A 70716-nucleotide genomic window follows, 5' to 3' on the forward strand; every position below is an offset into this window, starting at 1 on the left:
TTTTTTTTCCTTTTCTTCCGAAAAAATCATGCAGCCACAAAATTTGGAGTCAAATATCAGATAATGTGCTCAAAGGAAATTCATATGATTGCTTTCCCATGAACATGGTGATTTAATGTTTTGGTCGGGCAAAGAAGATAAAGTACTAATTGCCACACTAGGTTGACAAGCAAGTTCAGTTCTAGTTGAAATTGAACTCATTGGAATTGAGATATGTGTTGATACGAGACACGGGTCTTAATTTTAATATGTTCAATTCCAATTGAAACGGGACCTAAATTGAATCTGACCAACTTGATTGCTAAAAAGGGTGACCATTGACATTCTTCTACACTGCTACCATCACATTACTCTTGCTTGTGTCAAATGTTGGAAGGTAGGTAAACTTGGAAAATATTTTAAGCTAGCTGTTGAGGAGCATCTACAAATTAATTATAATGCAATCCCAGCCTCGGATGCTCCTAAATTGGGCACTAGCCACACCACTTACATAAGAAGACAAGGCTATTATGATTAAGTCAGAATTGTGAGTTGTTTTAACCAATGGTTAAATAAGATAATATTTAATTAACTTTGAGAGGCATCATTGCATCATTGCTCAATCCATGTACTTGTAGCTAATGGGGTCCAACCATACTAATAAGAGAGAATTAAAATTAGAGTAATTATCAGGAAAAAAATTTAACGAAATAAAATGAAGTTTTCCAAGTATATGATTATGGGTCATGTTAGATCATTTTTATAGGGTTGATAATTATTTACACGACTTACAAACTCAATACGAACGTAATATAAAATTAGTGGGTTAAGGTTGATGGGTCTGATCCGTTTAATTAAATAGATTATGTTAAGATTAACTTATATAGTGTTACATATTCATATCTCGACACGATTCGAACCTCACTTACGACGTTAAAGCTAACAAATTTTAACATTAAAAAACTAACCGATTATGATCGATGATTTCGACTCATTTAATTAAATAATATGAATTAAAATTAATCTATATTATACAGATAAAGACTCTTAATTTTCATCGTTCTTAAGATCTGATTCAACATCATCACACATTTGACACCTGAGGATAGTATCCAATCTTTCAACTTTCATGATAGGATACTATCTTTTCACGACCTGTTTTGATGGAACCAATCTGGGTTCATATTTGGCTTGGGTTCAATTTTAATTGTAACTTGACCCGTTAGAATTGAGATATATATATTTTATAATAAGATGTAAAGAACACGTATTTCAATTTCAACAAATTCAACCCGAATTTTGGGTCATATAAACTTTTGTTGTGGGGTTCGGAGCCCCGAAATCCAAAGGAGAGAGAGGGAGAGAGAGAGAGAGAGAGGCGCACGTGGGGATGCATGCCTTAAACCTCGGCGTTCTCTTCCCCAGTTGCTCACAAACTGAAACGAAAATCAAAAGACAAAAGGCTCCTTCTCATCATCTTCCAATCGCTTCCATCTCCTTCTCTAGAAGATCTTTGGTTACATAGAGACGCTTCCCTCTTGGTATCTTTTGAACTCTTCTTCTCTCTGTCCATGAACGTGTAGCTTCAACTTTAGCATACTTTGACTTGCGTTCAAACTACACAGTTCTTCAACCCCTCCAATGAACATTCAGACATTCTTTAAGAATCTTAATGCATGGATACATTCTCCCCATTGATCAGCTGAAGGACAAATGCTTTCAAAAACGACCTCTATGAGTTGGGTTTTGCATTCAAATGGTCATTTCTTTGACTTCATCAGCAGTTTTGCTACATGGGTATTTTGATCCTTGCTATCATTTGTTATTTGGTGGAGGTTTTGATTAGTGGGTATATATCATTTTTTTTCCTTATTGGTTCAAGGCTGTAGGTTTTGAAATTGGCTTTTAGTATTTTCCAATGGTGGAGCTTCAACCCTGTGCTAGCTTGGTCAATGCTTCTTCATTGTGTGCTATAGAGCAAGAAGTGAAAGGGGAGGGTGTCAATGTTATTGCTGAAATTACTGCTGAGTTAGAAAGGGAAAGACGGAAGAATGCTGAGCTCTTGGAGAGAATATCAATTCTTGAAGCTCAAATACAGGAAAGGAATAAGGAATCTCTTCCTACAAATGGACAAGTACGACTGCCCAGTTTATATTTGTGTTTTTGCTTAGTTTCTTGGTTTGAATTTTATCAGTATGCGCTTCATTTTCTTCTAATTCAAATTACATAATAGAAATTAGATAACCGTTGGATGTGCTGTTTTCTTTTATTTTATTTAACTTTTAATGTTCATTGGAGGCATTGTTTTATCATTAATAGATCATATTCGGTTCATTAATAGATTATTTCACCTGATTATTTTGTGATATTCCTGAAATATCTGCAAAGCATGTGCTCATTTTAGATTATCCAACAGCCTTTTACATTCAAAATAGGGTGAGGTTTCATTTTAATCTAGAAGCTACTGTTAAAGCAAAGAAGAGAAAACAGCATAATTCTGTCTATAACTATCAACTTAATCAAAAACAGGAAGAGAAAACAGCATATAAGATAACTTATTAAAGGAACACTCTGATAGTCTGATGCAAACGCCGGGTCTCAAATTTGTGTGTTGTCAGGGTCTTTCATGATCAGATCTTTCTTTTTATTCATTTTCTTTTCTATCTTCTGGGTGTTGCTGGAAGGGGGGGTAGGGGTGGTGGATTTCACTAATGAAACTTATGGATGATCAGAGTGAACTGGGTTTGCAAGCAGCCAATATTTCTTGGCACCTACAATTCTACAATAATAAGCTGCTCTAATAATGGAAAATGTTACTTGCACACCTCTTTTGTACATTTCTTATCCAAATCTTTCATCCATACCTTTTTTGATTTTGAATTAAAGTTAACAGAGAGGTACACACCTCTAGTAATTCTTTCTACTATTAAATTTATTTTAATCATATTATTAACGGCCTCCCTTACCTTCAATTTCAGGGAAATTGTCCCAATGCAATTGAAAGAAGCTTCAAGAAGTCAAAAAGACAGAAAATAGAAATAGCTAGTGCTGGAATTGAGAATGGAAATATTAGTAAAACTGAAATGGCATCACAGAAGACGCATGACCCCCAGTGTTTGCCCCCCAAAGATCCAAGTCCAGGAGACAGTTTGGTCAATTGGATGAGCATGGATGAGACCCAGTTTTTGCATTTTGAAAAATTTAAAGATGGTGATTCAGCTGCAGATTTTGATGATACAGATGACAGTGACGACGAAGATGATGATTATCATGAAGAGGATGATATTAACAGCGACCATAAAGTTGGGGACATTGATGAGAATTCAAGAATTGCTAATGAGGTAAAGGAGTATCTTCATGATGGTGTTGATGAGAGATCACATATACCATGCTTGGAGAACTCCTCTGGTGGTCAGAGTGAGCCTACGTATACAATTGCGAACCATGAAACAAATAAGTATCAAAAGGAAAATCACATGGTACCTGATAAACAGCCAGTTTATGATGACAGGGAACTCAAAAGAGCTGACAGGATCGAAACCAAAAAGACTGGAGGACATAAAGCACCATCTGAGATCCTTACTTCTGATAAAGAGGTTTGTCATGCAGGACCTGGAAGCCTATCATTGCACAAAAAACCTCCAAAGGTGGCTTTCTGTCCAAAAGAATTGAAGAGAATAATTGAGTCGGATATCCTGTTACAGAAAAATGCCCAGTCTCACACCATAAGAAAAATTATAGTTTTTTCATCTCTTGGTATAAGGCATGGCTGTGAAGATATGTATGAGTTAGACTTCAATCATTTTAGCATTTTAAGGAAGGGAGAACCATATGTATCTCCAAAGAATCCTGGGGTAAGTAGTCTGCTTTTGAAAACTATGTTTCTTTTGTCTCAATAATTGGTTTTAGTATAGTCGCTTAAATGATATGAGTAGTTATAGTGATAAGAGTATTTGTTGGTGTTCTCCATCCCCGTTGCTGTTCTTACCGGTGGTATTTTATTTATTTGATGTGAAGTATCCATTACCTTTTCCTCCTGTTGTTATGTATCTCAGATTAAACATCTCCAGATGTGTATATGTTTTTGAATGAATTCTAGTCCTGATATCTCTGAATGTCACCTTCAAAAGCATCCACAATAACAAGTACTAACGTTGTGTATGTATACAGTCTTGAGGCTCTTGGGCCACATCATGCTGCCATGTTGTCTTCTCATCAGTAGCACAGTGCTTCCCAGAACATTTACTTTACTTCTTTTCCCTTGTTCTGTCTATCAAGTGAATTAGACAGCTTTACTAGTTTAAGCTGTTGATAGCAAGAGGATGGTGTCTTCACCAGGTAGTATCCCATTCGAACTTTATTAAGTAATTTATTGGGTGTTTGTCACATGGTAGATCAAATGTTGCTTGAAACTTAGGATATATCTTGTGTTTCACACCTCAGTTTCTGCTTGACTGGCTGGCCTCCTGACATAAAGGGGTATATGCTGAACTACGTCTGTGCTGGGTCCAGGCATATCATCATAGGATCTAAAGACTTGACCCTCAAAGAATCATAGGATTTGAAGTGGTGCGACTGTGAATTTGGTTGCTTTCAAGAAATTAACTATAGTTCTTTTGGTAAATATAAAAGGAAAAAATAAAGCAGCTTGGGTTGCAATCAGAATCTCAATTGCCAGTTTAATAGGACATTGTGGTGATTTCCCCATATTGCAGTACCAGCTTGTCTGCTAAAAAGCTGTCTCAATACATATTTCAATTGTGAGAGGATGCGCATGGACCCTTTTATAAGCTGTATAATATGAATGGCTTCTATCTTCTTGTTTGATGGTTTGTAGGTTGCTCAAGTTAGTTTCTTTCCTTGTTCAATCCTTTGTTAATCAACAAAGTCATTAAATTATTTTATTATCAGGAGCATGTTTTATATGAGAATCCTGGTGTCCGGATGAAGGTCTTTTATCCCAATCGACAGAATCCAACATTATGTCCAGTTCAGATACTTGAGGAAGAGAAGGCTATGCGACCATCTGATGCTAGTTGCCCATCATGCTTATTTCTGTGTATCAAGTATGGAGGAAGAACGAGAAATCTTCCACAAAACGAGTAAGTAATGTTCCAAACTTCCAACAATTGATTTTTGGTGAACAGTTCCAATAATTGATTTGTAAAATCATTAATTTGTCTATATTCATCTCTTTTCTCTGTCATTTTTCCATTTTCATATTTCTTGACAATATATGCATTGCAAAATGGTTTTCTTGTTTTCCCCTTTACTACCTTAATTTCAAATGTTTGCTTAAACAATATAGAGAACTTTACAATTAAAGATGGTTGTATTCTCAGCCACATACTCAACCTTACTAGTGTTAGCAATGAATGCCATGAATTTTCACCTTTTTCTGCTTTGAAAATATTCGAAAGTATCCTTCTGCAGTCTAATCTAAAAGCAGCCCTATTCTGAACCGTTCCAGATATGTTAGGCAGCGCATGGGAAGAAACAAGCTTAAGTCTTTTGGGCCATTGATGTGTAGAAAAGCAATGCTTGTTCATATTCGAAGTGGGAGCTTCTTCTTCAAGGCCTTAGGCATCACACTTCTGTTCATGGCTGGTTTTCCTGATGACCTGGTTCAAAGGGAAACAAAATACCGGAACTTGGACTTGCTTCAAAAATATTACAGGTATACATTACTGCATACTTGTGGAAATGATATTTATGAAATGGAATAACAGAATAGACAATAACAGTGAAGTAGGATAGCTGTGATTACGCCTTTACGATATTGGTTTTCAAATCATAGTCAATGGAATAGCATGCTTGAATATATTCTCATCACATATGTGCAAATTGGATGACAAGAAGCAATAAGGCCATTTCTTTTTACATAATGAAGAACTATGTGGACTGTTCAGTTATATCTGGCCAAAAGGTGTAAATTTTAACCTACCTCTAGCTGTTTGTCATGGTCTTCAATAACTGCCGAATCATCTAAAGCCATTCTACTTGATGCACATCTTATTGCAGGACAGATGAAGATGCTGAAGGGGAGGAGTTATTTGTTCCACATCCGGCACCTTGCAATACTGTAAGATCACAGGCCCAATTTCATACAACTGATAACTTTTTGTGAGTTGTCCAGTGAGTTGTTTTCTTTTTTTAAAAAAAAAATTAGTACTTGTGTGCAAAAAGCTTAAAAATCAATGTGAATCTGCATAACTGCAAATTGGCTACATAGAGGTTGTCGATATATACATAGTAAGGGAAGTTGGTGCCGGACACGTTCCAAACCAATATTAAATGTATCTCTCATGTTAATAACTTGAAGTTCTAAGAGATTGCAGAGGAGAGATTATTGTCATTCTGTCTACAATTTTCAGCTCAGATTTTTGGAAGGAAAATGCTTTCAGAAAAACTAGTCTACGAGTGCTTGTAAATGGTTCACTATCATTCTCATGGCAAAGATCCTAATATGACTCTAAAACCTATGCATTACTGCATTATCATATACTCAAAGTGAACAGATCAGATTGAGATTTCTGTTTAGAATTAGTTTCTCAGTTTGGTACTTTCTTTTTCGTTCAGCAGGCTAGCCGTGGTTCTCAGCAGTCAAGTGGGAAAACATCTTCTGCTAAAGCAAGGGGGAGGAAAAAAACCAGTTCAAATCTTAAGCCTAATAATTTGCAAAGACCCTCAGTCCAACAGTCTACACCTTCAAGCTCTGTACATCCCATGCCATGTCAGACCTCAGCAGATAACCTTGAAATTTCAAATCCAGTGATGCCCAGCAATGTCTCCTATCATAATCAGACCCCATACCATGTGTTCCCACAACAGCAAGCAAATGGTTTCCTACCTATAATGTATTGGCCTCCTCCAAACCCATTTCCTCCTGGACGTTACCCATCTACATATGGCTTCCCATCTTTTCCATCTACTGCAAATTACATCTCCATTCATCAACAGCCTTATTACAGCCACCCCTCCAGCAGTCCTTTCACACCCAACAAGGTAGCAGGCACACAGAAGAACAATGCGGCCTTGGTGGAAGCTGATAGTGACTCTGACAGCAGTTCAAGCAGTATAGATCCAAAAGAACATTAGCAAGCTGCAAGTAGTGAACCATCTATCATACATGAATTCCATGTAAATTTTCATCATTGGGAATAGTTTTAGTGGAAGAGTGAAACTTCTAAGATGGCTTAAGAAAAGAGCTTCATGGTTTACAATGCAATAACTATTGAATCATTGTCGACGCTGAATTCTTGCTTTGGTTATTGGGGTGATGGATAGCATTACTATTGTACATATAAAGCCAATCCCCCAAACGGGTCAAAGATTTTAAACCGGATAAAATTTATAAAAGCACATTCGAAAATTTGAAATCTAAAAGAGATCATCCCAAAATATAATTCTGAAATTATTTACAAAGAAATCCTCCTATTTTTACTCATTAGCAATTAAATTATTAAAAAAAAAAAAATGTCATTAACATTTAGCCGTAGATAGTTGTACTTCCTGCTCACTTGCTTATTGACCCAGAGACATTATAGGATTACTCCTATCTTTCTCCAATCACAAGTCCTTGGCAGTGAACCCAATTCCCATTTCTTTGTTTCTCTTTTAATGGTCCGTTTGGATTTGAAATTTTAGCTCCTAGAGATCTGGGATCTAAGAGACTGCAATATTATGTTGGCAAGGGTTCATATTTCAAGTCACCCAATGAGAACCTTGAATCTTTTAAGGAGCAGAAAGCTGGTTGAAGTAAACATTGACACTCCAAATTAACTTCCAGATCCATGTTGGCGACATTGCTTAAAGACCATCAAGATTGAAGATTTTAGAGTATCTCTAGATGAGAAAGCTCTAGAGAAATATTTTTTCGAGAATGCAGAAATATTAGATCGCTTCCAATATTCTAGAGGATCTGTATTTGCTTAAGCATGGATAACTTCTGCAGAAGTTCTTGGTATTAAATCCCCTGTTTTTCATTTTAGCAGCTGAAAGTTATATCTAAGAAAAAGCTTTTACTCATTGTATTTTAATCTCTAGCTAAAGATATATAGTAGCTATAAATATAATTTGATAGTGTACTTTTTTTTGAGAATGAAGCAGTTTAATGCAATGAACAAGCTCAAGAAGCTTGCACTCAAGGTAAAAGATCCTATTTTCAACTAACAAAAATTGTGGTAGTTTTGATTGTTGATTATTCTTAGAAAATTATATTGTGGTAAATAAAATTGATGAAATTGCCTCAGTTGAAAAGTCACTACTCTTCAAGCAGTATAGATCCGAAAGAACATTAGCAAGGAGCAAGTAGTGAACCATCTATATCATACATGATTTCCATGTAAATTTTCATCACTGGGAATAGTTTTAGTGGAAGAATGATGCAATCTAATTCATTTTTGGGCCTCTTCTTATTCAGTTAAATATTTTATGGGTAATATCTCACTTATTAAGTAAAATTTTGAGTTCAAAAAGTGTTTAAATATTAATTAAATTCATCATTTTTTTATTTTCTTAAAATTTAAAGATAAGTAATAATTTAACATAATATTTTCAACCATAATTCATTCTAAGCCTTGGGCAACGTTTGGCAATGAACAGACCGAACAAAGTAGTGCGTGTCTTTTTCTCCACCTTTTCACATTTTCAAAATACAATCAACATCAAAACATTTTAACTTTTTATATTACATCATTAATTTTTTATTACTATTCAAATAAAAAAATTCACTACAATACAATTTTTTTTCTTCACTTTTTTATACAAATTCTTTTTACTTTATGTCATATTTATCAATTTTTACTAATTCCAAAATCAACTCCCCACTATTCTGTTATGCATAGTACCTCAAAGGGGTATACAACCGGTTGCGGTAACGGTTATTAGCTCATAACCGCAACCGCAGCTGGGGTATCCGATTATTCCTATTTCAATAACCACAACCACAACCAATCTACTCGGTTGTGATTTTTACCAATTGCCGGTTATCCAGTTATTTTAACCCGGTTATTAACCGGATAACCGGTTTTCATATATGTTGAATTTTTCAAAAAAAAAAATTTTAAAAAAAAAATCCAATATTTACATTTAATTACATCATTTTCTATCCTAAAAATTACTAATCATGAATCATCTTATGGAAAATTGGCAAAACAAGAAAAAAGTAAAATTAATCACTGCATGGGAGCAAGTTATTGACTACCAGTTGGCAGTCTATGGAGTATGCTTTGGCCTTGGCCTTGGGTACACTAATTAGAAAGGGTCTTGATACACATACAATCCCTACCCAACTATTGCACAACCCCAAGGCACATTGGAGTGGGGTCCATTGTGTGGGTCTCACCCCAATGTGCTTTCGAGTTGTGCAATAGTTGGGTGGAAGTTATAATTTTAACATTTTCCAATTAGAAACTACCGTCGGCAATGCCGTATTCGAAGAGACTGTTAATTCTATAAAAGATATAGCCTTGTATCAGTTGTACGGATAGATAAGGTACAATTAATGAATAGTTAGATAAAGTTTTATTTTCATTTGAATTGGAAGAATTTTATTGATTTGAGTTGTGGTGTATCACATAATAAACCTCTCTTAGAGGCAGGCCTATGCCAATAATTAAACCGACTCATGTTCAGCACAACTTGAGGTTAGCCCCCATTAACAATGAGACATATAAGTCGGCCGAGTATATTCCACTCTAGATCAACTCAAGTTACTTAACTTAGGCCGGCCGGATCTATCTCAGTTAGACTGGCCAAATCCCATTAATTAATTTAGAGAAACGATGGCACAAGGCCTAAAGAGGCAGGGATTGTGCCTATTATATCTTAGCCCTTACTACCTAAACTACTCTTACTTCTTCAATCTTCTTCAATTTAGTTTCATTCTTAAAGAAAACAATCACTTAAGCATCAGAGTAACCCTTGTTATACACTTGTACCATCGGCAGGACACTTTAAGCTTACTTTCCTCTTGTCTTGCAAGTGCTCTTGATTAAGGTTTTGGCGTACAATTAATCAAGTGGTTGTTCAGCTTGAAAGAAATTTTGTAACTCATTTTAAATGAAAACTTGTCCAAATTAATTTGAAGGGGTTAAAATACATTGAATTTTTTTTAGAGACCTATCATTAAAAAAAAAAAAAAAAATCTTTTTAAGAAAATTTGTGCAGTTTGCCAGGTTAATGCCCTTGGGACCCCAGCTCAGTGCTCCCACTCATGCAGTAACAATTGTTGGGTAGGCTTTAATAGGGGTGTAAATCTGAAGGTGGTTCTTGGTTATCGGCCAAAACCGAAAGCCAGCTTCGGTAACTGGGTGGCTAATTAACCAGCTACCCAGGTGGACCCGGTTATCTGGACCGGGTTCTAAATTTTTTTTAAAAAAAACATGTAAAAACTAACAAAGTTGAAGAGATCAGAGTGTGCTATTGGGGTTATTAGTCACAGTGTAATCAAAAAACAGACCAAAATTTCTGTCATCATATCTCAGTTCTGGATCCACTATTCCGAACAAAAACTAACACAACAAAAAACATTGAAAAGAAGAAAAAAAAATGGGAGTCGGGACGAAAGTAAATCATTAGAGACTTATACCCCGTTTGTTTCGACGTAAAATAGTTTCCGTTGTAAAATATTTTCGACGAAATTATTTTCAGAAAAAATGTCTTTTTCGAAAATATTTTTTCAGCGTTTGGTATGCACGAAAAAATTACGAAAGGCGAAAATGCAATTGTCACTGGAATCCGGCAACGTCCGGTCGCCGTTGCCGGATTCCGGCCGGACTCCTCCGGATCCTGGCCATTTGGCCAGGATCCGACCATTTGGCCAAATCCGACTGGATTTCGGCCATTTTGGCTAGATCCGACCAGCTTCTGACCATGGCGAGATTCCGGCCAGTTTCAGCCAGAATCTGGTGCGCCGGCATCCAGCGACGTTGGCCGGATGTCACCATATTCTGGCTCCGTCAGTATTCCGGTGGCCGGATGTTGCCGGATTCCGGTGCCGCCTAGATTCCGACGACCGGCCATTGCTGGATTCCGGCAATCGGATATCAAACATGCATGCAAGGACCAAGAGTTTAATTTTGAAAAACGATTTACGGTTTTTAAAACCGTAAATCATTTTCAAAAAATTAAAGAAGCTTTTACGGTCAAACCAAAAATGATTTTTATTGATCATTATTTTCGTCCCTACCAAAAACCATAAAATGCCAAAATCATTTTATGCTGAAACAAACGGCGCATTAAATACAAATAATCATGAAATTAATCCATCATTTTGTAGCAGTTTTTCTCTCATCACCTGATCACTTCACCCCCACGTCACAATAGGAAAATTAATAATAATAAAAATCGAAAACGAAAAAGAAAAAGAAGCAAGAACTTGTCTACAAAAATCACAGATCAGCTATCTAAGCACAAAATATGGCAAAAACTTCACAAAATCCGTGTATCGTGTAGGGCCGAACTGCCGAAGAAGAAGAAGAACAGGAACTGAAGAACCCTAGGGGAACCACTGAACCAAACAAGAAGAACAAGAATTGAAGGCGCCGCGTGAGAGTGAGAAGTTAGAAAAAGAAAGAAAAGGCGGAAGAGAAAAGAGGGGGTGTATCGTGTATTAGGGTAAAGGGCAGGAGGGTAATTTTTTAATTTTTAATTTTATATATATATATATATATATATATACACACCCGGAGCTAGTTACACGGTTATAATCTGGTGTCTAAGAACTGAATAACCGACTCCGGCCCCGAGTGCTCGGTTACCCGGTTACGGTTTCCCGGCCGGTTATAACCAGCTCGGAATTACACTCTTACTTTTTACAAGTTTGTTCACAAACTTTAAACGAATGAGTCGAGTTTTAAACAGGTATGTATCATTTAATAATCGAGTATAGTTTCGTGTCCACAAAATTCTTTTAATAAGCGAACCGCGCACGAGTTGAACCTTATCGAGCCAAGCCCGAGTGAGCTCAGAGAAAGCTTTGTTCGTTTACACCCCTAGGCTCCTCACCATTCGGATTTGCAGAAGAATGGATGATATCAAATGCAAGATTAATACCAATGGTGGGTTTTTTTGTGTTGACCAGCGTGTTGGCTATAGTTGAAGCTTTTTAATTCTTGTTTCCATTTTTATTCTTACTATGAAACTTTGGTTTAGATCCTGCACTCGACTTTCATGCTTTCTTGGGCACTAAATTTGTGTTTAAAATGTGCACTTTTTGGTTTTTTAGTATATTCTATTATGAGTTGTATATTATTATTATTATTATTATTATTATTATTATTATTATTATTGATTGATTTAGTTCTATTATTATTCTAGGAGCATCTTTGGTCAGAATCTAAATTTGAAATTGAACTCTCTTTAGTTTTGGGTTCATGTTTATTAAAGAAAATTTCACTAAACCTCCTTGAACTTTCATCACATTCGCAATTATTCTTTAAATTTAAAAAACTCTCAATTTAGTATATCTATTTTTTAAATATTTTATTTTTATTTTTTAAATCGCAACACACTTAAACGATACATATTTTTTTTATGATTTATTTAAAATTGTACTTTTGATATGCGAAATTACAGTGCTAAACATCATGCATTTTGAAATTAAATAATTCACCTAGCCAAAAAAATTATCTCATACACCCCATGGTTGCCGCACGATCAGACCAGTCTCAACCTTCCTTTGTTGCTCCCTCTGTCCATGTTGGGTTCTCTTTAAGATTATGTGTTACTATTATATTTTTTGTTTTTCTCTGCGCTGTTTGTGGGTTACAGTCTCCCTGTTTAATATGTGATTTTATCTTATTGTAGAGACCTTTGAATTTAGAGTTGGTTACTCATTGACGATAGATTATGTTTTGATTTCTGCAATGCATCCCTCTCTTCAATCTCCTCTTGGTGGTGGATGTAGTTTTTACCTAGCAGGGATTTGGGTAGGATTGAAAGGTCTTTCAAGAGTCATGTCCATGTCTGCGTCCTCTTTTTCAGGGGAAGTTCAAGTAGGATTGAAGGTCTTGTGAAGACTATGCCTCTACTCATTTGAGTAGAGTTAAAGGACCTTTCGAGGGTCGAGCCCTTGCCCGCATCTCCTTCATTGGGTTTTGTGTAGAATTGAAAAATCTCACGAGGGTCATGCCTATATCCTCCTATGTTTTGGTGCATGTACCTAGGGGTGGGCGGGCCGGATTTACATGTTTTTTACAACCCATCCCGCAATGAATCGGTTTGAAAATCAAGATCCGCAACCCGCATAGTGAATGGTCAACCCGCTGGGCCTCGGGTAGCACGGATCGGGACGGGTTCATGCGGGTTTGGGTATTCCTTTATTTTTTTTTTTCTTCTTTTTCTTTTTCTTTCTGGGCCTCCATCCACTTAAGTTACACTTGACATCTAAAAATTGCAATAGCTGACCAGCTTGCAAATCTTGCTATGGCCATATTTTAAATCTGTTAAACAATCAGATTTATCATTTATGTAATTATGTGACATATTCTGGGCTTCTCAACACATAAATCAATGAATCTCAACACATTCTCAAGAATGTGTGGAGGGATTCAGGAGGAGTACAAACATACATTTACAGCCCAAGAAATGGAAAAAAAAAAATAAAAATAAAAATCAATAACTACAGTAAACAAAACAAAACCAACATTAGAAACATTAGAATCAACAGTAATTCACATTCAAACCTCAAACTTCAACCCTTTCTCAAGAATCTCCACAGATTTCTATAAAAAAATCAATGAATCATCACTGCCCATTCACCAGGAATCAGAACAAAATTTAAATCAGTAGCTAAGCAGAACAATAAACACAAAAAAAAATTAAAAGTTCCAACAAAAAAGAACAAAAACTTAGTCCAACAAATTTAAAGTTCCAACAAAAATTTAAAGTCCCAACAAAAAGAACAGAATCCGTAATTCAACAAAATCAATGAACACAAAAAAATCAATAGTCCCATCAACAACTGAATGCTCTAAACCAGCAACAAAAAACAAGAAACCTCACATAGCAGCATCTTCAACTAATCATCTTCAGGGAAAATGCTGACGTTCTTCAAGGAGAATGAAAAATGAAATTGATTTACAATCAGCAGATGCCATTCAGCATACATATACAAATAAATATAGCAGATGCCACAAAGATTCACATTCAGCATATGCAGATGAATGGCATCTGCTAATCTGGATTCATAACAAATACATATACAATTCACCCAACAGAATACATATACAAATAAATATTTTTTGATAGGTAACAGAATATATATGCAAATAAATATAGAAGCCATCATTCTGTCACTAATACCTAAAAGCACCCCCAGCCAAGCAGCTAGTCAGTCAATTAAGTAAATAAGAAATGTCATTTTCCTTTAATCTCCCATTCTATAATCCACCAGAACACCCTTTTTATCAAATTCAAGGACTAACTAACTGAACACTCAAAGTAACCAATCTAATTCCTTTATCAATCCTGACAATAGGACTTCAAAAACCTTAACAAAATCATCTTCAACAAAGAAACAATTCAATATCTACTCCAACCCATCAACTTCAACTGTTAAAATTTAGGCACAAATGCACAGTGAAGCTCGGGATATTAACTTGTAGCCAAAATTCTTATTTTTCATCAATTCATTGTTCTATTTCCATCTACACAAGCCTGAAATGCATCCAATACAGAGATTCCTAGAATCACAGTTAGGGAACTTGTTACTTGGTTCCCTACCCTTTTCAACTCCTCAAAGCTGATCAAACCCCAATCCTATACCTTCCTTCCAACACTATCTATTCAACAGAACAAAGCGATTTGCACATAATTTGTGCACATTGATGATTCTATCTGTATCTTATCTATAATTTCTTAGATAAATTTGACACTCTTAAAATGGATGCAACAAGGATTCTCGGAGTCGTTAATCTTGCTGACCATAAGGATTGGATTAGATTAATTTCCTCCAACATTTTATTTTATTTTTTAAAAAAATTATCTGAACGCTTAGACATTTTGAGATGACAATCTTTTTGGCATATTATCATGACAATGTTCATGCTATCAATCATGTAATAACAGAGCATGTAAAGTTTGCTGCTCATATAAATTTGGCGGATTGTGTTGATATTTATGACCTCATAAGACATGGTGACAAAGCACGACATTTTCATTCCTCTTTTTTTCTTTATTCCTTGGAGACCCTATAACTGTATTAATATTTGTAGTTAATAAAGTGTGGTGCTCATAATATATATTCTGAAAATAGATAAGTGTTATTTAATATTTAGTATTCTTTTCATCCTTCTCCGATCTTTCATTTTTGAAAATTAATTATTGGATTCGTAGGTTTTACACCTTCACTTATGTTGATCTTACAAATTCAATAGTTAATTTTCAAAACATGAGAATGGAGAAGGATGTTAGAATACTAAATATCATTTATCAAGAAAATAATTAAAAAAAAATTCAAAAAATAAGAGAAAATTGCACCATTAGTCCATGTAATTTGCTTGAATTACAAATTGCTCCCTCTGACGTCAAAATTAATTAAGAAATCATTGTGGTTAGCTTAATTAACAAATTGCTCCCTGAAGTCAAATTTCGTTTAAATTTTTGAAAGATTTCATTAGGCGCCACGTCAGTGCCAATAAGATAGCGACACGCGTCGATTATAATAATAAAAAAAAATGCGTTGCTGCCCACCTCTATAATTTATTTATATTTTTAATATATTTGTATTTTTTTATTATAATCGACGCGTGTCGCTATCTTATTGGCACTGACGTGGTGCTTAACAGAATCTGTCAAAATTTTTAATGAAATTTGACTATAAAAATCTTTGAATTAATTTTGAACCATTTTTTATATTAAAAGAAATGATTTATAATTTATATTAACTACAAGGACCAATGAGGACCAATGATGCAATTAAAAAATAATGACAAAACCTACCAAAACTACTCCCAAGTTCCCAACTCCCACAAACACCCAAATGTTTAACAACAGCAATGACCCTTGGTGGGCCCCAGACAAGCTCTACCACCTCCTCTTCTGTTTCTCTCTCACCCTCATCTTCTCCTCCCTCGCGACCCGTACCCGCTACCCGTTCCTCCGCCGCCACGCCATCCGGGTCGGATCCATCCTCTCACTACTTGCCGGCGCCGTCAAAGAGGCTGCCGACCACCTCGGGTTCTTCCAATCCTCCGGAGCCTCTGCCAAGGACGCTGTCGCCGATTTCATCGGCGTTTTCATAGCTTATCTCATGCAATCGGTGTTCGGTTTATCGGTCCGACACGAACACGATCCCGTCCAGGCCCGTGGGATTTCGATGGTATGAGCGGCAGCGGCTACTGGGTCCCAATCGTTCGTGGCCATTGGGAACTGTCTCCAAGTGCATTGAATTGTCCACTCATGCGGGCACACGTTCCAAGTAGCTCCCCTCCATCTCAGAAACTCCCTCCTCCGACATGCCTTCCATTCCAGCTATCTCCCAATATCTCTTAATGCTTTCCACGCGTCACCCATCAATTTTCTAACTTTTTGAGCTTTGAATCTCAACCTTCGAATGGCAAAAACTTCCTCGTCTGCCCCAGTTCCCCAGATACCCTTGGGCCTTGACACAAAAACACGTTCCCTCCCCCAAATCTATTCCCTTTGTTGTTCTCTTTCGCTGCCCTCTAACCGAAACGCCAATCCACCCACGAGAAACGCTGTTGTTTAGTTCCCGCTAGTGGCCTGAGAGGTAATCATCCGACGTTCGCCTTTGTGATTCTTGAAGCGTTGTTCCTTAAGAAAATGTAAAGGATTTTGTGCACGCATTAGATCATGTAGATTGATTACCACGAGAAGTAATTTTGAATGCTCAAAATTTTCACAAGAACTCAAGTTAATGGTCGTTTATCCATGTTATGAAGTGCATGCTTTAGTAATTCTGTTCCTTTCTTGATTGTGGTATGTGGTAACATTTGAAATGTAAATAAGAAAGACCCAGAAAAATGAATAAGTGAATAATGGATCTCTCAATCTGGTCAACATTCTGAAGTAGCGAAAATTTTGCATTACCCCATGTTTGTAGCTGAAAATAAATCCCTTTGTAATGCTTATCTGCTTAACTGAATGTTTGTAACTTGGTATCTGAGTTTTAATGTGTTTCTACAAGTTTCAGTTATAGGCTTAGAGAGCCTGCTAAGAGAACGCATTTGATGAATTTTGTGGAAAAGGTGCTTTGTCTTCGTGATTCCTCTGATATAAAACGATTCACTCTCCGTTGTGATGATGTGCTATGTGATGCATCTCGTGTTTATACATGGATCTCTACCGCAGTAAAGCATAATGTACAAGAGCTGAATATTGAGCTCGACAACTTTGAAGGAGAATTTTCACTGCCTTATTGTTTGTTTACTTGTAAGACACTGACAAGCTTGTCCCTTAATATGTGGTATATCCTCAAGCTTCCCACTACAATTTGTTTCTCAAATCTAAAGATTTTGACTATGGAGTATGTTACATTTCCAAATGAGTACTTGACCCAGCAGTTTTTTTCTGGTCTGCCAGTCCTTGAGGAGTTGGAATTGAAAAATTGCAGCTGGGGGGGTCTCAAGCTTGTGAGTATTTCTGCTCCCAAGCTACATTCACTAAGCATATTTGAAACGAAGATGCCAGATGCTAATTTTTGGAATTATAGTGATGTTTGTCAGGTTATGATTGTTGGAGATAGTCTCAAAGAATTTTATTACAAGGGTATTCTATTCAGTGACTATTGCTTATGTAAGTCATTCTTGCTGGAAAAGGCAGAGATTGATACTCACTCTGAATTCTTAGCAGAACAATTTGGCCGTCGTAGCTATAAGCTTCTTATAGGGCTCTCCAACGTAAAACTCCTAAGACTTTCCTCAGATGTGGTTGAGGTATTCCTGCTTTGCTCCTTATAAATTCAAAATTTACTGTACCATATCATCATAATGGTGGAAAAGTTAAACCTTCCTTTGCATTCCTTGCATAAATGTGGAGTGATTTAGTGGTAAAATTGGAAAGGCTTGCAAACTTATGGGTAAAGCTAATGTCATATAAAGGAAAGTTACCATTCTATGTTTTCATGCTATTTTTAAGTTGTGAAAGATGTTTTGCACGAGCATTCTTGTGGATATGGGGACATGTCCTGACACAGAAAGAGTCTTGACTCCTGAAGAATAAATTATAATGACATTAAACTCAAGTCTGAAATCATTTCATCAACAATTGACAAACAATTTAAATCCTATTTATTACTTTTTAAAACTTTTGCTTGCAAACCAATGTGTAATGTGGGTCTAGTCATTTGGTCCTCGGTGTAATTCTTGGCACTTGCTAAATGGTTTGGAAAAGGCTTCCACCCTAGGGGGAGCATAGTCACTCTTGTAGAGGTTCACACGTGAGAGAAGATTAACTAGAGTATCCATGTGTGATGGAATCCTACATTGAGTGATACCAATAAAATTAAGTAATTGATATAACACTATTAGATCTTAATCAATGAGTTTAAACTTTTAGGTTAAGGTGGTCTCCCAACATGTGTATCATGCTCTCACATGAGATTTTTCAATTAATTTAAACTTTTAGGTTGTGTTGGTCTCCACTTGAGATATTTTCCAAGGTGTTTCACTTCCTGGTGACAAGTGCTACTACTATAAAAGATCATGCAATTCTTTGCCAATGTCAAAGAACTATTATGTTATAGACTTTGGTATCTCTTCAATTTCAAAGAAGGTTTTAGTTTGGTAATTTAACCATTTGTTTGTCAAGCTAATTACTTTAGTGATGAGAATTCTTGTTTTAATAGTTTTTATGATGCTTACAAAATCAAGTGGTTAAAGCAAAAATATAATCATGCGATACTTGACATAATAAATATATCAAAGGAGAGTGTATGCAATTCATAAATTAATTGATTAATTTTTGCTTATTATTTCTTTTAGAAAGTAATACAACAAAATGGGGTTAGTATCTGTATGGCATTTGGAAAACCATTGGATAAGTGCTACTCTGATGGTTTCTTTTTGAATGATGTAAGCTTCCATATGTCGTTAATTTTCCTACTCTTAGGCTATGTGTTAATGACATTAAACCCAAAATCCTTCTACCTAGAGAAAACAAAAAAAGATTGATAATTCTTCTTCTTTTGCTATGTAAGACTTGAACCTAAGTCTTATACCAATCCCATCCAGTCTCTTACTACTAAATCCAGATGACTTTCTACCTACATTAGTGAGTGATTGGAAATTATGATTAGGTTTTTGTTTAATTCTAAGTTATTCTTCTTGTTGCTCATCTAATAATTATTAAACACTCTCCACCATGATCTCAGCATGCTTTTATAACGTGTTTTATCATTTTTATTTGCTTCGTTCTTGGAAATATTTTAATTATGATGCATTGACTTACCCTGTGCTTAGTTTCTGATGGATGCAGCAGAACACCTACCTCATATGCCCATGTTCAATAACCTGATGGATTTGATATTCGTAGTATATTCGGTTGATCTTGACTGTACAACACTATCGAAGATATTGCAAAAATTTCCTTGTCTTAAGACTTTGAATTTTTTTGAGGTAACCTCACTTGAACTATAATGTCTACTATCTTGTGTCTGTTTCATTTTATTGTTAATTTACCATGATGGATAAAATATTTTTTTTTGCATGGTCATTTAGGGGATCAGTCTGTCCAATGATTGGAAAGAAGATGATAGCATTGATAGGATATTTGATCCAGTGCCTCCATGTTTCTTGTCTCATCTCAAGTGCATTAAAGTTGGTAGGTATTGTGGAGATAAGAAGGAACTTTCTGCAGTAAAGACTTTGCTAAAATATGCAGTTGTGTTGGACGAAATAATTATAACTTGCTCAAAGCATTTTGCAAGGAACTTAGAGAAGCAAGTGAAGGTTTCTAAACAGTTGTTGGAGCTACCTAGATGTTCACAAAATTGTAAAATCATTTTGGAATGAGCTTTTCTTGAAATCTTACTCTAGAGAATAGCCATACAATTCCTTTTTTTTTTTTTGGAAGATGTAAAATTATGGCTTGTTGGCCTTCTACCTTACCCAGGTAGCTTGATGTTATGGAATCTTTGTTTGTGCTGTTTGGTGATAATAGTTTTGAATCCTCCAAGCTATAAGCATGTCAATGTGTGTGTGTGTGTGTGTTTTTCCCCCTGTGGATGCATGCCTACAAGTTCCTTAACCAATGCAATGTTCTACAAAGGCCTACTTGTCTTAGGAGTTGTTTTTTACTCTATTTTGCTGAATTTTTTTTTTTAGGATTTTTTTTTTAAATTGAGAAAAGAAAAAATAGGGAATAAAAGTAGATTTTTACAACTGGTGATGCATATTTACAACCACGTTTGTTGATAATGAAACTTTTAATCTTAAGGCATATTGATAATAAAAGTAGTCAGTGTTATACATGGTTTCTATATGACATGATTTATGACCGTTCAGAGAAAGATATTCTAATAATATGGTTTAACTACATGAATGTTTATAGCGGATCAACGAGGTTCTACAAAATTGTCATCATTTTTGCAATGTTTCTCTAAATTCAATGTATCAATCTTTTAATTGTTGGTAATGTCATTATGGTAAGATTTTCTGTTAAATCTCATAAAAATTCTTCAAATATTCAGTTTTAAAAAATATATATATTTAAAAAAATTTGCAAGGATTGAGGATGAGTTTTTTTGCGGATACTATTAAATCCTGACCAATTCTTTCATCTTTACAATTGGATAATTGCATCACTGATCTCTGGGGTTGGCCTAAATTACGAATTACTTCATGTGGTACTATAATTACAAATCACTCCCTGAATCCGTTTTCCGTCCACCAAGTAATCAAAGTCCGTTAGTAGATTACAATAGAAATGATATTTAGAGGTTGTATTACTATTTATATGACATGACAAACTAAAGGATTCTGTTAATTTGGTGAACAAAAAATGGGTTTTAGGGAGTGATTCGTAATTATAATTTACCACAATGATCCTTTTATGAACTTTTTGTACCACAGGAAGTGATTCGTAATTTAAGCCAATTCTAGAGACCAGTAGTGCAATTATTAAAAAATATATATATAAATATCTCGAGAATTTTAACCGAAAATAATAAAAAAATCATAATGAAAGGGGCAATTTAATTTTTAAAGTTTAGATGATAATTATAAAAAGTGCCACAATTCAGTAGGTTTGGAGTAAATAAGAAAATGGCCCTCAGCAACCGGTCCAGGTCTCTCTCTCATCCTTTTTTCTATCGTTGATCATCTGTCTCTGTGTTTTGTTTCCAGTGATTGGAAATCAGATTCTCTTTCTTTGTTTGGTTGATTTTCTCTGCAACAATATTTTGTGGCTTTTCTTTGTTGTCTTTTCTTCTTCAACGCAAGTTTCTTGAACTTTGAATCTCAAGTCTCAACCTTTTAATCTCTGAAACCTCAATTAATCTCAGCCGTCCTTGCACCCAATTGCAAAAACCCCTTCCTCGCTGTCTCTTCCCCAGGACCCCCTTCCATGACTCAAAAATACCAAATATTTTCCCTTTATGGGTTCTCTTTCGCTTCCCTCCAACCGTAACACCAATCCACCCACGAGAAACGCCGTCGTTTAGTTCCCCACCAGTGGCCTGAGTGGTTATCATCCAGCCTTTGTTTTTATGATCCTTCAGTACTTTCTATGCTTTATGTGCTTTCATTACATTCCTAGTACTTTAAGTAGTGTTTCAGATTTATCATATTACATACTCTGAATTACTCATTAGAAATAATGTTTAGTATTTAAATTTAAAGAATTTTATGTTGGAGTTCCGGTAGAAAATCTAAAGGTTTTTGCGCACGCTTGAAAGTAATTTTGATTTCTCAAAATTTCCACAAAATGAGGAAAAAGTAAGAAAAAAAAAAGAAACAAACAAGAACTCAAGTTAATGGTCGTTTTCTGTTCCTGTCTTGATTTTGTTTAATGTTAGAAATGTGAATAAGCAAGGCCGAGATAAATCAATAAGTAAATAATTTTGCATTAGCTCTTGTTTGTAGCTGAAAATAATTCCCTTACTACTATTATCATCTGTGTTTAGCTGAAATAGCATTTTATAGACAAAAGTATTTGGATGTATCAGGGGAACCATCTGAATTATGGAGGGAAATTCACGTATTCAAAATCGCCAAAAGAAGCAGAAACTACTTATCAAAAAAAAAAAAAACCACCAAAAGAAGCAGAAACTGAATGAAGAACAGGACACTGATGGGAACAACAAATGCCTAAGTAACTTACCCGAGGCCGTTCTTCTAGACATTCTTTCCCTTCTTCCAACAAAAGACGCTGCTAGGACAAGCCTACTTTCTAAAAGGTGGAAATACCTGTGGGCTTCTATTCCCAATCTAGTTTTTGATGGATCCTTTCCTGCTATGAGAACAATTTGCTTCTCATATCTAGAGATCTTGACAATCAAACATGTAACGTTTTCAGATGAGTACTTAACCCAGCAGCTTTTTTCTGGTACACCAGTCCTTAAGAAGTTGGATATATTATACTGCAGCTGGGGGGATCTCAAAGTTGTGACTATTTCTGCTCCCAAGCTTCATTCTCTGCGCATACATGAATGTCGGGAAAAAAAATCGAGAAATGGGGATGTTTGTCAGGTTATGATTTTTGCAGAGAGTCTCAAAGAATTTTATTACTCTGGTATATTCAGCAACTATCGCTTATATAAGTCATTCACATTGGTAAAGGCATGGATTTCCACTTACCCTAAACCATCAGAAAAAATTGCTCATTGCATGTATAAGCTTCTTACAGGGTTCTCCAACGTACAATTTTTAACACTTCCCTGTGCGCTGGTTAAGGTATGCCTGCTTCTCTCTTTGTAAGTTCAAATTTTACTGTAACATATCAACATAATGGTGGAAAAATTAAACCCCGCTTTGCTTCTATAAATGTGGTATGAAATATGTGCATTCAAGCTCGGCTCAAGTTGAGTTCGAGCTAAGCTATTAAATTTTTAGAGTAATTACCTTTTGTTCCCATGAATTACCATGCATTTTTAACATGCCCTTATGAACCGACACTCTTGACACTTGGTTACCTTGAACTACTATTTACTTGAAAAACCTCATTCCATTAGTCAACGTCATTAAAAAATTTGAAATGACGCAAATACCCTAACTTTAGAAACAAAATTTACATCAAATACCCTTAAATTAAACAAATTCAAAAAAAAATTCAAAATATTAATAAAATAAAATAAATAAATAAAAAGAGTGAAAGGTGGATGAACCACCCCATGAGGGGTGGATCGGCCACCCCAAAAATCTCTAGTATAAAAATATAATATATATAAATGTATAAGGCACATTATACAATATGGTATATAACTATAGTTTATAGGTAACAAATTAACTTCTTATTATATATAACTAGAGAGTAGAATCTATAATATATGTATAATGGGATGAAAGTAGCAAGTCTAATATACTATATATAACTAATTAACTATAGTATAATTATAGTATATAACTATTGTTAACTATGTGTGATGTGTCATATAGTTGTTTATATATATAGTTATATTTTATGAACTAACTAGTTAGTATGTTTACTTAGTATGGTTAGTTACTAAGTATATACTATGCTTATTTAGTATATACCTCCTTCTTCTTCTTCTTCTTCTTTTATTATTTATTTTTTAATAATATCGAAGTGATCTATAAAAACTATTTAACTATGCTTATATAATTAGTTAATTACTTAGTTATATTAACCAACTAGTTAATAACTTAATATGTTAGTTAATACCAAGTTCGTATATGTTTATACACATATAAACATATGTGTGTATACAAGCTAAACTAGCGAGCCTTAATCAAGTCGGACAAGTGAGTCAGATTGAGCTTTATACGAGCTAGGCTAGCAAGTTTTAATCGAGTGAGTTAGACATGTGTCACTTAATAATCGAGCGGGTTTATGCTATCATGAATCGAGTTTGGATCGAGTTTAAACGAGCGGGTTGTCGAACGGGCTGGTTCATTTACAACCCTAGACTTACGGTGGTCTCCCTACATGTGTATCATGATCTCTCTTGAAATATTTTCCATGGTGTTTCACTCCCTTGTAACGAGTGTCACTCCTACAAAAGATCCTGTAATTCTTTGCCAACTTCAAAGAACAATTATGTTCTTGATTTTGGTTTCTCTTCAATTTCAAAGAAGGTTGTAGTTGGTGATTAACCATTCGTTTTTTAAGTTAATTACTTTAGTTATGCGTATTCTCTTTTTTGTATATATATATATATATATATATATTTTTTATGCTCACAAAATCAAGTGGTCAAAGCTAACATATAATCATGCAATACTTGACTTAATAAATATGTGAAAGGAGAGTATATGCAATTCATAAATTAATTGATTCTTTTTGTTTTTTATTTCTTTTAGAAAGTAATACAACCAAATGGGTTTAGTATCTGTATAGCATTTGGAAAACCTTTGGGTAAGTGCTACTCTGATGGTTTCTATTTGAATGATGAAAGTTTCCATACGTCGTTTATGTTCCTCTTAGGCTATGTGTTATTGATATTAAACACGAAATTCTTCCAATCAGGAAAAAAAAAAAAAAACTTCTTTTGTGTGATAAGACTTGAACCTATGCCTTCTCTTACTACTAAATCCAAAAGACTTTCTACCTACATTAGTGAGTGATTGGAAATTGCTGATTATGTTTTTGTTTAATTCTAATTTATTCTTCTCATTGCTCCTCTCATAATTATTAATCATGCTCCACGAACGATGATCCCAACATGCTTTTATAACATGTTAATTTTATTTGATTTGTTCCTGGAAGTATTTGAATTATGATGCATTGCTTTATCCCGTGGTTAGGCTATGATATATGCAGCAGAACTCGTACCTCGTATGCCTATGTTCAATAACCTAGTGGATTTGGAGTTCCTTAGTCCATGGTCAATAGATCTTGATTGTGCAGCACTATGGACTTTATTGCAAAAGTCTCCTTGTCTTAAGGCTTTGAAATTTTCTTTGGGTAACCTCATCTGATTTACAATGTCTACTATCTTGTATCTGTTCCATCTTATTGTTGATTTACCATGAAGGATAAAACATTTAATTTGCAATTATATTTTAGGGGATCAGTCGTGAGAAAGTTGATGGGATATTGAATCCAGTGCCTCCATGTTTCTTGTCACACTTCAAGTGCATTGAAGTTGCTGAGTATCGTGGAGATGAGAATGAGCTTTCTGCTGTAAAGATTTTGCTCAAGAATGCAATTGTCTTAGACAAAATAGTTATAACTTGCCCCAAGCTTTATGCAAGATACAAAGAGGGCCAAGAGAAGATTTGTAAACAGTTGAAAGAGCTCCGTGGACGGTCACAAAATTGTAAAATCATTTTGGAATGTGCTTCTGAGATCTTACTCTAAAAAAATGTAAAAAAAAGCCATTAACTCTTGTTTATTGGAAGATGTAAAAGTATGGCTGCTTGTACTTCTACCCTATCTAGGTAACTTGCTGCTATGGAATGTTCGTTCATGCTATTTGGTGATAATTAGTTCTGACTTCTGAATCCTCCAAGCTATAAGCTTATGCTAAATTTTATGTGTTTGCTTTTTGATTCTCTCCTTATTGATCTTAATTCATAGTCATTTACGATGTTGTCTTTGGAAAACCAAATGCAGTCTTTAGTTGTTTGGTGTATTGATAGTTTATCTGTTTGTTTAATTGGCCGGGTGAAAGACCAGATTTTAAAAGGATTTATCCGACTGGGTGAATCTCTTACCAGCACTTTGACAAGTTGTTTATACAAGAATGCAACAGGTATTTGACTCATCACCCGTACGTGGGTGGTGGGTTGGCCAAGCTTGGGTCTCTGAAAAATGAAGAGCTTGATTATTGCTGATTTTCAAAAACTCGCCGGAGAAGACAATGAAGATGCCAGCGAATGTTGCCGGAGCTCTAGTATTTAGAACCATGCAACGGTGTGGGTGTGGGTGTGGCCTCCTCTTGCTTTCATCATGTGTGTCATCCCCATTATATCCGTCGTTTCAATACGTAGCCCACAAGCATTTTCTCTGAGAGCGTTGGAAATTTCAATGTTCAAGCTTGGACGTGGTTTATATGGGTCATTTTTTTTTTTTAAAAAAATAAAATTATTTTTTAATTATTTAATTATGATACATTTGTAATTTTAAAATTTTTATAGGGGTAAAAGGGATATTTCATTATTTTACCGTTCGATTGATTCGGATTGAACCTCAAACCCTAACCGAATGGGTGACATTGCAATTTTTTAAATTTTGATACACTAAATTGAAAATTTTTAAACTTTAAAAAGTGATTCCAAAAACGATTAAATTAAGTTTGGGAAAATTAAGTGGATTTTGCCCAATAAAATAATATGCATTCCTCAAAAATGTTATATGCCACATTTTTATTCTATAACTATTCTGCAATACTGACGTAGTAGTCCCAATCAATCATTTGATTAATTTCTGTTAAAAAATAAAAAAAAAAAATCTAAAGGTTTGTGGGTATTGCCACATCAGCATTGCAGAATAATTATCGGATTAATATTAGTAGAAACTTCACTTAACCTCATAAACTTTCATTGATTTTGTAATCTCCCTACAAAAAATAATAAAATAAAAATTTAGTGTATCAAACTTTCATTTTTTTTGTAATTTCATTAATCCGTTAGAATTTTCTGATAAATCCAAATGAAAGATACGAAAATTATCAAAATTACCCCAGTTTTTTTTTAAAAAAATTAATAATTGTAATCTAAGGATAATATTTGTAATTTCATAAAGCGCACAGGAGTATAAAGATGATTTCCCCTTTTGATAGTATAATTTAACTTCAAATTCTAATGAGAGCGGTGAGATTGCAAAATTTTTTCTTACATCAGCAACACTGCAACAGCAAATGCACGGTTTTGGAGGGAATTCTTATCCTTTGTTCCCGCCGAAAAAACATTCCCTCCGTTAAATCCCATCCCACTTTGAGTCTCTTAGCTTCCCTCCAACCGAAACACCAATCCACCAGCAAGAAACGCCGTCGTTTAGTTCTCGCCGGTGGGATGAGCGGTAAGTATCCAGCCTTTGTTTTTATCATCCTTAAACCATCGTTCTATATTCTTTAAGGTCTGAGTTTTTGTTTTCTGATTTTCAACTTCTGACTTCTCTCCCACACCCTTTGTAATTTTATCTTCCCAATTATTTCTTCAGGATTATCACGACTATCCTGCCTTATTTTACCCATGGATTGTTTGGCATAGGTGTTGTTAGAATATGTAAAAAAAAAAAAATCGTTTTAGTTTTAGGCCAACGAGGAGATGGCCGTCTACCACCGCGCGCGGTTGTCTTCCGCCACTGCTGTTGCTGTTTTTTGGTTTTTGTTACTTATTTGTTGTATTTCTGTTGTTTTCCGCACTTCTGTTGGTGTTTTTATTTTGTGGTTTGGGTTACTAGCTCCCAGGTCCTTTGAAGTCTGATATGTTAGTGTAGTCTTTTGTAACCGGGTTTTGTTCTTCATCAACGGATCCTCTCCGGTCTTTGGCAGTATTTCTTCAGCAACACTGGTTGGAGCTCGATTTTGAACCCTTTTGCCATTTAAAACCGCAGTGTGCGGCCTCAGGAAAGGGCCGACTTGTTTATAGTTCTTCTGGAATCATAGAGGACTACCGTTGCCTAATGTTAACTTTTTGTGTTTGTGTTTTGCTGTCTTTTCCGTTGTGGTTCGGTTGGTTTGTAGTTTGATCCCCTTTACCTTTTCCCATATTTGAATAGAAAAAAGAAAAAAGAAATAGTCATCCAATAATTATCATCTTATTTTATTTTATATTTGATTAGAACAGGGATCTTTCAATCCGGCCAAGATTCTGTAATGTTGAAAATTTTGTAATAGCTCATGTTTATAGCTGGGAATTTATTCCTATTGTGCTGAATGTTGGTATATCAAACTCACTGCAGTTCTACAAAGTTCTCTGACGAAGTATTGGGGATGTAGGGGAACCGTCTGAATATGGAGGCAAATTCTCTTATTCATAAGTCCAAAAGGCAGAAACTGAATGAAGACCAGGGCATTGATGGGAACAGCAAATGCTTTGGTAACTTACCTGACGTGATTCTTCGGCACATCCTTTCCTTTCTACACATAAAGTATGCTGCTAGGACCAGTGTACTTTCCAAAAGATGGGAATTCCTTTGGACGTCTATTCCCTGTCTAAATTTTGGAAAACCTTTGCCTGCTAAGAGAACACTTCACATGAATTTTGTGGAAAGAGTGCTTTGTCTTCGGGACTCCTCTGATATAAAAGAACTCACTCTCAATTGTGATGTGCAAGGTGATGCATCTCGTGTTAAGTCATGGATCACTGCTGCAGTGAGGCGTAATGTTCAATCTTTGCATATCTGCCTTTCGGACTTGAGAGGACAATTTTCATTGCCTCATCACGTGTTTACTTGTGAGACACTGGAAAGCTTTTTCCTTGATATGCCGTGTATCCTCAAAGTTCCTCCTATAATCTGTTTCTCAAATCTAAAGGTCTTGAGTATCCAAAGTGTTACATTTTCGGATGATTACACAATCCAGCCCCTTTTTTCTGGTCTGCAAGTCCTTGAGGTTTTGAGTTTAGAAAAATGCAGATGGGTGTGTGTCAAAGTTTTGAGTATTTCTGCCCCCAAGCTTCATTCTCTAACCATAGACGAAGCTGATATGCAGAATCGGAGTGATTGTGAGGTTATGATTTGTGGAGCTAATCTCAAAGAATTTTATTACGCTGGTGAATTCTTCAATGAATATTGGTTCTACAACTCATTGTCACTAGAAATAGCAGGAATTAATGTTACTCGCTCTGATGGGAGGGCAAGACAGGTTGCTTACCGCATGTTTAAAGTTCTTATAGGGCTCCCTAATGTGAAAGACATGAGACTATACGGCTCTGCTGTTGAGGTACGTTTGCTTCTCTCTTTATAATTTGAGTATTCAATGTATTGTATCAACATTATGGTGGAAAAACTAAAGTCCTCCTTTGCATTTCTTGCAAAAACGTGGTATCATTTAATGGTAAAATTCGAAAGGGAAATCCACTAAGGATTTGGTGAAGCTACCATTTATGCTTTAATGCTCGTTGAGTTGTGACACATGTTACAAGAACATTCTCGTGGATGAGCTACTGCCCCCAAGCATATAGTTAGTTCAGCCTTGTCTACATTAATACATTTGCTCCTTTTTTTTTCTTTTATTTAAGTAATGTGACTAAATGGGTTAGTTTTGGTATCAGATGGGAAAATCATTTGATAGGTGCTACTAATGGTTTCTATTTGAATGGTGAGAGATTCTGTATATTGACAATGTTCTAATGTAGGCTTTGTGTCATCATTGATAGTAAATGCCAAATTCTTCTTCTTCTTGCTTGGTCAGACTTGAAGCTAAGTCTTTCCTACCCCATCCAATCTCTTACAACTTGAGCCAAAGCCCAAGTGACTTTTTACCTATATTAGAAAATGACTGGAAATAATTCATTAGATTTGTCTTTAATTCCAAGTTATTCTTCTTGTTGTTTCACTATTATACCAACATGCTTTTATTATGCGTTTGTCATTTTTATTTGCTTTGCCCCACTGAAGTCTCTTAATTGTGATGCGTTGCTCTATTTTGGTCTTAGGTTCTAACATATGCACCAGAACTCCTACCTAATATGCCTATCTTCAAGAACCTGATATTTTTGGAACTGGAGTCATTAGATCTGGACTGTGCAGCACTATTGAAGATATTGCAAAATTCTGTGTGTCTTGAAACTATGTGTGTTCGTGAGGTAACTTCTCTGGGCTACAATGTTTACCATCACAAATCTTTCCACATATATACCATGTTGGCTAAAACATTTCATTTGAAATGAAATTTGGCAGATCAATCAACTCTCCGATTGTGAGAAGGATGATGTAATACTGGATCCAGTGCCTCCATATTTCTTTTCACACCTCAAGAGCATTGCAGTAGATAGTTATTCTGGAAATAAGAATGAGCTTTATATGTTAAAGATTTTGCTCAAAAATGCATTGGTCTTGGATGACATATCTATAACATGCTCTGCGCATTTTGTAGGGGGTTTAGAGAAGCAAAAGAATCTGTACAAACAGTTGATAGAGCTTCCTAGAGGGTCACAAAATTGTAAAATCATTTTGGGATGAGCTTTTGTTGATATCTAACACCACTAAATTCCTGTCTTTTGGAAGATGTAAAAGTATGGCCCGGTTGCCTTCTTCCTTACCTAATTAACTTGTTATGAAATCTTGTTTGTTCTATTTGGTGATGATAGTTTTGAATCCTCAAAGCTATATAAGCTTATGCTTTCTTTCTTGGTTCACTCCTTTTTTTTTTCTTTCTTTTTTCTCTAAAGAATTACTTTAGAGAAAAATAATCTAATAAATATTCTCTAAAATGTTTAAAGTATTTTATAATGAACTTTTTTTGAAGTTCCATTTTTTTAAAAAAAAAATTATATCATTAGAATTTGTTATGTAAGCATTTATTATTTTTAAAATACAATAAAGTATAGTAAATATTAATATAATATATATTGAGTTGATGAAAATAGTAAAAAGTGATATGGCAACGTCCAAACTATTTAATTTCACAATTGTAATTAAGATTTGAAAAACATTATATAATAAAAACCCTTAAAAGCTTTAATTTTGGAACATGCTTTAAAATTTTGTATTAAAACATCGTTTGTTTTAGTGTAGAATGATTTTTGAAAAATATTTTTCATATTTTTTAGTCTAACAGAAAATAATAATCAACCAAAAATAATTTCAATTTGACCAAAAAAAGCTTTTTTAATTTCTGTAAAATTATTTTCTTTTTTAAAATCTGTAAATCATTTTCGATTTTGAGTTTCTCATTATCAAATAGCCAAACCGCCAAACAATTGTTGGAGTTCAATTTTTTAGGTTTTTTTTTTTTTTTTTTTTTTTAAACAAAAATGATTTTATATTAATATTTTTTATGTTGTGATAAAAAAAAAATTTAAAAAATATTTTTCAGCCGAAAACAATTTACGTAGCCTAAGAACCTTTAAGCCTCTCTCACTAGAGTAGAGAGAAGCTCTCCCTTCTCTTTTGGTAGAGATTTTGTGCTTCTCAAAAAAAATAAATAAATAAATAAAATGGTAGAGATTTTGTGTCTCCTTGGTGAGACTTTCTACTACCGATCGTGTGGTTGTTGAGGGAGGTGGGAAGGTGTTTTCCTCTTTCCCTCCTCCCTTCTCCTTTTTCATCTTTTGCTCTAGTTTCTTCTTTTTTCCTCACATTCTCTTTCCTTCTGCCTTCGATGTTTCCATTGTTTTTCTTCTTCTCACTCTTACCACATCTATCATTCATCTGCCGCAGTCTGATCCTTCTCCGCCAGCTGATCAACCTCTCCACTGCTTTGTTACGAGCCGCCCACTGCCACCCCACCATTGTGTATATGTTTAATCTTATTGTTGGTTTATTAGCATTGCTAAAACTTTTAGTTTGTGATAATAATTTAGGGGATCTCTCTGACCTTGAATTGTGAAAAATATTATTGGATATTGGAGCCGGTGCTTCCATGTTTCTTGTACCATCTCAAGTGCATTAAAGTTGGTAAATATGGTGGAGATGTAAATGAACTTTCTGCGGTAATGGTTTTGCTTAAGAATGCAATTATTTTTGACGAAATAATTTTAACTTGTTCAAAGCATTTTGCAGGGAACTTAGAGAAATAAAGCTCCCTAGAGGGTCATCAAATTGTAAAATTGTTTTGAAATGAGTTTTTTTTTTTTTTTTTTTTTTTTTAATTTTTATTTTTTATATAGCTCTTCTCTAAATCAAAGCCATTAATTCTTGTTTTTTTAGAAGATGTACGTAAAAGTATGGCTTGTGCCTTGTTGGCTTTCTACCCTACATAGTTAATGGAATGTTCGTTTGTACTAATTGGTACTAATTAGTTTTAAATCCTCCTAGCTATAAGCTTATGCTCAAATTTATGTGTTCAGTTTTGCTTTTTATTTCTATTTGGTTCTTATTCAATTGATGAATTTACAATACAAAATGTTCTATTTATATAGCTTACAGATGAAATATAATTATAATCAAATTCTTTAATTTATGGTGATTCAATATCATAAAATTCTTAAAGTTAGGTTAATCTAATCTTCATTAAAAATAATGCAATCCCTGTCAAATCCCTAACTTTACGATAATTCTAAAATGTTTAAAGTATTTTATAATGGAATTTTTTTAAGTTCCAACAATTCTTTCAAATTAAATCATTAGAATTTTGTTATATCAGTCTTTATTATTTTTAAAATACAATAAAATATAGTAAATATTAATACAATAAATATTGACTTGATAAAAATGGTAAATAGTGATATGGCAACGTCCAAACTATTTAATTTCAAAACTTAATTAAGATTCGAAAATATTTAGACAATAAAATACCTTAAAATTTTTAATTTTGGAACATGTTTTTTTTTTTTTCCTTCCTCCATCGTGTTTTCCAAACAGAAAAGGAAATGCTCAGGTTTTGGAGGGAATGCTTTTCCATGTTCCGCGCCAAAAATAGACCCTTAAAAGACTTTCCCTCCATCAAATTTTACCTCTTCCTGGTTCTCTTTCGCTGCCCTCCAACCGAAATAGCAATCCACCTATGAGAAGCGCCGTCGTTTAGTTCCCTCCAGTGGCTTGAGCGGTAATCATCCAACCTTTGTTTTTATGATCCTTAGGCAGCATTCTTGATGCTTCCTCATGTAATTTGCTTATGTGCTTTTAGGGCTACTTAGTTCAGATTTATCCCATTAACAGAATGCTATGAATTAAGAAGTTAAAGAACTGGTGACAAATACTGAGATTTTGTGCAGATTTATCACATTAATTAAAATTAATCAAATCTACAAGATTTGATTATCATGACAAGTAATTTTGATTGCTGAATATTTTCACAAGAACTCAAGTTATGGGCAGTTCATCCATGGTATGAAGTGCATGCGTTGGAAATTATGTTCCTTTCTTGATTTTGGTAATGCTAGAACTTAGAAATGTAAGTAAGAAAGACACAGAAAAATAAATAAGTAAATAATGGGGTGTTTTGTATGAAGATGTGTGAATCTGGTCAAGATTCTGAAATAGCGAAGATTAGCTCATGTTTGTAACTTTGTATGTCAATGTCAATGTGTTTCTACAAAGTTTCCATTACAGGCCTATAGCATTTTCTAGATATTGCTATATCTGACAAAGTATGGGATGTATCAGGGGAACCATCTGAGTTATGGAGACAACTTCTCTTATTCAAGAACCCCAAAAGAAGCAGAAACTGAATGAAGAAGAGGACATTGATGGGAACAACAAATGCTTAAGTAACTTACCTGAGGAGGTTCTTCTGCACATCCTTTCCTTTCTTCCAACAAAAGATGCTGTTAGGACAAGCGTACTTTCTAAAAGGTGGGAATACATGTGGGTTTCTATTCCCAATTTAGTTTTCGAACGATCCTTGCGTCCTAAGAGAACGCTTTTGATGAATTTTGTGGATAGGGCGCTTTGTCTTCGTGATTCTGATATAAAACGATTCATTCTCTCTTGTGATGTGCTAAGTGATGCATCTCGTGTTAATACGTGGATCTCTGCGGTAGTAAGACATAATGTTCAAGAATTGTATATTGAGCTTGAGAACTTCAAAGGAGATTTTTCACTGCCTTATTGCCTCTTTACTTGCAAGACACTCACAAGCTTGCACCTTAATATGTGGTATATGATCCTCAAGCTTCCCCCTACAATTTGTTTCTCAAATCTAAAGATCCTTATTATCGAAAGTGTTACATTTTCCAATGAGCGCTTGACCCAGCAGCTTTTTTCTGGTCTGCCAGTCCTTGAGGAGTTACAATTACATGAATGCAAGTGGGGGGGTCTCAAGACTGTGAGTATTTCTGCTCCCAAGCTTCGTTCTCTGAGCATACATGAAATTGAGATGCAAAATTGGAGTTATGGGGATGGTCGTCAGGTTATGATTTTTGGAGAAAGTCTCCAAGAATTTTATTACGATGGTTTTCTGCACAGAGACTATTGCTTATATAATTCATTCTCACTGGAAGTGTCAGAGATTCATGTTATCGATGATGATGAGACACCAAGACAAATGGCCTATCACGTGTATAAGCTTCTTATAGGGCTCTCCAACGTAAAATTCCTAACACTTAACTGTGGCATGGTCGAGGTATGCCTACTTCTTTGTAAGTACAAAATTTTAGTGTAATATATCAACGTAATGGTGGAAAAATTAAGCCCTCCTTTCCATTGCTTGCATAAATGTGGAATGATTTAGTGGTAAAGTTGGAAAGGGTAACAAACTAAAGGGTAAAGCTAATTAATGTCATATAAAGGAAAGTTATTCTATGTTTTCAAGCTATTTGAGTTGTGACAGATGTTATTCTAACATTATTGTGGATGAGGAAATGTCATATCACAGAAAGAGTCTTGACTCCTGAAGAATCAATTATAATGCAGATTAAACTCAAATCTTAAATCATTTGATCAACAAATTGACAACCAATTTCATCATATTTAATACTTTTTAACTCTTGCTTGCAAACCACTGCCTATACGGGTTTACAAGTACAATAGAAAGCTTCAAAACATGAAATACAAAAGAAACAGCTAGAACGGGGAAGGTGGATCTTTCCCACGACAAATGAGAATAGAGGGGGGAATTAGGAATGCAGTTTGAGTGAATTCTAGCCGCTGCCCAGTATGCTACATGGTGGGCGCAGAAGTTTGCACTTCTATGAACTTTCCTAGCTTTCCAAAAAGAATGGGGAATGGTAATAAAACGGAGTCTGAGATGACATCAGCAATCTTCCAGTCTTGAACAATGGAGGGTTGTTGAAGAGCCATTATCACTAAATGAGAATCACCTTCCAAAGTAAAAAACTACAGCTTTAGAGAAACAGCCAGATGGGGTTAATATCTGTATAGCACTTGGAAAACTATTGGATAAGTGCTACCCTGATGGTTTCTTTTGAATGATGAAAGTTTCCTTGTATAGTTTATGTTCTACTCTTAGGCTATGTGTTATTGATATTAAACACAATCATTTTTTCTTTTGCTTGGTAAGACTTAAAACCTTAAGTCTTACCCCAATCCCATCCAATCTCTTACCACTTGCCAAAATTCCAATTACTTTTTTCCTACATTAGTGAATGATTGGAAATTACTTATTAAGTTTTTGTTTAATTAGATATTCTTCTTTTTTCTCATTTCATAATTATTGATCATGATCCACCACTATCCCTGCAGGCTTTTTATAATGTGTTTTTCATATATATGTATATATATATATGTATATTTTGCTTTGTTCCAAGAAGTTCTTCTTTTCTAAGTATGATGCAATTTTATCCTGTTGTTCTTAGGGTCTAAAATCTTCAGCCGAACTCCTACCTCATATACCTATATTCAATAACCTGATAAGTTTGACATTGGATTGGTGCCCAGTAGATCTTGACTGTGTAGCAACATTGAAGATATTGCAAAATTCTCCTTGTCTCAAGATTCTAAAATTTTTAGAGGTAACTTCACATGGAATCAATATTTATCATTTTATATATGTTCTCCATCTTATTTCTGATTTATCAGCACATCGCTAAAACTTTTAATTTGCGATGATAATTTAGGGGATTTGGCTTTGGCTAGATTGTGGAAAAGATGATTGGATACCGGAGCCGGTGCCTCAATGTTTCTTGTCTCATATCAAGTGCATTGAAGTTGGTAGTTATGATGGAGATAAGAAGGAACTTCCTGCGATAAAGATTTTACTCAAGAATGCAGTTGTATTGGACGAAATAATCATAAGTTGCTCAGAGCATTTTGCAGGGAACTTAGAAAAGCAAGAGAATTTCTACAAACAATTGATAGAGTTTCCTAAAGGGTCTCAAAATTGTAAAATCGTTTTGAAATGACTTTCTTTGAGCTCTTACTCTAGAAAAAAACCCACTGATTCCCTTTTTTTTGGAAGATGATGTAAAAGTATGGCTTGTTGGCCTTCTACCCTACCTAGGTAACTTGAATGTTCGTTTGTGCTAGTTTGGTGATACTTAGTTTTAAATCCTCCAAGCTAGAACCTTATGCCCAATTTTACAGTTTTAAGTTTTACTTTTTATTTCTATTTGGTTCTCTCCTTTTTGGCATTTATGATGTTCTCTTTGGAAAATTGACTGCAGTCTTTAATTATTGGAAAAATTGGTAGTTTTTTTTTTTCCTCTTCTTTCTTTTTTTTTTTTTTTGGTTTTTTTTTTTAATTGTTTTAGATGGAGAAAAGAAGTAGATTTTATGACCGGTAATGCATATTTGCAAATGCGTGTGTTACTTAAATATTTTTAGGATATTTGACTATTCTTATCTTAGATCTAGTCTGTTCGGAATAGATATGCTATTTAACTATTTCTGTACATGAGTTAGCAGAAGATGAAAGTCATAAATAGCATTTTATTATAAAAATTTTGTTTGTATAAATAATTATGTAACTTCGTAGCATGTGGTTATGATTTTGCAGAATTTTATGTTTTGTGATGTAAAAACTTTATGTTCGTGATCTTTAATCAATAAAATATTTCAGATATTTTGTTTTGTTTTTTTTTTTTTTTCTAAAAAAAAGCATATCTAATAGTTCAGTTTAATCATAGAAATGTTTGTTGCAAATCAAGATTATTTTATTATGGAGATTTTCATGAAGTCCCAAGTTTGCACAATTATTTTCAAATTATATGATCAGAATTTTGCTAGATATCCATTTATCACTTTTTTTTTTTTTGAATTAATTTAACACTTTTAAAACACAATGAAATATAGAAAATACTAACTTTATAAATATTAAGTCAATAAAAATGATAAATGGTAATATGACATGCCCCAACAGACCTTTGCTTTTCACATTATTTTCTCCAAACCCTGAAGAAAATATACAATAGAAAACCTTCCCTCCTTTAAATCCCATCCCTTCTTGATTCTCTTCGCTTCCCTCCAACCGAAACATCAATCCACCCACGAGAAGTGCCGTCTTTTAGTTCTCGCCGGTGGCATGATCGGTAAAGTATCCAGCCTTTGTTTTTATCATCCTTGAACATCGTTCTACATTATTTAAAATCCGAGTCTCTGTTATCTGATTTTCAACTTTTATCTTCTTAATCATTTATTTCTTTAGGATTATCATGACCATCTTGCCTCATTTTACCCATGGATTGTTTGGCATAGGTATTGTTGGAATATGTGTTTTTTTTTTTTGTCTGTCTTTATTCATATTTTTGTAGTGCAATTCTAAAATCAAGCCATTCAATAATTATCATCTTATTTTATTTCATTTTATTATAACAGGGATCTTTCAATCTGGCCAAGATTCTGTAATGTTGAAAATTTTGTAATAGCTCATGTTTATAGCTGGGAATTTTTCCCTTCCTAAAGCTCCTGTATTTTGCTGAATGCTGGTATATCAAACTCACTGCGGTTCTACAAAGTTTTCTGACAAAGTATTGGGGATATAGGGGAACCGTTTGAAAATGGAGGCAAATTCTCTTATTCAAAAACCCAAAAGGCAGAAACTGAATGAAGAACAAGGCATTGAACCGAACAGCAAATGCTTTAGTAACCTACCCAAGGTGGTTCTTCGACACATTTTTTCCTTTCTTGCCATAGAAGATGCTGTTAGGACAAGTGTACTTTCTAAAAGGTGGGAATTCCTTTGGACTTGTATTCCCAATGTATGTTTTTGGAAAGCCTTACCTGCTAAGAGAACACTTTTCATGAATTTTGTGGAAAGAGTTCTTTGTGTTCGGGACTCCTCTGATATAAGAGCATTCTTACTCGAATGTGATTTGCAATGTGATGTGGTCTCGTGTTAAGTCGTGGATCACTGCTGCAGTAAGGCATAATGTTCAATATTTGAGTATTGAGCTTCCAGACTTGAGAGGACAATTTTCATTGCCTCATTGTGTGTTTACTTGTGAGACACTGGCATACTTTTTCCTTGAAGTGCCATGTATCTTCAAATTCCCTCCTGTAATCTGTTTATCAAATCTAAAGACATTGCATTTCAAAAGTGTTACATTTTCGGATGATTACACAACCCAGCAGTTTTTTTCTGATCTGCCAGTCCTTCAGAAATTGGATTTAGAAAAGTGCAGATGGGACCCATTGGGGTCTCACAAAGTTCTGAGTATTTCTGCCCCCTACCTTCATTCTCTAACCATAATCGAAGCTGAAATGGAGAATCTGTGCGATGGTGATGGCTGTCAGATTATGATTTTTGGAGCTAGTCTCAAAGTTTTTTCTTACACAGGTGATTTCTTCAATGAATATTTGTTATATAACTCATTCTCACTAAAAGTAGCAGAAATTGGTGATACTGGTGGCTCCGAAGACTGGGAAACTGATGAGAAGGGAAGACAACTTGCTTACCGCATGTTTAAGCTGCTTATAGGGCTCCCTAATATAAAATGCCTAAGACTATTCGCTTATGCTGTTAAGGTACATTTGCTTCTCTCATTATAATTTGAGTATTTAATGTACTGTATCAACATAATGATGGAAAAACTAAGCCTTCCTTTGAATTTCCAACATAATTTTGGACAAACACGACATCATTTAATGGTAAAATCGGAAAGGGTAACAAACTAAAGGGTGAAGCTAGTATGATATAAATGAAAGCTACCTTTATGCTTTCATGCTCGTTGAGTTGTGACACACGTTAGAAGAACATTCACGTGGATGAGGAATTGATAGAAAGAAAAAGGTGGTGTCTCAATATGTGTATTATGGTTTATGGTCTCTTTGATAAAATCTGCAATGTATTTCACTCTCTTACAAGTGTCACTCCTATAAAAAGAATTCATATTTCTATACCTACTTCAAAGAACAATTATGTCATGGATCCCTCTATACCTTTTGTTTCAAATAAGTTTTTAATTTGGTGATTTGATTGTCAAGAAAATTTGCATAATAAGATCTTTCGTTGTTTACTTTTTGTGCTACGTTCTATGTTTGATTGTTCTTTTTTTTATTTTTTTGATTTGTGTTCTTCTTTCTCTTTGGATTAAGGGTATCCTGTGTACTTTGGGTTGTGCCTTTTGCGCTTTTTGGAAATATACATTATTATAGGAAAACAAAAAAAAGATCAAAGGATGATCTACACTAATACATTTGCTCGTTCTATTTTTTATACAAGTAATGAGACTAAATGGGTTAGTTTCTGTATGGGAATGGGAAAACCATTGGAGGATGCGTTCCACTCATGGCTTCTATTTGAATGGAGAGAGATTCTGTATATTGTCTATATGTTCTAACGTAGACATTTTGTCATGACAGTAAATGCCAAATTATTCTTCTTCTTGCTTGGTCAGACTTGAAGCTAAGTCTTACCTACCCCATCCAATCTCTTACAACTTGAGCCAAAGCCCAAGTGGTTTTTTACCTATATTAGAAAATGGTTGGAAATTATTCATTAGATTTGTCTTTAATTCCTAGTTATTGTTCTTGTTGTTTCACTACTATACCAACATTCTTTTATTATGTGTTTGTCATTTTTATTTGCTTTGTCCCACTGAAATATCTTAATTATGATCAATTGCTTTATCTTGTTTTTAGGATTTATCATATGCAGTAGAACTCCTACTTAATATTCCTATCTTCAAAAACTTGACGTATTTGGAATTTGGGCTGGTAGATCTTGACTGTGCAGCACTATTAAAGATATTGCAAAAAATTCTCCCCGTCTTGAGACCCTGACTTTTTTTAAGGTAACTTCACTGAGCTATAATGTTTACCATCACCTATCTTTCCATCTTGTTGCATATATACCGTGATGGCTAAAACATTTAATTTGCAATGATAATTTAGGATATTGATCTGTTGTCCGATTGTGAGAAAGATGATATCATATTGTATCCAGTGCTTTCATGTTTCTCGTCCCATCTCAAGTGCATTAAAGTCTGTAGTTATGATGGAAATAAGGACCTTTATGCGGTAAAGATTTTGTTCAAGAATGCAGTTGTTTTGGACGAAATGGTTATAACTTTTAAAGAATCTGTTGCAGAGAACTTAGAGATTCAACAAAATCTCTACAAACAACTGATAGAGCTCCCTAAAGGGTCACCAAATTGTAAAATTGTTTTGGAATGAGCTTTGTTTGAACTCTTGCTCTCCAAAAAGAAGCCATTAATCCCTGTTTCTTGGAAGATGTAAAAGTGTGGCTTGTTAGCCTTTTACCCTACCTAGGCAACTTGTTATTGAATGCCGGTTTATGTATTTGTGACAATTAGTTTTGAATCCTCCAAATTTGTAAGCTTATGCTAATTTTAATGTTTTCAGTGTATTTTTCTTTTATTTCCTTTTGTTTTTCTCTCCCATTTGGTCTTAATTCAGTGTCATTTTTCTTTTATTTCCTTTTGAATCCATCGTTGTCCCATCAACGGCAGAAAATGCTCTGGTTTTGGAGGGATTTGTGTTCCTTCTTCCCTCCCTAATACAGACCTATAAAACACATCCCCTCAATTAGAGTCTTATCCCTTGATTCCCTTCTTGCTTCTCTTTGCTTTTCTTCAACCGAAAAATTCACCCACGAGAAATGAATTGTTTGGTTCCCGCCACTTGCATAAGCGGTTAACACCACCAAGCCCCAAGTGGATCGGGGTGGCGAAGCTAGTTTGACGACCACCCCTTTTTCTTTTCTTTTTTTGTTAGTTATCTTTTATGTTTTTATATAATTCTTAATTTTTAATTTAATTTTGATATTTTTTTTAGTTTTCAGTTTTGTATTTTTTTTTTATTTGAGGGTATTTCCGTCCTTTAATGATATTTAACGTCTAAAAATGAAATGAAATATTTTGTCCGATTTAACAAAATTCTCTAACAGCAAAGGTTTTTTTTTTAACAAACTGATAGTTTAATGTGGTTTTGTATGATATATGTCAATTCATGAAAGCAACTTATAGATAACTGATCAGCTGTCGTAGATTTATTGTAGAGAGAGATAGTCTCCCTTCTCTCTAGAATTTTTTGGTGTATTCTGTGTTAAACTCCATGGGAGGGAAGCTTTGTGCTTCTCTTCCCATCACCCATCTCCGTTCCATACCTCATCTATCCACCATACCTCCCAACCACCCATATTTCTCACCTTCCGTCATCCATCCTACTTATTTACAGTTTTTTCAGCCACTGGAGATAAGGCAAAAGCTCAATCTACCCATCTATCCTTTTAAATCTTTACTTGTTTTCTGGTTTATTGTTTCCACTCAGCGTTTGTTTCTGGTCATTCCCTTCATCCTTCACCGTGTTCTCTGTAATTTTTGGAAAGGTTTTTTGATTGAAATTTTTAGATCTAGATCTTCTCTCCTCCTTCAATTTTTACAAGACACGCTCCTCACCAACGGGTTCTCCGGCGTCCTTGGCGTCCACCGACGGTCTCCATTCTTTCCACCGCCGCCTGCACACCAGCGCGTGGCCTACACGCGCCAGAGAGTTCATCGTTCTTATGGGCACGTGAAGACCACGTCCGCTCCCACAGCCTCCCAACGCTTAGGCTATCGGTGGTTTTGGGTGAAACCGGTGTTTCCTGATGCTGAGAGGTCTCCCCTTGGTGGCGCGTGGACCTCATGCGTTGTCAGGGCATGCTCCCATTTCTTCTCCATCAACCGGACATCTGCTGCTTATGATATTGTTTCTATATTTTTTTGTTTATTTATGAGCTTATTTGTTCTTTCCCCTTATTCTTCTCTGTTATTACTGTGTTTAGAGCCTTTGGGCTCTGTACCAACACCAAACCACCTTAGCTGGTGGCCCCGATTTTTTATATCCGTGTCACAAATCTTTAGGCCTGCTTCTTCGGAAGCATTGTCTCCGCGTACTTTCTTTCCTAGTTTAGGTATCAGCTGCCCATCTTTGTGTTTGTTTTTTTGGGGTTCGTTGTTGGGGAGCCCACCCCTTCTTTGTTTGTTGGATTCTCCACTTCTTCTTCCTTTTGGATCAGAAGTGGAAATGATCCTCCCATGTAACCCTTTTCTTCAATTAATTAGAAAAAAAATAAAAAAATAAAAAATAAAAAATAAAAAGAAAAAGAAGAAGAAGAAACTTATAGGTAACTCTGGTAATTCATTTGGGGAATGTAATTAACATAATATAAATGGTTTTCTTTGTTAGTGGAGACTTTTGCATCTAGAATTGTAACTCCTTGATGATAGATTCTATTTTGTTTTTGGCAGTGCCTCTTCCTCCTGAACCACCTCCGGGTGGTTGTTTGTTTTTACCTAGCAAAGGCTCGGGAAAGGTTGAAAGGTCTTTCGGGGGTCATGCATTTGCCCAAATCCCCAAAAATAAGAACTTGGGTAGGGTTGAAAGGTCTCGCGAAGGTCATGTCTATGCTAGTTGGAGTAGTGTTGGAAAGGCTTTCGATGGTCATGTCCTTACTCGTGCCCCCTCTTTTGGGGGTTCAAGTAAGATTGAAAGGTCTCTCGAGGGTCATGCCTCTACTCGTTCTCTTTTTTTATTTTTTTTTATGAATAAACACTTTTCATTCCAAAACAACTACAAAATACAATCAACGATCTTAAACAGACCAACAAAACACCAAGGTCCTAGCTAGAAAACAGGAAAAAAAAAAAAAAAAAAAAAAAAAAAAAAAAGGGCACAAAAACAACAAACAAAACAGGAATTATCAAACTAGAGCAGAACTAGGAATGTTCCACATTTGGCAGAGATTAATATTCTCGTTAGACTTGGTAAACCTGCCCTTCCCAAAAATCCGAGAGCGAATGTTCTAGAAAATCCTTTTTAGAATTTGCTCCTCCGTTTTTGGCCGACCTTGAAATCTAATGTCGTTTCTTGCTTGCCAAAGATTATACACCACAGAGCTTAAGATCAACCTGCAAAGAACAGCTAATAGATTTTTTGTCCTTGAAGTGCTATAAGCTTCCTCCATCACACCTTGCCAGTCTAGCTGAGGATTAAGCTTAAATCACTTTAAGCGGCCATTTTCTTGGCTCTTGTCGAACCCTCTGGAATCATTTATGGACCATTTTCTTATTTCAGATTTCCATTCTCAACATTATCTTTTTCATTTGATTTTGTTGGGGTGGCCACCCCTTAGATTTTTGTTGCATTGTAACACTCTTTTTATATATGGGAAAAATGTAGTATTAATGAATGGCACTCGAGGCATATGTGATTTGTGAGGCCAAAGAGAGGAGGTGCGTCGTTTCTTGAAAAAGGTAAAGCCAGAAGGCATCCATCCACACAACCTGAGTTTTGTTTGATCATTTAGACTTTCACTACCTCCTCTTTGTCAAGTTGTGGGAGCGTGGACCCCAGTCCCCACAATCCATCACCTTCCCATTTAAAAGTAACAAAGCTTTCCTCTCTCCTGGATTGGCCCCCACGCCAATTGTCCACCGTCGGCATCGCCAACGGCCCTACGGGGTGGATATCGGACAGGGTCAGCTCAAATTGGGTTATCCTTTTAATATTGAAATCTCTGATTATATATCAAATAGATAATAGAACCAACATAAAAATACAATTATATCTCTCGGTTAACAAAATTTAGGGGAAAAAAAATAAAAATTGTTTAAGGCTGGGTGCTGCTGTTGGAAGTCCTGTGATATTCTGAAAATTTAGTCTCCGATTAGAGTCGGTAGATTATAAAAGAATTTAGAGACGTTAAGTCTTACATTGATTTTTTATTAAATGAGATTAAGCTTTATAAGCAATTTGAAAGCTCTGATTGCAATTTAACTGATCCTTTTGAAATATCAACACAAATATAACTAGCGTTTTCTTTGAGTTATTACAGTCGTTACCAATGACAACCTAGACACGCAAGTGTGCGGTCGTGGTTGGGCACGTCCTAGCCATTGTCATGGCTAGTGACAGCACCCAGCCACGGCTGTGGATGGGTCATTGCCCAGCCCCAACCATTTATATATATATATATATATTTGATGGGTATAATTTTTCCACGTCGTTTATGTTATCTATTTTATGGAAAATATTTTACAAATGTTTGAAGCCCATATCTCAATCGCATTAAATTGATAATCGGGGGTCCGAATATCAAAATTCAAAAGTAGGAAAACATGAAGGCCAGTGGGTACTTGTGACATAATTTCTCAAAAAAAACGTAAAAGAACACTCCTTTTTATTCCCTACTTCCCCAGCAGATTAGTCTTACAAAAGTTAGCCCTTGAGATTAGACTAGGTTAATTAATCTTGTGTATGTTTGACTAAATAGAATCTTAATGCGAATTTGTTCATTTTGATGGCCGATGGGTTCAACATGTTACTGTGTCGGGTGTATGTACATCTTCAATTTTCAAAGGATTCTCTGGTTCTATGCTTTTTTCTTTTTTTTTGACTTCTACAAAATTATTGGCTGCCAACTAAAGACAATCAATATGCTCTTTCTAAACATGCATCAATGACATCATGGCATGTCATGAACTTGGAGCAATAAAACTGTCACATTCATTTTCTCTCCATTTTAGCTATAAAAAGGGAAAACACCAATTGTTTTTTTATTTTTTATTTTTTTTAAAAAAAAGATTAGTTACAAACTTTTATAAAGCATATATATATATATTCAAAGGACGTACACTCTTAAGTCATGTGTGTCTTACCATGCTCTTCTTTTTTCTTTTTCTTTTTTTCTTTTAATTTTATTTTTACGTTTGATGTCCTCCAGCAGCTCACTAATTTTTGAGATAAAATAGTTAATTATATACATCTACATTTTTACTCAAATTTATATTTCGACTAACCAAGACAACTTTTGACTGACCAAATATGAATGCTCTCATATTTGTAAAATTTACCTCCCTTATGTCTCCAAGGGGTAGCTTAATCGGCTGGGGATTACGTTTCATGAAGTAGAAGTCACTAATTCAAATCCCCCTTCCTCCTTTTATGTAGACATGTCAAAAAAAAAAATATTACCTTCATTATCCTAACCATCTCCATCACCCCAACGTTTTGTTTTCACAACATGTTGTAAAAACAAAATTGACATTACATATTGCAAGACATATGTCACACATTGTGCAACTTTCCAGTACCATATTAAAAATATGAGTAGCTCACATAGAGTTTGTGGTTTATAAAGATAGTCATGAATGTTGAGTCTCACATTTTCTAGTTACTAAGTAAAACTGAGCCTTATAAAGAATTCTAGAAAAGTTCCAAATTGAATAGTTCTTTTAAGGTGATAATGCAGATATGGTTAGCGTTTTTCTTTGGGTCGTTGCAAATAGTATCAGAGCGACCTAATAACGTTATGACATACGATACTAGAGCACAGCATGACGTAGTTCTGACAAGGACGTCAGGGGTTTAAGAATAAAGTTTGTAATACTCTTATCTCACGTTGGGAAGTCATGAATGTTAAGTTTTATATTACCTAGTTATTAAGTGAAATGAAACTTTATAAAGAATTCTTAAAAAACACCAAATTAATTAATACCTTTAAGATGATAACACAAATGTGACTGTTGCTTTTTCATCTTTTACATATTGTGCCACATAACCAGCTATGTCCCATCACAGTCATCACTCATCCTAAAATTGACCTTCTTTACTCTAATCAAACTTTCAACCCAATACTCGAATGGAAAAGATTATGCCCCATTTGGCTTTTAAGCTTCTCTTTCTCCTAGTTGAATCGACTACATTGCTTCTCAATCTTTAACTTGAGGGTGCAAGACCTTTAATTTGATACTATGTTAAATAATTACTTATTTAAAAAATTTAAGCAGGTGAAAAATTATTAATGTAGTCTAATAAGTAATATTTTAACCCCCTCTTATTTTCTTAATTCTTTTTCTCCCATAAGCATATCAACATGAGGAAATTGATATGCTTAGAAGCACTTTAGCTTTTTGAAGTAAAATTAAAGCAATAAATAAAAAAATCAAAAAAAAATCAAAACAAATAGAGTTTACATAACCAATAGTAAGATTATGCAGCTTGTCGGAATTCGAATGATGACGATGCATGAGTTAAAAAAAAAATGCATATAAATTAATTTTAACTCGATTTATTTAGTTAAACAGGTAAGAGTTTAATCTCTAAATGAGTAGCAAATTTTGGCTATAAGAAGAAGATATTTTTCTTTTTTGGGCAATGATGCACAAATGAGCTGAAAATTCCACTAACACACAGTTTTGACACAAGTCTACACTCACACCAGTGAAATTACCAAGACAAATTGGGAGCAACACAGCTTCCAAATTCCATAACCCCAAGGACAGAATAAGAGGACCTCAATCAGAACTAGAAATTCTGAACCAATAGCACTTGGGCTCACTCGTGGCCGAGTTGACTCGTTGAACCGGCACGCCCCGACTCGACTCGACCGAACCGAATCATCGCCCAAGAAAAAAATAGGAATTAACAGTAACCAGCTGAACCCATTTCACGATTAGCCATCGAACCCGGTCTGACTCCAAACGGCGTCGCGAATCCGGCTCATGTCGCGGCCCTTGAGAGTGCGGCCCACGCCCTCGAAGACCGAGGTAGCGGCAATCTTGCGGCTGCGCGCGTACTCACGCGCCAGGTACTCGTGCGGTGGGACCATCTCTGAGTCGCGATCGTCGTCGAACTGGGGGTCCAGCTCGTGCAGCGAGTCTACCGAGTCGACCCGGAGGATCTTGCTCCAGTCCGGCACGTTCACCGGCGCAGACGTGGCCATGTGCCGCTGACGCTGAGTCACCCCCGAAACGTCCTCGTTCCCGCGGAACTGGTGCACGATCCTAGGCGACGAAGTCCCAGACTCGGAGTCATCGAAGGCCAGCGACAGCCCCCCCACTTGGCGGTCATCCCGGGGGATCCGCCGCTGCTGGCGGGTACTCCTCGCCCACACGCTCCCGTTGCTTTCCCCAGAGGCGCGTGGACTCCACTCGCCCTGAGAATTGTTGCTCTCGGCGGTCATGTTGTCGACCATGGACCACACGTCCTCTTCTCCGAGCTCCGACAAGTCCACGCCGTTCGAAACCTGGCTGTGGCTCCCCAGCAACCTCTCGCTCCGACTCGTCGTCAATTTCCGACCCTTCGCCATAATCGCATTTGGTCAGAGCCCCGGCCACCGAATCGGGTTCCACCGGAAGAACCCAGTAAAAAAAAACTACGAATTTTCGCACAATCAAACTACGCTACCAACTATAACTCCATTCTAGAGGCTCAAGCATGAGCTGGGTTTGGAGGAGTGGACGTGCATATATAGAGCACTTGGGTTACACCACCACAAAACTTCATTTCATGTGAATTTGGGGTTCATTTTGTCTCTGCATTTCGTCAATGCTCTCCAATCAGATTTATGGTGAAAATAGAAGACGCCAAGTCCATCACGCATCGAAGTGAAAAAGAGAGAGGTAGTAATTACTTATTCTTAGTTCTACGCTCCTTCCAATTCGCGTGCGGCTCACAATCCAATTGCGTAATTGTGACCTCAACAGGACTTTTGCCAAATTTGGATAATACAGTCCAATGAGATTTACCATTTTTGGCCATTGCACTTTTCTCTCGTGTCCAAGTCTTGTTTTTGGAATACCATCCGTTTAACTTCGCTAAATAATTTCAGTTTGGATTTACGGTTTTCAAACGTGGGATTTAAAAAATAAGATGTTATTCATAATGTGTGATTTCAAAATATTATTTTTATAAATGCAGATAAATGTTTGGTTAAATTGTAATATGACGTTTAAGCATTCGGATCATTTCCTAACCAGTCCTTTATATTTAAGGGTGTGAAATTATAAAAATACTCTTGAGTATAAAGGACTGACTCTTCTTCGGTTCCTCTCAACTGAAGAAAATCTTGATCCAAAATCACAATTTAACCTTTAAAATCGTGTGTTTTTAAAAAACACACCCTTTTAAATGTGCTCTCAGTCTCTCACACTACATTTTTTACGATTTTGTTTTAAATTTAATTTTTAGCTTGCGAAATCGCATGGCCAAATAGACTTGAAATAAGAAGAATGACAAGGCCATGCTTGTTGTTAAAGTTTTTGTTCTTTTTTCAAGATAAATACATTAATAAATAACTCAAAATATCAAATACTCCTAAGAATGCAAAAACTGCTTTAAAATTTATTTCATATCGTAACATTTTTTTTAACAAAAAACATTATCAAAAACACATTAATAAACATATCTTAAATTTATATCTAAAGTATTGCTACATACCGCATAAACATCGATCCGACAAAGCTGATATGGCAAGAGTTGATCCAAATGTTATTTGACCGTATTAGGGACAGAGGGAGGGGTGGTTGGTAGGGGCCATGGTCTCTCCCAAATTTCCTTAAAAAAACAAAAAAATATAAGGTGGAATTTTTTTTTTTTTCTAAAAAATTAAAAAATATAAGGTAAAAAATAAAAATTTAGCTTACTGACCCCTATCAAAAAAAAATTTTTTGGCCATTGACCCTAGTCCATAAAAACTTTTAGCTCCGTTCCTGGACTCTATCACATCAACTTTATAAGATGTTTTGTGAAATATCAGTTTGATATGTAGCATTATTCTTATATTTATAAGACCATGACCTTGATTAAAAAGGCAAAGAGAGATAATAGAAGGTTGGACCTCTTGGTATTCTTTTTTTATAACTGTTATTATGATATCACCTTATCTATTAAAGATAATAAATAGTACTCCTTAAAATAGGATCAAGTTGTATCCTAATTTATCAACCTTTTCCCTTGTAAAAACCACTTGTACTTCAACTAACGGACATCATCTTTTTCTCTGTTCATTCCCCTGACTAACCCTATGAACCTAAAGCCATGGGAAGCTTCCCTCCTCGTTCTCTTCCTTTTTTCCTTCTTCTTCCCCCCTCACTTCTCATGCTTCCGCCTCTGCTGAGGCCCTTATCCTGCTGGAGCTTGCTCCAGCTTTTATCTTACTGAAACTTGCTCCAGCTTTTGCCTTGCTGGAGCTTGCCACAGCCTTATCTTTTATTATTTACCTCTCAACACAGTTCTCCTGGATCTCCTTCACTGTCTACCGTGCTACCCATCGTGAACATGGCCGAATTTTTTATGGATTAAAGGTCGAAGTTTTTAAACTTGGATCTACAATACTCCACCAGATCAAGGCCTACACGCTCCTCCTCACCGTGACTGCCGTCGTCCTCTGGTCTTGCCGACACCATCCGCTTCGCCTCCGGTCCATTCCTCACTGGAGCGTGGCTTGCGCACGCCAGCAACGGTTCCACGTTTGCCGACACGTGCTAGCCCTGCTTCTCCTCTCAGCCTTCATCCACCTACGTCGTCGGTGGTGTCTGGTTGACTTTGACGTTTCTGGCCTTGGAGAGGCCTTCCTATGTTGGCGCGTGGACTACACGCGCCATCACAGTAGGCTCCCGTCCCTGACGATCCCTGTGTTGTGGTTTTTTGTTTCTTTTTTTGTTGCTTTCTGTTGATTTCCCACACTGTTATGGGTGTTTTTTTGTTTTTATTTTGTGTTTTGGGTTATAGCATCGTTGGCAGATTTTCCTACAACCAGATCGAACTGGTGTGCCTCTTCCTGCTTATGGCAGTTGATCCACCAGTATCTTGAAGTTTTTAGATCTGATGTTTTTCAACTTAGATCTACCAACTTCAGGAGGCCTCTCCACCTTACACTCCACACCATCGGATTTTTGGCTCTTTCCCCTTCAACCCAACATCAGCCGCTTCGTCGCCCGACACTCTCACGCCAGAGCATGCAGCCCACGCGCCAGATCTGGACGCCGTGCGTGCTGATTAACACTGTTACCCATCTTTTGGACCGATTTTTAGTTGTGGTTTTCCACCACCAATGCTTTGTGATTACTTTATTTTTTTTGTTTTTTCTTTCCTGGGTTCTGGTCTCTCATGGAGACCCCTTCACTGGATTTTATGTTCTGATATTTGTAGTGCCAGTTCTATTTCACATTCAGATCAGTGTTCGCCCATCCCTTTCAAAGGGGTTGTTTTGGACCGGGTTAAAGGCCTCTGCATGGGTCATGCCTCTGTTTACCACTGATTTGGTCTCTAATCCGCTTTGCGTGGACCAAGCATTGGCTTTGTTCAAAGTAGATAGGGCCGGAACCTTTTTAATTATTCTGGAATTGAAAACTCACCATTTCCTCATTGGTTATTTTTTTACCTCCTACTTTGGCATTACTTTTTTAGATTTGAGTTTATTGTTGGGAAACCCACTCCTTTGTTTTTATGTTTGTAATCTTTTTTATTGAATGCAACTCGTACTTACAAACAAAGAAAAAGAAAAAAGAAGAAGTTATATCCTAATTTCTATAAAGCTCAGACTCTTTTGGTGATGGTGGTGATGGAATTAATATCTTTTATCTCAAAATAATTTACAGAATCTATTTTATGTGAATCTTTGGCGGTGATTGTATTACACGTGCTTGAGACTAGATATCCACGTCAGTTTTCATTCTCTCCTCTACGGAGGGGCCCTGCTCTTTAACCTATCTTGTGTTGACTGCGTCTAGTGATCCAACCTGGGCCCCACGCTCCACGTGGGTGACTAGTCCTATAACTGCCCACCACGTGTGTGCTTCCAATTCCGGTGAGGCCAGTCTAACCAGGGTCACCATCCAGGCCACGTGGCCAAACAGTGACCGGATAGAAATTATGGAAAAAGGTTTAGATGTTGCGGGAACGCTAATGATAGTGACAATAAATTAACACTCCATAATTGATGGTTAAGGATGTAATCAGCTTAAGATTGTGGTTTAAAATAATCCCCCACTCGTTTTGGGGGGTTTTTTTGAAAAGCAAAGTCACCGTGAGAGCCACCTTGGACGGTCCAGAATGAAAATGGTGGGGGCCGCAATTCGAATTGTCGTTTGTGAAATGAACAAGGTGCCTTATCACCATTCGTTGTCAAAGATTTCACCATCACAAAGAAAATCCCAATTCCATCGGAGGGCCAGATTTTGCCCAAGCCCATATGGGTGTAACTGGCACGAGGGGGTGAGGATCCCTAGATTAATAGGACATGTAATTTTCATATACATTTTAAAAATACGCGTAAGAAACACGTTTTTAAAGATCAACGTCAATTTAATAAATTGAATGAAAAGAATATGAAATACACCCAGATCGCAATTGCTATGATAAATTTTTTTTTAACAATTTTACTGTTTGAATTGCTATCGATTTGGATAACAAATATGAGATAATCTCTGTGAAATTTATTTACCCGGACATGTTTAAACAACCCGCTCACTTGTTAAAACACCCAAACCCCATAAAAACTATCTCATCGAACAACAAATTAGTGAAAATGGGGATCCTTCTCGTTTAAGTTTGAGTATTGTTTTCGATGCCTATGTAATAAGTCGGTTCATGGTCCTGTAAAGTGCCACTTGTGTGGTGGTATTATTGTTATTGAGGACCCCATATTGACCTCATTTCGTGGAGCGGACAGGAGATGGGACCCGGAACTACCATGACCAACTTGCTTGGGACCCGCTAGAAATTTGTTGGGTTTGCCAGATGCGGGCCCTGGCCCAACTCTGGCTAGTCTTGGACCTATTATTTGCAATAAGTATCCTATGCCTGGCTACAAGTTGATCCAAGGTATGGGTATTTTTTTTTTTTTTTTTTTTTCATCAGGTATTAAGTGAGTCTGAAATATATGATCCCATTTATATTTGTATTTATAGATGATTTCATGATTCTGTATTCTCAAGGAATGGAGGCACCAATAAGCCGAAAAATCAATGAATTTTACATGATTTAATTTTAGAATAAAGTTTTCTTTTAAATTGGGTTTGGGGAAATTTCTCCGACCAAAAAAATCTATTAAACCGACATCTATTATTAGAATATGTGATTCTCACATACATTTTAAAAATGCATGTAAAAATTATATTTTCTTTAAAGCTACTATGAGAATCGCATGTTTTAAGAACAAATGTTAGGTTAAAAGATTGAGTTTGAGAAATTTCCTTCCACCCAATTTAGAGAAAAAACTTTCCTTAATTTTATGAGTAATATCGTTAAGTAGATTGATGTCAAACAATTTGATGGTATGATAGTGAAAATCAACCATTATATCAGCAATTGTAAAAAAAAAAAAAATAATGGTTAATTTTTATTGTCACGTCATTCCAATTGTATGACAGTCGTCATACCGTAATTTACTAAAAGTAATGCTATATAATAGACTATCATACGACTGCAACACAACTTGATTATGTGGCAGTAAAAAATAACTAGCCATTAGATTAGTACTTCTAAAAAAAAAAGATAAAGACAATTAAGAGCTAATTTTCACAACCACATCATAATAGTTGTGTGGTAATCGTATAGCAGTCTATTAAATAACATTACTCTAATTTTATAAAAGATTATGCACAAAAGTGAATAAAAAAAATGGTATATAAAATTACTCTAAATAAATAATTGGTATTTGTACAAAGAGAGGAAAAGAAAAAGATTTACTTTAGATTCCATGTCTATCCTCAGATATTTAATATCACCAATCCTAGTTTTGGATTTGTGATGGGTGAATATTCATTGGTGGCTTTAAAGTATTCCCCACAACGAAACCATCCAAAGTAATAGGAACATAAATATAGGTCCTCCCCACCCCACAGTGAAAGCATCCAATAGGACCAATACCATAGGAACCCACATTAACTTTGTTGAATCAAAACATGGAAACAAAGTTGATTTTTTCTTATATATATATATATATATATATATATATATATATATATATTATTTTTTATTGTATAAACCTCTAATATTATTCCATGACCCACCATTTTTGTCTTTCATGTCGGACCCTTAAAAAACCTACCGATATAAAGAAGCTGATTCTGAGATGCATTTCAAAGAATTCACTGGACTAGCTAGCTTGGTGCTAAAAACAAACGAGGTTTGGGTGTCATTTTGAAAATGCTTGGTCGGGGACGAAATTAGAAAGTTATCTTGTGACGTCTCACATCTCTTGGGTATAAGAATGTGTATGTACTAAATGTATATTCGCACATTTTTTGACACAACTCGTTTTAAAGCCGTGATGATCATGAACCTATCAGAATTTCGCAATTAATTAAACGTGCTTCTGTGAAAATAGTATCAGAATTGGTGATTTCCTGAAAAGTCTGATTCGGGAGAAGCAAAAAGCAGACAATATTGTATCGTTAAGCGGTGATTCGTTACATATCTTTTAAGGGATCAGACAATACTAAAATATTTTGGGAGGCCAAGGTAAAAAAAATAAAATAAAAGGAAAGACCTAAAATGTTTATTTTTAGCAAATTTAGAATTTTTAAAAAAGAAAAATAGCACAAACTCATGTGGGTCGTGTCACATATATGGTATAACATAGATGAAAAAAAAATTAAACAACAAAATTTGATAAATAAATTTAATTAGTAGGAATATTTTTGGGAACCAGAAGCTCACTTGCTCTGCAAAGCAAAAAGCAAATAAAAAAAATAGGAAAGGTCTTTTTCCATGTGATATCATGGTTTCCAGGTTGATAATGTAGATATTTTTATAATGAATAATTGAAAGGACCATTCAGCCTTTGTATAAAACAAAAGACTCTACCACCAGTCTATTAAACTGAGAAACAATTAAAATATATTTTATTAGTTAATTGGATCCAGTGGATCAAGATCACAGGGATGATATATATATATATATATATGAGGCTTTGATGTACGTGTCATGGTATGTGGTTGGTTAGTTTAACATGTGTTTGTTTGTACTATGTGGAAGTATCAGGAATTTTTGTCGAGTAGTGAGGCTTTGGGGCTGTCAAAAGGCAGCAAATGGAAGTCTGATTCTTGCATGAGGCTTCTGGTTCTGGGGTTCTGCTTTTCTTTCTAGAATAAAAGTAAAGAGACACGTTCCTTAATTTTTACAGTGCGTGTACAGCACCTCCCAATTCTGAGGAAGCCATTTTGGGTTCCTCCTTCGTCCCTGTCTTATTTTGATATTAACAGCTAATTAACAATTGTTGTCCAATTATATGGACTTAAACAGGTCATTAGTCACCATCTTAACCTTGTCCCCGATGAACCAAAATGTTGGCTTCGTCACTCTGCGCTTTAAATGGAGTGGTGTCGATCCCTTCATAACAGGTGCAACTCCTTTAAAATTGCTTCTGTTAAACAAATACAACCTTTAAAAAAGTTGTGTCTATTAACCAACGACATCTCTCTTGAGAATCTGTTGCCGTGAGATCGAGATTCTAGTATGTGTGAAGACGCACACTATTATGGTATGCTATAAAGAGCAGAGAAAGATAAAGAGCTTTAAACAAATAGAACAAAAGAGTTAAGAGTTGTGTGATCTAGATCTATTCACCATGAATAGACATCTCTCATAAGAACCAAACACCATTAAAGATTATGATATGTGTAAGGGTGCATACCATAATAGTGATGACATATCACATATAGTTGTGGAGTCATTGTCACCATCTGAGTGGAAAAAAATGGTGACATGGTTGTGATCAGTTATTGTCCAACATGTTTCTTGCAGTCTTGCAGAGGTTTGTGTTGGTACTAGGATTTGGCTCGGCGTGAAATAACATAAACACTGGTTTCACCCCAATGTGTCTTGTGTGAGTGTAGTTGTTGTGAAGGTAATGTGCAAGTATTATTTCTCAAATGAAAAATTGTGAACAGTAATAATATGGTGGCGACTTTAGGATCATCACTATCTTACTATCCTCTATCCTATCCTTTTTTGAATTGTTATTTTCACATTGGGTCAGCATTTGTCCCATCTCATCTTGTTGTCGAAAGAGAAATGTTATTTTTTATTTTTTAATTTAATCCGGCAAACCTTTCATAAATGTAGAGTTTAAAGATTAATATTACTGCGTTCAACGGTTACAATGTTAAGAATAGAAAGAGGGCATTCCTCCAAATAAGCTTGTTCATCCATAAGAAAAAACACTTCATTGGCTAACCCATGAGCCACTCCATTTGCCTCCCTCCTAACATGGATCACCCTCCATAACTGCAAATTATTAAGCATAACTCGGACATCTTCAATCAAAAGATCATACTTACACCGATTCTTTTTTAATATATTGTGAAAGATTTTAATGGAATTTTTCAATAACAAGTAATACTATTTAGTAGACTCCTCTATAACTGCCATACAATTATAATGATGTGGCAATGAAAATTCTCTTTTGGATTAAAAAATCATACATTTATAATGATGTGGTAGTGAAAATCAATCATTGATATTTTCTTTTTACAAGCCCTTGTTAATCCAAATACAAATTTTCACTGCCACATTTGAAAAATTTAGACTATGTATTCTTTAATATGTGAGGTCTAAAATATTTAATGGAAGTGGTTGGTAAATTATTAAGACAAAATCACCTATTATTCTAAAATTTTAAACCTATTAAAAATAATAATTTAATTATTCAATTACCATGTTAACATCTATTAATTGGTCACAAGCAAGGGCCGCCATCCTCACTACTTTTGAGACATTACTTTCATGTTGGGCCAGCCATCACCCCCATCAAAGTGTCCCATCTCATCTCGTTAATTATTGATTAGATAAAATATTTCATGATAAGTCTTCAATTAAAATCTTGATATAATCTTAGAGTAATTCAACTAACCACCATCTATCATATATCAATCGGAACAATTTTTTTTATTTATTAAACTCTTTAATGCAATCTTAAATTTTTTAAAATTCACAAAAATTCTTTCAATTTCAAGCTATTTTATAGCCATAATTTTATATTGTTATATTTAATGGTGTGTAAATAATGCAATACCATTTAATTTTTTTTTTTTTTTAAAAGCATACACCTACATCATTAGTTAAATATAATTATCATAAAGTAGAGCATCCTATTATTCCATTTGAAACAATCTTAATAATCATTCATGTTCTTGTTTTTATCTTCTAAACCTATAACTCAACTCATGTACAACAATTATATTCCTGCTTATCTCTTTCATTCTCCTTGTTCTGCATGATTGCTTTCGATATTCTCAACAAATATCACGCTTGCAAGAATCCTACCAAATTTTCGAAGAACGTGCATGGCTTATAAATATTGTACTTTTTATTATTTTTATTATTTTTATATAATTTATAAATATAGTACTTAATATCAATAGTTTATTCTTTATGTAAGGCCGAAAATCAGGAGAACCCTACCACATCCAGGTTTGCCAATGACATCTCCGTAGTCCTTCGTCAAATAAATAAAAAATAAATCTTCAATCTCTATAATGACATCACATATTATCATGACTTCCCAAACCTATCTCAAAGATTCCGCCTACTATTATTTATTCTACAATTATTTCTGCCACAATTACCTGCTTTGATTAACATACATTTACGAGAATCTTGCCCCTCAAGAATTATAAGGGTATCAAGTTGTTTAAAGCATTGTCGCATCCCAATCGATCAAGCACCCCCCCAGGGCCCATTGCTTGTCTCCTTCTTGCTCTTTCTAGTCGGAGTGTTCTTGAGTAAGTGTCAATTTGCATGTTAGGTTTGCATCATATCCAACTATTGATTTAAAATTATGTATGTCAATAGTTTGTAATATGACTCATTTAGATAAATAGAATAAACCTGTCGACCTTAATTTGTTAATTTTATTTTGGGTTCTTGACAATCTTAATGTCGTGTGTTAGATTCAAGTTGTGTCGTGACATAAGTATAAGATTATATAGTATACGCTAGCCTTAACCCGATCTAGCTATTTAATTAAACAAGTTAAATCCGTCAATTATAACTCATTAATTTTGTGATAAATTCGATCGTATTAGGTTCATAGGTCCCTATCCTTGCAATTGGAGATTATGCACAATTACGTGCTTGCCCCTGCAATCAATCGGATAGACAATTGTGACTTGTCCGAACAAATATCCGGGTTGCTGAGAATTTGCTAAAAAATGTAAATTTTATCAAAAGCCTCTCACAATTGTAATCGAACAGATCGACTTTAATCTAGAATTAACACAAGTCCGTCACGGGCTATCCATTATCACCTACCCAAACCAACCCAGAAGAACATGAATGGGTATAAAGCTTTAATGGGGTTAAACAACTTTTGAGAACTTTTGTAGATTGGTCTGAGGTCACATTCACATTATTGAATGTGGCTAGCTAGGATGTAACAATTAGTAATGTATTTGTCTCCAGAAGCTGCATAAATCTTTAAGCTTATCTTCGTACGTAGATCGAGTTAAAGTGCTCCTCCCACTTGCGCAATATGATGCCTAGATTTGTGGTTTTAGCACTGGTGGGAAGTCCATTTCTTGATCAGGTACGTTCTGTAGTCTGTACAATCATGAGACTTTTTATTTTTTGGCTGGAAGAATTGGGAGCATGATTTACTTGGCATCTTATTTTTTGATGCGTACGTTTCACCAGAGCCCAACATCCCCACTTCTCTGACAAATCCTTTCTCATCAGAACTCATGAATTAAGGCCATAATTAACCACACCTGAATTAGGCATCCTAATTAATCATGAAATATTGTTAAGAGTACTACAAATTAACGTTATATTTATCATGTTAATTACTAAATATTTATATTTACTTGTCAAATATGTTCACATGATACTCATGCGGACCGTCACGTGAATTTAATAAAAAATCATGATAAAATTTATAGTACTCTAAGCATTTTTTAAATATAGACAATCACATGATAATGCGTCCATATAATACTCGTTTTCATAAAAAGTGAGTTGTAACGTGAGTTTATAAGAAAGCAATAGTACTTCAAATATTTTTTTTTAATTATTTAACCAATTATAACCGACCAGCCGCCTCAATTTGTAAAAAAAAGTCTAGGAAAAGTTATCGTACTCAATTGAGAACATCTTTTGTGACAGCTTATGTCTCTCATACAAGACAGACACTGTACGCATGTCACATGGAATTAAAGCAAAAAAGGTCAGGACGGATTTTCTGGTGCAATATCTACGTTACACGAAGGCATCCTTTTGCAAACTGGAATAGGATAAAAACCATTTGCACATATAGACTTAGAGGGGAGGAATTCATGAAAATGTGTACCCTATATTACAAGCTTGCGGTTCCCGCCTCGATCCCTTCAGTAGGGTTTGTAGTCTTTCTCTCAAATGCTGTTGAAAAGGCATGAATAATTTCCTAATATTGGAGGGAGGTTTCTTGGCATGGCAATAATTGAGTGTGGTGCATCTTATTAAGGTATAGGCCGTGTATCATGTTCCTAGAACATGATATATATGTCTTAATTAGGTCTGGCCGACACTCTTTTAATTTCCTTAGCCCATTGGCTTTGGTGTCTTTGACAGGCCCACGAATCCTTCATCAGATGAGTCTTATGGACTCTTCAACAATGAAGGGTTTTGGCAGCATTTAGGCTAGAGGGTCCTGGAGTAGATAGTATATTCAATGTGATATTAACTATGCAAGTGCTTAGAAAAAAAAAAAAAAAAAATTATATATATTTTATACTAAAGTCACAGTGAGTGTTTAAAAGAAAGTGTCCCTTCTTTTAATTTACATTATGCCTTTTTATATAAAATTTGATGAGAGCAAATAAATTGAGCATAAATAGTATATAAAGAAAACTTTTTGTATGTCCACTTGGGCAGAGTATTATTGTGGGTATAGCATGGTGGCAAGTCCATTTGTTGAACAGGGTAGGGTTTGTACAATCATGAAAAGTAGCACTATAGCTCTTGTTTGGCAAGCTACGTGTAGTGACTCATTGATTTTCTTTGTGTGAGCCATAAATGCCAATAGGATCCAGATTCCACGACAAATCAAATCTCATTTCTGGCTCCTATTCAGCCTCGTTGTAAGCAGCTTTTCATAAATTTTAATTTATTTATTTATTTATTTTTGTTTACAGTCTCAGTGGATATGCTAGATATCATGATTCATGAAGGTTAGGATACGGATCCCCTCCCCCCCCCCCCCCCTCTTGTAATTATTATTTCTCTTCCTTTTTCTATGTGAGAAAGGATTCCTCTGTTCCAACAGGGGATTTTTGTACAAAAATCTAATATACCTGAGCAAGGATCCATGCACCACGGCCAGTCAAAAGTTATTTTTGATTAGTTGATCTAACTATTTGAGAGAAGAGTAATTATATTTTTCACAATTACTTATGACACGTATTTCATATTAACTGATCATGCAACTTGTTTTAACCTTTAAAAAAATAAAAGGAGTAAAGAAATCCTTCTTGTTTAAACATTTTTAGATCTTTGCCTTTAAATGCTTTGTTTCCAATTTGCCTTTTCATTTACATGCGGTAGTCAATATCTTGAATATTACTTGTATCCTTCTTGTTATGTTTGCTGTAAGAATTTTTTATTTTTTATTTTTTATTTTATTTTTTTCAGGTTAGCGGAGCATTTACATTTTGCTGAGTAAATTTTAGCTAAAAATTTGATTTGATTTTTTTTTTTCTATTTTAGATACTCACATTTATAAAGTACTTGCGTCTCACTCTATATTTTAGCTATTCACTTTTAATATTCCATTTAAAATATTTTTTCTTTATCTATCTTTACTATTCACTTTCATTGTTCCATTTAAAATATTATTTCTTTATCTTCTTTTATTATTCTTAAAGATGAGAGAGAATTACATTGATTTTTTATTAATTTATTTATTGAGCACTATAGCATCTAGACTTCTTTTTTTTTTATATAGCTAAAATGGCTAGCCATATAGGGCTTTTGTATTCGGATTATAATCTTCTCAAATGATTGGCGAGATAAGCTGCATAAAATTTAAAAAGTGACTTAAAACTCCATGCGGTAAACATAAATGACAAATAACTTTCCATCCAAACTTTCATTTGAAATTTTGATGAAAAATAGTCAATATGCCACATCAACACTAATAATAATACAACATATGTCCCCTATAATAAAAATACAAAATATTAAAAGAAAAGTATATATAAATAAATATAGGAGTTTATTGATTCAAAATTTCAAATAGAACATGCCCAAAAAAATGTGCCCAAAGAGCTCACTGGGCCAAACAGAGAGCAAAACGAGGAAAAAATAAGAGGTCAGGCCTAATAGAGTTAGGGCCTAGGCTCAAGAATTTTCTTTAGAAATGGATTTAGCAGGCTTGAGCTTCAGCTTGGGCTGGGCCCAAGCTGACAGATTTCCCACATTACAAGGCCCGCCAGGTCCATTATTAAACAAAAGTGATTAAACTTTTTTTTTTTGATAAATGAAATCTTAATTAAAAAAGAAACAGACCACAATATGATTCAATGAACATAAGACCAAACTTTAATAAATATATATTACACATGATGTTTTTGGGTTTTGCTGTTTATAGAGCTGCTTGGTATCATTTTAGAGAAATGCTAGAGCATTTATGGCAGTCTATTTTGAGCCCTTCTATGCTGACTTAATTAATATTATTTTTTAATAATAAAAAAAAAAACTACAGCTTATACCTGATTCTCTCTCTATTCATTTTTTATTCTGTGCCAAGTTAAAAGAAAATGACTCAAAAAGAACCACAATAAATGGACCAGCAGTTCTCATCATTTTAACCCAAGATTTGCTTCGAACTTTAACCCTTTTATCATTTGAACAAGGAGATAGGATCACTTGGTCCTTTCAAGTCATTTCTTGGCTTTTTTTCTTAGTTTTCTTTTTTGTTTCTTTTTTTTTTTTCTTTTTTCTTTTTTGATTTCTTTCAATGGGCAAGATTAAATTTCGTTAATTAGATAAAAGCAAGATTCAGTGACAAGTAAGCTATTTGCTTGGCATTAGGGCCGGAACTAAAATTTTAGGAAGGGTGGCAAAACTATAAAAATAAAATTTTTTGAGGTAAATATTGAATATAGGGGGTCCATTTTATAAAATACCTAAAATTTAGAAAAAATAAATAAATAAATAAAATTTATGACATTTTGTAAATTTTGGGGTTTCTAATGATTCAATGCCACCTACTTTTTGAGTTTTTTTTTTTAAAAAAAAAAAAAAAATTAAAGTGGGAGACCACTTTGCCACATAGACAAGGTGGTGAAAAGTTGTATATTTAGGTGGTAGTGAATCATTACTCTTCTCCATAACCCCAAGGCTAAGGGTTGGGTGGTTATGTTCTACTTGGCGTATAACACAAAGAAACAGAGTAGTTTTGACAGTTTGAAGCAGGAATTACCCTTTTTAAGACAGTTTTACCCTTTTTACATGCACTGTTAAACTTATTAAAAATAAATGTTAGAATCACATCATCACTTAAAAGAATCACATATTGTTTAGAGAGTTGTCTTGTCGACTAGTCAAAATATATAAGAGAAATAATATAAATCTCGTATACATCTTCGTACGACCAAGTTTTAAATCCACCATTAAATTTATGGAACTCACATTAATTTATGAGACTCAATGTGAATCCATAAATTTAATGGTGAATTTAAATATAAGATGCGTATGGAATGTATTTATATAATTTCTCAAGTGATGATCAAAGGGTTCAGGCTTTATAGCAATGAAGAAAAATAAAGAACATGAAAACTTAAGTTTTCAAAATTATTGTATGTAATATTTTTTTGACATAAGGCATGTATTAGTTTATTTATTGTAAATTAAAGAAAAAATATATGGCATGTATAACAAAATAGTGTTATGAACTTATGATTCATGACGATTGTAGTGTCATGAATATCCAATAATTCATCAATATTTTGTAGTAATTATTATATATATATATATATATATATATAAAGGAAAAAAAAAAATCGCCCATATCGCTCTACCTCTTTTGGGGCGTTACAATGAATTATTGTCACAGAAAATATTTTTTTCTTTTTTGGATTAAATACAAAAAAGCCCCCCAAACTATCACTCACGCGTTCTCCGGATGACCCCCTGAACTATCGGTGTTTGCAGTCCGGCTTCCCAAACTACAAATTACTTATATTTTGGCCCTATTTGTCACTTCGTGCCGTCCAAGTGGATGGAAACCGAGTCACGAGCATGACACGTGACTCTTTTAGCTCAAAAACCTAAAAATATCCCTCTCCCTACACATAAATTCATCTTGTATGATTTTTTATTCTTGTTTTTCACTCTTTCGCAGCAGGTCGTCACCCCACACGCCGGCGACACTGCTCAACCTCGCCTTCCGGCAGCCCGTCCTCTCCCCACACGCTGGCAACTCCTTTCAATGCAGGGGCTCGGAGGAGTACACCGCAAAATCCCAGAGGTTTTCAACACCTGGAGTCGAGTTTAATACTTTAAGTTTTCTATTTTTTTTTTTCTTTTTGTTGATGATCATTCAAGTTTGTTGTTTTCATCTATAGGTTATGTACGAGGTACTCTCGTGGTTTCGCATTTAATACTTGTTTTTAGGGGTGTAAATTCGGAGCGGGTTCCTGGGTATTGGGTAAAACTCGGGAACCGGCTCCGGGTCCTCGGGTTTTTTGCTTTAAACACGCAGGCCTGGATACCCGGGTAAACCCGTTATCCGGTCCGGGTGGTATATTAAAAAAAAATTAATTAATTTTTTGCCTACTTTTTTAAACTGAATGCTGCAAATGATTTCATCCGAACCCTTGTAGTTGTCTAACTAGATCAGTAGCCAATAGAGTAATAAAGTCCCACTATCCTTGATGTTTCCTAACTTTCCTTAGCCAAAAACTTAGTAGTAATGTCCAGAATCAAGATTGTTATCTAACTTATCTGATTTACAGAAATCTCATAATGTCACTGAAGAGGGAAAAAGAACATTGACATTTCTATTTACAATAATGCATACGTCATAGAACTGGGCCACTTAATCATTGATGCTGCAAGTTTATAATGTTATGCCTATCAAATAGAAAGATGAGATAATATGCATATCAAGTTACAACATTAAGGCATGGTAGTCAATCACTCAATGCAACAGACATTATATTACTGATATAAAATAAATGAATTGAACCACCCCTAAATGTGTACAGAGAGAAAAGATGCAATCCACCAGAATGCATGAATTCTCATAAACATATTACATATTAAAAAAGTTCAAACCCAAAAGTCCATAAATATATTAAAAAAGTTCATAACTAAAAGTCCATAAACATATTAAAAAAGTTCATAACTAAAAGTCCATAAACATATTAAAAAAGTTGATAACCAAAAGTCCATAAACATATTAAAAAAGCTCATAACCAAAAGTTCATAAACATATTAAAAAAGTTCATAACCAAAAGTCCATAAACATATTAAAAAAGTTCATAACCAAAAGTTCCCAGCATGGTTCGGTTTCTGGCTTTTTGTAGCTTTGCTCTCAATCATCTACAACTACAATAGAAGGAAAAAAAACAAAAAAAAAAAAAGAAAAAAAAAAAGAAAAAAAAAAAAGAAAGAAAGAAGAGAATTAGTTAAATGAATAAATAACTAAAATGAATTAATAATAATGAAAACTAAAATGAATTTATAAACATTTACCATGCTCATCAAACATTTCAATAAAATTCTCATACTCCAAGTCTTCATTGCTCTTTAACCAATCTTGTGTGCAAACCAAGGTCTCAACTGTCAATGGAGATAAAGAACTCCTAAAGGGATCCAATATGCGTCCTCCATTGCTGAATGCAGACTCAGATGCAACTGTAGAAATAGGAATGGCCAATATATCACGGGCTATCTCTGCGAAGATAGGATATTTAGGTGCATTAACCTTCCACCAAAGTAAGATGTCAAATTCATTTGTTGATGCTCCACACCCATCCAAAAAATAACGATCCACCTCCGACATACACTCCGAGTTGTTCTCTTCCTCAAGGTGTTTCATGAAAAACTTCATATATTTCGTCTCTGTAAGTGCATCATCATCATCATCAACACTAACATCTATAGAAGCAACACTTGAACTTTCCACACCCGCATCAAGGTTAGACAAATGCCTCCCATATAACTTATCATATTGGTCCCACAAACGGTTCAAGAGGTCTTTCACATTTGTGTCGATTTGTTTCGCCCAATCAGGGCCACTACATTTTACCAAGTAATATTTTAACGCCTTCAACTTGGTACGCGGGTCAAGAACATGAGCAATATACAACAATAAGTTAATCCTTTCCATAGTCCCCCAATACTTTTCATATTTTTTTTTCATATCCCAACTCACTGCATTAAGGATAGGATTACAACTCATACACCCATCGGCCAATGTCTTTATAATAATACAAAGTTGAAGGAAATATGAGTTGGAGGTGACATAAGTTGAACTAGAAAACTTCAATGTGGCTTCATAAAAAGGTTTCAAAAACTTCACAAATTCCCTAGCATTTTTCCACTCATCATAGCTAGGAACAACAAAAGGATTACCATCTTCCTCTCCAAGTCGAGTAAAAGATTTTTCGTACTTCTCAGCCGCACTCAACATTAAGTACGAAGAATTCCATCTTGTTTGAACATCTAGACACACTGTCTTCGTACATTAATTTTTTTTTCACACTTTATGCATTCTTTAAACCTTGCCATTATCTGCAGTGAAGACCTTACAAATTTCACTGCGTTCCTAATATTAGAAACACAATCACCCAATCCTTTCAAGCCTTCATTTACAATAAGATTTAATATATGAGCGGCACACCTCATGTGAATGAATTCACCTCCCAAAATAGAACATTTCTTGTCCTTCAACTTCCTTTTCATATAATCAATCGCCACATCATTGACTGTCGCATTATCAACTGTAACAGTGAACACGGATTCAATCTCCCATTCTATCAATGTATTTTCCAACATTCTTCCAATATTTTCACCCTTATGACTTGAAATCAAGTTAAACTTGATAATTTTTTTATGCATTCTCCAACTAGAATCTATGTAGCTAGCAGTAACAACCATGTAGTTCAAATTTGAAGAGATGTTCATGTATCAGTAGTGATGCAAATTCTTTTACCCCTCAAAGAAGCCTTCAATTTAAGTTTTTCTTCCTCATAAAGTTTCATGCAATCTTTTTGTAAAGTAATGCAACATGGTAAATTGAACCTTGGTTCAATTCCATTTATCAATTCTCTAAACCCATAACTCTCCACATGCCTAAAAGGTAATTCCTCCATGATGAAATATTGAACAACCAACTTTCTTATTTTAATCGGATCGTACTTCACAAATCCTAGTTGGGTGGTAGTGGTATGGCAACTACCGCTCTCTGACATTTTTTTAAATGACTGTTGCAAGAAAGTTTGACCTTTGGGTACATTGGATTTTTCCAAATCTCTAAGTGGAGAGGTTGGACAGTTATAGGTAAGGTGGTTCTTCAAAGTAGAAGTGTCATGTCTCCAGTGACACCCTAACATCTTATTGCAATAATTGCATGCTGCCTTAGGCTTTTCCTTGTCAATTGGTGTCACTTTTGTAAAGTGCAATCATATTTTTGACCGATTCATAGCTTTTGGTTTGTTTTTGGAGGGATCCAATTCAGTTTGCAAGGAAGGCGAATGGGTTTCAACATTTGTAGTTGGAGGCTTGTCATGTGACTCATTGTTATTGACATTTTCCATAATAGGCATAGTTGGAGCATAAAAACAATATAACACTTAATAGTATTGACCATACAATTAAGAGCCATAATAATATAAAACAACATTAACAACATAATAATACAAAGTTTCTTGCAGTCATATTCATCAATAATATGAAAAACAATAAAACATGCATAAATTTAATTGTTTATAAAAAAAAAAAAAAAAAAAAAAAAGATTTAGATCGGCAAAAGTACTAATGCACAAAAGCAATAATGTCTCTTACATACCGTCTTTCCTTTCATCTGTGAAAGGATTTATTGACCAAGTAATTAAAAGAACAAAAAAGGAAAAAGAGGAGAAAGGAGTACACAGGAAATCCCTTTGAGATAAGAACCAAGTAACACAAGTGAAGATGTAAAGACGCACAGTGGAAGAAAAAGAATGTAACATCCAGGATTGATGCTGAGCTTGAGACTTGAGATATGGATGCTTTAGCTCAGAATGGTGAACTTGAAAAACTGCTCGAGCTCAGCTTTGGCTCAGTTCAAGGTTTAAATAATTTTATTGAGCTTCTTGTCACAAGCAATATTTAAATATTCAATATTAAATCCACTCCCTGTGGCCAAAATCAACTCATGAAAAAGAAAACTAATGTACACAAAAATCAATCAAGATTTCAGCCAAAGTATGGCTACTCGAAGATTTAAAGAACAATTAAATTAAACATGTTTAAAATTTTAAAGTAATGAGTCACCATCTTCTTAATTGGTAGCATGTAATCATAGTATTCAAACATTCACTTGATTGTTGAGAACTCCAAAATGTAAAAAATGTATAGGGAATAAGAAAGAAAAAGAAGGAAGTCTAAAGAGTGTCTCAAATGTGAATATAAACAGAGCCACTTTATTAAGGGAAAAGTTTGCAACATACCCTCAAAGTGGACAAATTAGCAAGAGTAATAATCTCCAGTTGATGGCTGCTGATAATCTCTGCAACTGCGTCACTTCGGCAGAGCAAAAAAGCCGATTGCCTGAAGACAAAAACATCATAGCCTGAATTAGAGGAACTGTAATGTGAAATTTTCAATCAGACAAATTAGGTTAAAATTTTAAAAAAATATCAGGTTTACAATTTAGCACTCTATTTAATTAGAAAGGAGGAAAGACAATGGAAAATTTGGTTAGGTGGAAATTTGTCTCACGGGAGTTAAAATTTAAGGGGAAATTAGTTGAAGTCACATACAAGATTAAGAACAAGGTAGAAGTGCTTGCTAAAGTCTAGGCGATATCCACTTTCCTTACTTTATAAGAGAGATACTAAAAAAAAATTTCTTTTTTTCTCATCTCATTTTCCTAGATTAGATATTGATTCAAGGATTGCATCCAATACCAATTAAAGAATTGAGAAATCACACTAGATTCTCTATACATATTATGTTCTTATCTACATACAATCTCGTTTGCTAAATAAAATGTTGGAAAATAGTAATCATGAAATTCAATTCATTCTCTTTGGTTACTAGTGACTTCAAATAACAAAAGCTGAAAGAAACTAAGCAAAGACGTCTGGTTACCTGGTAGCCGGCGAGGAGTTGGCGACAGTCGGCGAGTGGCTGAACAAGTGAAGGGTAGACTTTTTCAGTTTCAACGTGATGTGGTGAATCAGTGATGCCGTGATGGAGAATGAAATGGAGAAAGAGATGAGATGATTCAGATTTGAGATTTCTGTCTGAAGGTGAACTTGAGCGGCGGCAGTGAGCAAAATTGAAGGGTTTTGATACTTGAATTTGATGATAGGGCAACAGTCAACAGAGGTTTTAATTTTATGAAAATGACGAAATACTCCTCCCCCTCTTCCTAAGCCGTGTACTGCGTGTAGTTTTAGGATAAAAGGGCAGGGGGTAATTTTTTTTTTTTAATTAATTAACCTACCCGGAGCCGGGTACCCGACTATAACCGTGATTTTTTGAAATAAATACCCGGATCCGGGTACCAACCGGATTTCCCGGTTTCCAGGAGCCGGTTAATGCCCGGATCCAATTTCCTGGCCGGTTATATCCGATCCGGATTTACACCCTTACTTGTTTTCCACCCAATCATTACGGCCGCTGGCGGGGCACAAAATATATAGAGAGAGAGAGAGAGACAGAGAGAGAGACAGAGACACAGAGAGAGAGAGAGAGAGAGAGAGAGAGAGTTAGAGGTTATCTTTGTGCTTTGTTTTGGAGGTTTAAAACGGAGCATGGTCATTGCATCATTCAGTTTTCCTAACTAAATGTTTCAAGCATCCTAAACTAGTGGTATTGGAGTTTAACGTGTCTCACAGCCAAGAACAGCTCTTGTGCATGCATCGAAAATGCGTGTTTCTCTCTTGCATGGAAAGAATCGTGTCTTCTTTACCTTGGAAATAAATCTTGTGCTCCCTTATCTTTTGGAAAGAGACACACTAAAGGAGAGAGAGAGAGGGCGGTGATCACTCTTGAGTGTTTTGGTTTTCATGCTGGATAGGCACCTGTCGTAGTTCCACGTAACCACCAAAGCAATTCAAGCAAAAGACCAGATAACATCGACTAGGATTAATGATAGTTGGATGCGAGATTATTATCCATCTGACTATCTGGTGGAATCGTTGTCTGTGGAGTTTGGTTTACACATGGGCCATGCATAAGTGATTATTGGGACCGGCCGTATTTGATCTGAAATTTTCTGTGCTAGTTTAGGACCCCAGACACTGCAAAAGTGCTACATGCATGGATGCTTTGACTTTCTGGGAGAGAATTCGAGAGAGTAAGAATGTGTGTTTGGTAGTGGGTGGTGGTGTCGGCTCCTAAAATTGAGCCAAAGGCAAACGTTGTGGAGGGAGAGAGAGAGAGAGAGAGAGAGAGAGAGAGGAGTAAAAATGGAAAATTAAATTAAACGGAGGAAAATCGGCCAATGTGTTTAGTAGTGGGTGGTGGTGTCGGCTCCTCGCTTTGTGTTTTCTTCTTCTGGATACGAACTCTTATTTCTATCTTGTATGTCTTTTCTTCCTTTCATATTTTACTTTTACGCAGAATGCATATCCAATGGTCCCATCGTTTGGGCTGCTTTTGTGGCTGTCTTCCCTTCCTTGGCTTGAACTCCACTGACACGTTGAGTTATTGTGGTATTATCTCCTGTTGTGGCTTGTGTCTCAGTAATGCTAAGGTGTCAAAGAGTAGGAGCTTCACTAACAAAAACTTGCAAAAGGGATTGCCGAGCATGAACGACCACTTTTTGACATGATAGTAATGGCATCAGCCTATTCACGTATTCAACAGGTCTTTCTAGAAGCCCTTCTTATTCAACTACTTCTCAAATAAGCAACTTCATGAAGGGCAACAACCGGACAACAACCATTACCCCACACTACAAAAAATTTCAATTTTAATAACCTAGGTTTACTAACGTGCAAAAGCCTTTTACACGTTAGTAAACTGTAGTAACGTGAAATCAATGGCGTGATTTTCACGTTCCTAATCCCATAGTTACTAAAATAATTTTAGTAACGTCCAAATGGACATCACGTTACTGCATAGTAACGCAAAAAAATTGCACGTTAGTAAATATGTAGTAACATGTAAATGAGACGCCAGTAAGCATAGTAACGTGATAATTTACTTTGAACGAATTTTTAATTTAGTAACGTGCAAAGTGTTGCACGTCACTAAAATTAGTAACGTGATAAAATTATCACGTTACTAATTTTAGTGACGTGTCACACTTTTGCACGTTACTAAATTAAAAATTAAAAATTAAAAAAAAAATGTTACTAATATATATAAAAAATGAAAATAAAAAAATTATTATTTTTAGTAACGTGTGTTAGCACGTTACTAAAATTATGTAAAAAAAAAAAAAATGTTAACCCCAACGCACAGGCTTCATCCGAATCATTTCTCGATCCAGCTCCAATTCAGCCATTTTTTCAAGGCTTCAAGCAAAAAATCTTGAAACCAATATTCAAGGCTTCAAGCGATGCACTGCACTCCATTAAAGAATATTTCTTAATTACCTCTCATGAAACTACTGCACTCCATGCCATATTCTGCAAACCCCAATCAATATGAATTAAACACTCTCACCCATAAGAACAAACACACTACATAGACACAGAGAGGAACAGAGAGAGAAAGATACCATGGCAGAGGAAAACAAGAGCTTTTGGAGAAGAAAAAAGGCAACCATCTACAAATAAAGAGCTGCACTCCTCTTGAATTCATTTTGTATTCCTGATATTGTTTCACAAATATTACAAATATCACAAATATATCTCAACACCATAACAAAAAGAGAAAACCCAATATATATAGCTGAAGGAAAAAGAAGAAGAAATGAAAGACTTACTTGTTGATATTCAAAAATATAGAAATAAAAACAGTTATGAACCCATCAGATCTGTTTCCCATCACAAAAACAGTTTTGTGAATAATTGTTAAAAATTGGAACAAAAAGAAAAGAGAAAAAAAATGCCAGAGAAATAACAAGAGAAGGAAGCCAAAAGGCGTAACCAAGGGAGGGAGAGAGAGAGAGAGTGAGAGAGTACCCAGTGGGAGAAAGCAAGGAAGCTTGGAACACATGAGGAGAAAAAATGGCTGGAATTGGTGTTTTAAAAGACCCAAAAAGGTTGGAATTATTTCGTGTTCCGTGTGCACATTACTATTTAGTAACGTGAAAAATTTGCACGTAACTAAAATTTTAGAAAAAAAAAAAATTAAACTTTCTGGTGAGGCGCGGGCGGGACACGAAATTTTCGTGTCCCGCGTGCACCCGACTTCCCCCCAAAAGGCTCAATCATGAGCTTTTTTGTTTTTTAATTAACTTTTTTTGTATATATATATTGGTATTTATTCTTAATTTTCATTTATGTTTTTTTGTTTTTTTTTAAAAAAAGAAAAATTACTTTTCTTTTTCTTCTTTTTTTTTTTAAAAAAAAAATTAATAATAAAAACCAGGTTTTTCTTTTTTAATTTTCGTTTGTTTTCTTTTTTCCAAAAAATATTGTTTTCATAATTATTAATTATTTTTTCGTTTGTTCTTTTAAATAAAATTCTTTCTCGTTTTTTTAATTTTTTAATTTGTTTTTGTAAATAACTTTTTTTTTTAATTTTTTCTTTGGGAAAAATTGGTTTTTTTTTATTATTAGTTTAAGTTAATTTTGGTTTTTTTATTAAAAAAACAAAACAAAAACGTCC

The 70716-nt window shown here is 35.0% G+C and overlaps 6 protein-coding genes, 1 long non-coding RNA gene and 1 other non-coding gene across 17 annotated transcripts; 6 read left to right on the forward strand and 2 right to left on the reverse strand.

Annotated features, from left to right (window-relative positions):
- Nucleotides 1-1380: 1380 nt before the first annotated feature.
- Nucleotides 1381-7235, forward strand: LOC133868712 (uncharacterized). Of its 3 annotated transcripts, none has more exons than XM_062305691.1 (7): nucleotides 1381-1776; nucleotides 1862-2113; nucleotides 2958-3833; nucleotides 4891-5081; nucleotides 5450-5656; nucleotides 6001-6061; nucleotides 6559-7235. In XM_062305691.1, the coding sequence occupies exons 2-7, from the start codon at nucleotides 1898-1900 to the stop codon at nucleotides 7075-7077; spliced, it is 2070 nt and encodes a 689-aa protein (XP_062161675.1). In that variant the 5' UTR covers nucleotides 1381-1776; nucleotides 1862-1897; the 3' UTR covers nucleotides 7078-7235. The 3 variants fall into 3 exon arrangements, with proteins under 3 accessions (XP_062161675.1, XP_062161678.1, XP_062161677.1); XM_062305694.1 differs by having other exon boundaries at nucleotides 6562-7235; XM_062305693.1 differs by having other exon boundaries at nucleotides 1869-2113.
- Nucleotides 7236-11205: 3970 nt separating this feature from the next.
- On the reverse strand, nucleotides 11206-11284 carry LOC133869979 (small nucleolar RNA Z199). The gene has a single exon (XR_009900603.1). It is a non-coding gene; the product is annotated as a small nucleolar RNA Z199 (small nucleolar RNA).
- A 6035-nt stretch (nucleotides 11285-17319) lies between these two features.
- Nucleotides 17320-25561, forward strand: LOC133868312 (putative F-box/FBD/LRR-repeat protein At1g78760). 8 transcript variants are annotated; one of them, XM_062305147.1, is made up of 6 exons: nucleotides 17320-17410; nucleotides 17527-17576; nucleotides 17657-17712; nucleotides 17797-17879; nucleotides 19404-19559; nucleotides 19662-20112. In XM_062305147.1, the coding sequence occupies exons 3-6, from the start codon at nucleotides 17673-17675 to the stop codon at nucleotides 19953-19955; spliced, it is 573 nt and encodes a 190-aa protein (XP_062161131.1). In that variant the 5' UTR covers nucleotides 17320-17410; nucleotides 17527-17576; nucleotides 17657-17672; the 3' UTR covers nucleotides 19956-20112. The 8 variants fall into 8 exon arrangements, with proteins under 8 accessions (XP_062161131.1, XP_062161124.1, XP_062161130.1 ...); XM_062305146.1 differs by lacking the exons at nucleotides 17320-17410; nucleotides 17527-17576; nucleotides 19404-19559; nucleotides 19662-20112 and adding exons at nucleotides 22109-22835; nucleotides 24867-25026; nucleotides 25129-25274 and having other exon boundaries at nucleotides 17658-17712; XM_062305140.1 differs by lacking the exons at nucleotides 17320-17410; nucleotides 17657-17712; nucleotides 19404-19559; nucleotides 19662-20112 and adding exons at nucleotides 22109-22835; nucleotides 25129-25561 and having other exon boundaries at nucleotides 17417-17576.
- Nucleotides 25562-26960: 1399 nt separating this feature from the next.
- Nucleotides 26961-30356, forward strand: LOC133868311 (putative F-box protein At1g58310). The gene is made up of 4 exons (XM_062305138.1): nucleotides 26961-27084; nucleotides 27970-28951; nucleotides 29667-29816; nucleotides 29911-30356. The coding sequence occupies exons 2-4, from the start codon at nucleotides 28022-28024 to the stop codon at nucleotides 30190-30192; spliced, it is 1362 nt and encodes a 453-aa protein (XP_062161122.1). The 5' UTR covers nucleotides 26961-27084; nucleotides 27970-28021; the 3' UTR covers nucleotides 30193-30356.
- Nucleotides 30357-32559: 2203 nt separating this feature from the next.
- LOC133869698 (F-box/LRR-repeat protein At3g26922-like) lies at nucleotides 32560-36140 on the forward strand. The gene is made up of 4 exons (XM_062306762.1): nucleotides 32560-32719; nucleotides 33280-34237; nucleotides 35430-35585; nucleotides 35691-36140. Exons 2-4 carry the CDS (start codon nucleotides 33296-33298, stop codon nucleotides 35973-35975), a joined length of 1383 nt encoding a protein of 460 aa, XP_062162746.1. The 5' UTR covers nucleotides 32560-32719; nucleotides 33280-33295; the 3' UTR covers nucleotides 35976-36140.
- A 788-nt stretch (nucleotides 36141-36928) lies between these two features.
- LOC133868755 (uncharacterized) lies at nucleotides 36929-37551 on the forward strand. Its single transcript, XR_009900398.1, has 3 exons — nucleotides 36929-37100; nucleotides 37217-37266; nucleotides 37387-37551. It is a non-coding gene; the product is annotated as an uncharacterized LOC133868755 (long non-coding RNA).
- A 358-nt stretch (nucleotides 37552-37909) lies between these two features.
- On the forward strand, nucleotides 37910-40393 carry LOC133868754 (uncharacterized). Its single transcript, XM_062305752.1, has 3 exons — nucleotides 37910-38535; nucleotides 39652-39803; nucleotides 39904-40393. Exons 1-2 carry the CDS (start codon nucleotides 38272-38274, stop codon nucleotides 39790-39792), a joined length of 405 nt encoding a protein of 134 aa, XP_062161736.1. The 5' UTR covers nucleotides 37910-38271; the 3' UTR covers nucleotides 39793-39803; nucleotides 39904-40393.
- Nucleotides 40394-46131: 5738 nt separating this feature from the next.
- On the reverse strand, nucleotides 46132-47243 carry LOC133868676 (protein S40-6-like). Its single transcript, XM_062305644.1, has one exon. It carries the CDS (start codon nucleotides 47102-47104, stop codon nucleotides 46469-46471), a length of 636 nt encoding a protein of 211 aa, XP_062161628.1. The 5' UTR covers nucleotides 47105-47243; the 3' UTR covers nucleotides 46132-46468.
- Between the last annotated feature and the right edge of the window lie 23473 nt (nucleotides 47244-70716).

Source organism: Alnus glutinosa, chromosome 5 (assembly GCF_958979055.1).
Source record: "Alnus glutinosa chromosome 5, dhAlnGlut1.1, whole genome shotgun sequence".
NCBI lineage: Eukaryota > Viridiplantae > Streptophyta > Magnoliopsida > Fagales > Betulaceae > Alnus > Alnus glutinosa.

Bases quoted from the DNA above. Each gene is read 5' to 3' on its own strand.
- LOC133868311 (XM_062305138.1), top strand. From the start codon at position 28,022: ATGGAGGCAAATTCTCTTATTCATAAGTCCAAAAGGCAGAAACTGAAT. The intron at 28,952-29,666 runs GTACGTTTGCTT...TTTTGGTCTTAG, and splicing joins TATACGGCTCTGCTGTTGAG to GTTCTAACATATGCACCAGA. The intron at 29,817-29,910 runs GTAACTTCTCTG...GAAATTTGGCAG, and splicing joins AAACTATGTGTGTTCGTGAG to ATCAATCAACTCTCCGATTG.
- LOC133868676 (XM_062305644.1), bottom strand. From the start codon at position 47,104: ATGGCGAAGGGTCGGAAATTGACGACGAGTCGGAGCGAGAGGTTGCTG.
- LOC133868312 (XM_062305140.1), top strand. From the start codon at position 22,125: ATGGAGGGAAATTCACGTATTCAAAATCGCCAAAAGAAGCAGAAACTA. The intron at 22,836-25,128 runs GTATGCCTGCTT...ATTATATTTTAG, and splicing joins TTCCCTGTGCGCTGGTTAAG to GGGATCAGTCGTGAGAAAGT.
- LOC133868754 (XM_062305752.1), top strand. From the start codon at position 38,272: ATGGAGAATCTGTGCGATGGTGATGGCTGTCAGATTATGATTTTTGGA. The intron at 38,536-39,651 runs GTACATTTGCTT...TCTTGTTTTTAG, and splicing joins TATTCGCTTATGCTGTTAAG to GATTTATCATATGCAGTAGA.
- LOC133869698 (XM_062306762.1), top strand. From the start codon at position 33,296: ATGGAGACAACTTCTCTTATTCAAGAACCCCAAAAGAAGCAGAAACTG. The intron at 34,238-35,429 runs GTATGCCTACTT...TGTTGTTCTTAG, and splicing joins TTAACTGTGGCATGGTCGAG to GGTCTAAAATCTTCAGCCGA. The intron at 35,586-35,690 runs GTAACTTCACAT...ATGATAATTTAG, and splicing joins AGATTCTAAAATTTTTAGAG to GGGATTTGGCTTTGGCTAGA.
- LOC133868712 (XM_062305691.1), top strand. From the start codon at position 1,898: ATGGTGGAGCTTCAACCCTGTGCTAGCTTGGTCAATGCTTCTTCATTG. The intron at 2,114-2,957 runs GTACGACTGCCC...CTTCAATTTCAG, and splicing joins CTCTTCCTACAAATGGACAA to GGAAATTGTCCCAATGCAAT. The intron at 5,657-6,000 runs GTATACATTACT...ATCTTATTGCAG, and splicing joins TTGCTTCAAAAATATTACAG to GACAGATGAAGATGCTGAAG.